Source organism: Pelobates fuscus, chromosome 12 (assembly GCF_036172605.1).
Source record: "Pelobates fuscus isolate aPelFus1 chromosome 12, aPelFus1.pri, whole genome shotgun sequence".
Classification (NCBI taxonomy): Eukaryota; Metazoa; Chordata; class Amphibia; order Anura; family Pelobatidae; genus Pelobates; species Pelobates fuscus.
Genome location: NC_086328.1, coordinates 140,327,686 through 140,398,121, shown reverse-complemented (window position 1 = coordinate 140,398,121; position 70,436 = coordinate 140,327,686). Strand labels below are relative to the sequence as shown.

At 43.6% G+C, this 70,436-nt stretch overlaps 1 protein-coding gene across 1 annotated transcript; it reads left to right on the top strand.

Moving 5' to 3' along the window:
- Window positions 1-9,738: 9,738 nt before the first annotated feature.
- TNNT3 (troponin T3, fast skeletal type) lies at window positions 9,739-37,778 on the top strand. Its single transcript, XM_063437544.1, has 14 exons — window positions 9,739-9,742; window positions 11,101-11,115; window positions 11,990-12,004; window positions 12,974-12,994; window positions 16,765-16,785; window positions 20,338-20,356; window positions 21,110-21,155; window positions 22,824-22,940; window positions 23,435-23,512; window positions 24,660-24,773; window positions 32,459-32,568; window positions 32,703-32,793; window positions 35,879-35,919; window positions 37,524-37,778. The coding sequence occupies exons 1-14, from the start codon at window positions 9,739-9,741 to the stop codon at window positions 37,570-37,572; spliced, it is 741 nt and encodes a 246-aa protein (XP_063293614.1). The 3' UTR covers window positions 37,573-37,778.
- The last annotated feature ends 32,658 nt before the right edge of the window (window positions 37,779-70,436 follow it).

Below are 70,436 nucleotides of genomic sequence, written 5' to 3'. Positions count from 1 at the left end.
CTGAGAATACCGTGTAAATAGATTAAATTGAACTATTCAAAGAAAGTATAAAAAAGAAGGACATCATGGATTGCATCTTGTATTCTATGCTTTGAGATATTACATGTTACATAACACATTATATTATGTGGTGACACAGCTTGAAAAGTGCTCTTTAACTATAACAGAGTATGATTGAGAACAGCTTGGTATCTGCTGGTTCATGAGAGATTGTGAGCTGCATTGCATTGAACAACATCAGGTGTTGAAACACACAAAGTCCAAGCATTATCAGTACAGATAGATACAAGTCCCTTATCAGGAGCTGAAAGTATCCAGAGATACTCAGTACCATTAGACAGTGCAGTATGGCCATTGGTGTTGAAGCGTTATGTTGATACTCCTAGTAAGTATGATTATCTGGCACTGTGGCGGTACGTAGTTACTCTTCACAACTGTACAGTGCAGCACGCTCTTTATCTGGGGATGAAATGCTATATAGCTATGTAACGCCACTGCGCAGTGCACCGGATCAATGACTTGTGATTTGCTGAAAACCAAGTTACAAGATTTAACCCCTTAAGGACCAAACTTCTGGAATAAAAGGGAATCATGACATGTCAGACATGTCATGTGTCCTTAAGGGGTTAAGGGGGAAAAAATCCAGGATTGACATTTGTTTCCAAATCACCAATTCTGGTGCTAATTTTGGAACCTATCATCCTACCATAACTCCTTTAAAGGGTTACAGAAAGAACCATAGACACTCTTTTTGAAGTGGTCATGGTGCTCAGAGACTGTATGTGTAGTGTTTACGTAGACATTTTACATTGTTGCTTGAGGTGTAACTCCGCCTCATGCATCGACATTGTATGTCATCAGCCAGCTGGGACAAGAGCTCTGAGCTGGTTAATGTGAATTATGTGCATATTTCTATACAGAGAATGATCAGCTGACACTCTCAGCCAATGAATGGCCAACGGGATTGCCATCTGGTTTCTGTAGTTCTGCAGATGGTAAGGAGGCTCAGCATGAGGATAAACCGGTTTGCGCTATTATCAGGGAATAGAGCCAAGGTACTGACATCATAATATGGTTATCAATTCCATGAAGAAACATTAATATCATATTTCTTGGAACACCAAAAGCAAGAAAAATACAGCATTCCTAAAAATGGATAATCATTGACTCTACAATTTTAGTCCTGATAAACAATTTAACCATTCGCTTCACTGGGGTCATTTACTAACATGGGAATTGTTGGCAATTCAAAATTTTAGCCAAAATAACCAGATTGTACAAATTTGCGGTAAGTAATGTTTTCATTTCTGCTATTTGGAATAAAATCTGGTCAATTCACTAAACTCTAACTTGCATAGAGCGAATATCTGGCTAAATTAGTCAAGCTGTGCTTATAGCTTGAGAATTTTTGCAAATCAGCTATTTTAGCCTAAAGGTTACCATCTGGACATCAATTCATTAGAGTTTAGTGAATAACTGTGTTTTGAAGTCACCGTGATTTGGACAGGAATACTATAATAATATTAACCGGTATTTTTCTGCTTTTAGTTAAACCTCACTGCAAACCAAATACAAAATGGAAAACAAGGCTTTATTTAACTTTTTCCAAGCACTGAAATTAAGTCCTCTAAGCTGCTAGCTCCGCCTCTGGCGATGTCACACCTGTTCTCCTTTTTCAGCCAATCCAATGCTTCTCATAGAGGCGTATTGGGGGCGCAATGCTTTACATTGAGGTGTTAAGCTGAAAGGATCATTTCAATGAGATGAAGTGGTTTGGATGCCTTTATTGAGCCTTTAACAGTTTTATCTCTGACTGACTGCTACTAGAATATGAATTACGACATTCTATACAGGTTCCATCATAACTGATCCTCTAGAACAGTGGTTCCCAACCCAGTCCTTAAGTACCTCATAACAGGATTTAGGTATTACCCAGTTGTGTCTAAGGTGTTTTTAGAAAAAAAACAAAAAAAAACAACACTTTAGACACAACATGGTGATCCCTAATTCCTGGACTGTTAGGGGGTACTTGAGGACTGGCTTGGGAACCCCTGTTCTAGAATATAATAGCAAACCAGGTATTAATTAATATATTACAAACTCACTGAATCCTCCAGTTTCATAGCATTATGGACGTAATGAGAGGTACAGTAATTATAAAGAAGGTGTACTTGGCACTATACAGCATGTATATAGTGTATATATTATTTATACAAAGCATACTGCAGTGTACTCCCATTTGTGAATATAATGCCAGTAGTATTTAATGTTATTGTGATATCATAATCTGGATCTATCAATAGCTCACTATACAGGTGACAATACAGAATGAGGCCCAACACGTGCAGTAGTACTGAGTATCCATGTATACTGTATTTATAGCTCTAAACAGGTGTACTTGGCACTTTACTTGTTGCATTGCAGCAGAGGGCGTGTACACAGTGCTGGCAGTGATGCAGTCATTATAGTAGAGCTTAATATATAGCAAATCCTTGCATTAATACAGGGGATCACTAACCCAAAGAGCTTACAATCTAAGCCTAGTTCCAGGTTAGCCTAGATATCTCAGTAAATAAAGGCTGCTGCTGATAATATACAAAGCCCTCTCCGTGCAGGTGGTCTGCCTAATTTAACAGCACCCCCATACAAACCTATATTCACTCTCAAGGGAACATCTCCAAATTCTGCTGGCTTGGTGCTGCTATAATTAGTCAGAAAGCTGAGCCCCCTCCCCAGTAACCTGTGTTAGACAGCTGCTACTCTGCTTGTCCTGCCCCCAGACTATTGCCCCCCTCCAAGCCCACATTGAGCATCCAATCCGGTTTGGGAGGGGATCACATTTCGGTATAACTGCCAGCCATAACCAGGCCGGTGGGTGATTGAAAAGACTCACATCTGCGGCGACCCCCAGCACTGCTCTCTGCTCCCAAGCCCCAGGTAAGGGAAAAAGGGGGAATGGGGAAACGGGGGTCTTGACACAAGGGCCAGATAAATAGCCAGGACTGTAGCCATAGAGGAATTTGGGGTCTGACAGTCAATGTGAGGATATTGCATCTCTCTCTCAGTTTAGTGAATGAGCCCCATGGCGATTTGCTGAGAGCTATAATCTGCAGAGCATTGTCACCTACATGGAACAATGTGACAATCCCATTGATCCCCTACAGAGAGAGAGACCCCTGTATCCCCTGTCTATTAGTTGGAATCCCCTGGCACACACAGCTGCTGATTGCAGGGATACAATGTAACTCTGAGAATGGCAACCATGCCAATCAGGCATCTGGCACATGTCTGGGGGCTCCATTCCCAGTCAGCACATATCTGTTTAATGAGTTTGGCTTCAGCTGTCCATACTGTACATAGAATGTCTGTGAAGGTTAAACCCACATTTCCAAGATTGTTTGTAAGTCATCTCTACCATCGCCTGTCAGTTAAATTCCTCCAATAACCCTGGATTGAGGGACAGCATGCTTTATGTAGGTTAATAATGCATGAGATATTACTCTTTTATTTATTGCTTTTGGGATCCATGTCACATATAGACTTGGAGGAACTGATCTAATGCTCATAGTGTGTAATATATCTGGCCCAGTGTGGGCTGGACACATTTGCTTAGAATACATGTTGGAAAGTACCATGACAATCCAAGCTACATGTACCATTGCATCCCACTCCCTGCCCTTTCTGAAGGGGACACAATGCTGGTTTGATTTGTACCCAAGGCTTCCTTTAACCGCATCCCAAATAACTGAACTAACTTTACCTATTGTCTGATATCTGTATATGGTAAATAATGGGGGTCTGTTCACTAAATCTCACAGGAGTTGTAACATTTTATCCAAAATGCAGTTGGTTTGGTTTTGGTAGTTTTTTGCCTGTTTTTATTCCTAACTCACAGGTGTTTGCATTTACCCCATTTCAGCTACGTGGGTGCATTATTACATTGCAAAGCCTTTGCCTCGACCATGGCAGTTAAGGGGTTAAACTTTAGATTGTCAGTTTTCATGTACTGTGTAGCCATTTCTAGGGATGGGTTTTTATTGGCTCTACATTGCTGATGTGTTTTTTGGAAGTCAATATACGGCATATCAGGACAGCTTCACATCCGGTCTCAGTCATATTCCAATGAGTAAATGACTAGTTTCAAATATCCTCATGTTATAAATGTAAAGCGCTGCGGAATATGTTGGCGCTATGTAAATGCAGATAATAATAATGGTGTGTCTATTGCTCTAACATGTGAGGAAGGGCCCCAGAGGATAGGGTACAGATACTAAATTAACCGTATATATCAGATTAGCAAATTTATGGCATGTAAAATAAGCTTTAAATCTAGGGTCCAATTATCTGTCTCTTTGAATACTCTAAGGACAAAGCAACTGTATTGACACCCCTCGCCCCAAATCCCTCTGCGGATTCACGAGTTTGGGGGGTGAGGGCTTACTTTCCCCACAGGTCCCACATATTGGAGATGTTCAGTTGAGTAGGGAAGAGAGACATTTGTGGATGCTACCAGCTGTTAATTTTGGTAGAGATGGGGGAGAAGGGTTGGGGAGAGGGAAGACATGTCTAATTAAGAAATCTGTAAATAGGATACAACATTCCTAATTAAAGTTCATAGTCTTCTGCAGAATGGGTTTTGTGACCTTTCACCCCTCCCCCAATGACCTAACAAGATAGGCCAACAAGTCCACTGGTGACATCTAACAATAAGGGTGTAAATAAATAGATCTATCCAACAATGATGGGGATCTCCAACACTTATCAAACACAGACTCTACATTGAATAGATAAGACCATGACCCAATAAAGGGACAAACCATGATATTTGCTCATGTAATAAACCTCCCACATCCCAGGTTCCCATCACCTTTAAAGGACATTCCCAGGTGTCCTAAAATAGAAAAGAATGCCCAGTTGTCCCCTCTGTGGTACCACCCATACCCCCCTTCAGCATCTCATATAACATCTGAGTCACGCAGGCAGCAGTTTTGGGCTCCTAAAGTCTTCCTTACAGGGAGGGGAACCTAAATTAAGCTTTGAGAGTACACTGTACCCCTCTTCCATCTGCTTCAGTCTGTATTACAGCAAATGCAAAAAAAATACAAAAGTATTTCAAATAACATTCATCAAAACTGTTATATATTTACCAGCTGAAATGATTGGATTCAGTTTTATATACAAAGATTATTTTTACAATAGTTTTGAAATAAAATAAGATTTATTTGTTACGAAGTTATTTGTGGTGAATGTACAATTCATATCTCTCCAGCCCAATTCATCCTTCATCTTCTTTTACAAGTAGGCAGTCACAATATAAACAAACTTAATTCAGTTAATAAAATAGGAAACCCTTAATGAGAAATGAGATCAAAATAAAAGAAATCGATTGTAGATGGAGATTTATATTTTTGAGTGAAATGAATCGAGATGTGTGTGTACTCTAAAATGAATGGCAGCAATACATTAAAAGCAGTTAATTCCCATAACAGATTCCTCGTTTATTTAAAGGAATCTCTCTATGTTGGTGAACGTGTAGGTTCGCATACAGCAGGTATAGTGGGTCAGGGCCTTATTCAAATAATAACTCATTTTACTCCGCAATCACTTCTTTCCTTCAACTCAGTTGTCTTTATTTCTCCAAAAATACTGCTGCACACAATGTGCTGACTTGGATTTCTGGGAGTTGTAGTTATTGTATAGTAGAAATGCTCGGCGTCAATGCTTATGGTATGATGGCAGGAGGTTATAAAATGTTAAATGTTTGACTATATAAACCACATGTTAGAGCATTAAGCATGATCACTTCAAATGTATCTCTGTATTATTCTATATGTACCATTCTGTATGTAAATGACTTGCTGCAGTTATCCCCATTCTAGAATTGTACAGCGCTGTAGAATATGTTGGCGCTATATAAATAATTATTATTTTTATCTCTCTATCTCATTCACAGATTCCCAGATTTATTCATTCTGCTGTTTATAAACATATTTTCCTTTGTGTTTTTTTTTTTTTCAGCAGACCAAAAGCCATCATGTCCGACACAGAGGAAGTGTAAGTTCTGTAACCAAAATATTATGTGAGACTGTGTAAACGTTGCCCAAAATAAAACACAACAGCAGCTGTGCATGGAGTATTTCGAATGTCACAGGAATTCCCAATGTTATTGGGATGAGATACCGATACAATAAAAATCTACTTCCCTAATATACATTGAATAGATCCTAGATGACATGATACCTGGTGTATCGGATGTAACAGCTAGAGATGCTGATAACAGATGTATTACACAGACTAATCCATGTCAAATAATGTCATTGTGTAGGTCACGCAAAGATCTAAGGAGGAAACTAAAAATCCCTAGATCCCGGCCAGTCAGAGTGTGACGTTTATAAAAATGGGACAGACAGACAGACAGACCATGATTATTCATTTATTCACTGCTTAGTCACCAAACCAGGAAGTGCAAATAAATTACAAGAAATTCTAACTAAACTGGAAAAATGTCTGCGTCTATTCCGCTAGTTTGACCTAAGTTTTGCCATTTCCTTATCAATTCTCCACTTTGTAGGGTTAGTGAATAGCCCCCCCTATTTAGATACTGAATATTGGCAATTTCCCCCTCTCTCTCACCTGCTTTTATTTTACTTTTCTGTGACCTGACATGTTTAGTGGTTATTTTCCTCTGTGCTTTCTTTCATTTCAATTTGTTTCTCTTTCTTTTATCTGTGAACCTCGATTGTTCCCAACAGTGAGCAGGTGGAGGGTGAGTACACAATGCCTTTAGTGTGTCCTTCTGTATGTGTGATCTCTCTATAACCGTTTGCTATCATTCACCATATTGTAATTCTCTTAATCCTTTTCTTTCTATCTTCCCATTACAAACCCTTAGACTTCTTAACCTCCTGTCTAATTCCTAAACTTTTAGGACTTTTTCCAAACTGGATTTTCTACTACATGTCTTCTGCCTGAGATTATTCATCCAATTCCTTCACCCATCCATCACGTCCCTGTCTTGTTCCTTCACACACTGAACTCTGCATGTCTAATAATTTATCAATTTCTACTTTCATTCCTTCGCTCCCCAGACGGCCTGTCTGTTAACTTAGTCCCTGGATGATATTTCATATTTTATTCCTGTATTGTTCACTCCTCTTGTAACTTTTATTCAAGCAGTAATAATTTTCATTCATGTCCTGGCTCTCTCTATTTTGCAATAAGTGACCATGTTATCATTTACGTTTATGGCCTGATTTTGAAATGTACTAAGGAGTTGGGGTTGTTTGTTCACATTCACAGGGTGAAGTTAATATAAAAAATGTGAATTTGGCAACTTATTATTTTAACTTAAATAGCATTAGATGCTCCCCTTCTGCTGAACGCTCCTGGAGGACGTTACACCCAGGCAGACTTTGTCCATTATAGATTCATATTGTGTTCATACAGCGCAGCCCTTGCCCTCGCCCTCGCCAATCAGTGATACTTTTCCTCTCTTATTAGTTCATGCTCCCGCAATCGCAGGCGTCTCTTTGACACCTTTAATTCTCTTCTTTGCTCTGCTGTTACCAGCCCCCCAAACTAACCTTACTGCTGATAACTTCGCATGTTACTTCACTGACAAGATTGAACAGCTAAGGAAAGAATTCTCCCCTCCCTGTCATTCTCTTTCTCAACCACACGTAGATCATGCATTTCCTACCCTTCAGACTTTCTCCCCGGCTACTAAACAAGAGGTGGCTGCGCTTCTCCTTTCTTCTCACCCCACCACTTGCCCGCTCTATCCTGTCCCGTCTCACCTTATTAGATCTCTCTCCCCTTGTCTTATGCCTTCCTTAACACACATCTTCAACTGCTCTCTTTTAGCATTGTCCCTGCTGATCTTAAACATGCCACTGTAGTACCTATCCTGAAAAAAACATCTCTTGACCCGTCCTCCCCCTCTAACTATTGTCCCATATCCCTTCTCCCTTTTTCTTCAAAGCTTCTGAAAGACTTGTTTTTACCCGTATGTCTCACTTCCTCCATTCCAACTCTCTCCTTGACCCTCTTCAGTCTGGCTTCCGCCCTCTCCACTCTACTGAGGCTGCTCTTATCTCTTAACGACCTAATCGTAGCTAAAACAAAAGGCCACTACTCCATACTAATTCTTCTTGACCTCTCTGCTGCCTTTGACACCGTTAATCATGCTCTCCTTCTTCAAACTCTTCAATCACTTGTTCTCCGTGACTCTGTCCTCTCACGGTTTTTCTCTTATCTCTCCCAACACTCATTCAGTGTCTCCTTTTCTAACGATACCTCCTCCCTCTGTCCTGTCTTGGTTGGAGTCCCCCAAGGTTCTCTCCTTGGTCCTCTTCTATTTTCTCTTTATTCTGCTTCTTTTGGCAAATGTATTACCTCATTTGGATTCCAATACCACCTGTACGTTGATGACACTCAGATATACCTCTCCTCCCCGGACCTCTCCCCTGCCATCCTGCAATGTGTCACAGCTTACCTTTCTTCCATCTCTGACTGAATGTCCTCCTGTTTTCTAAACTCAATCTCTCTAAATACTCATCCTCCTCTTTTGCTCTCCCTTCAAGTTGGTGGTATCCACATCAGTCAATCCTTGCAAGCGCGCTGTCTTGGCGTCATACTTGATTCTGGCCTCACCTTTGACCTCACATCCAGTATGTCGCCAAATCCTGTAGATTCCACCTTAAAAACATAGCCCGCATCCGCCCCTTTCTTACGCAAGATGCTACCAAGGAGCTTGTCCATGCTCTAGTAATTTCCTGCATGGATTATTGTAACCCTCTCCTAATTCGTCTTCCCAAAAGCCGTATTGCCCCGCTACAATGAATGCTGCTGCCAGACTGATTTTCCTCTCTAGTCAGTCCACACCTCACCCCTCTGTCAGTTCTTGGCTCCCTGTATCCTATAGGAGTCAATTCAAATGCTAACCCATACCTATAAAGCACTGACCAATTCTAGCCCCTCTTATATCTTTTCATAGATCCATAGGTATGCCCCTTCTCGGTCTCTCCGCTCTGCCCGTGACTTTCTCCTGTCCGCTAATCGCACCTATGTGGCCAACTCACGCTTGCAGGACTTCTCGTGGGCGGCTCCCTTCCTATGTAATAGCCTGCTTAAAGCCGTCAGACTCTCCCCTAGTCTTCAATCGTTTAGGAAGTGCCTTTAAAACCCATATTTTTAGGAAAGCTTATGGCCTCCCAGAGTAACTTCTACCTCACATACCTGTCTCTTGCTCTCTCCTTGAGGGTAGCACTGTACTCTCTCCTCCAGCTCTGCTTCACTCCCACCTTGTTTGATTGCTATTTCCTGTCCTGTTGTGTTTTACACCTCACCTCTTATAGACTATCGTTCCTGTAAGTTTTCTTGTAATTGTCCTATTTATAGTTAAATCCCCCCTCTCTTAATATTGTAAAGTGCTACGGAATCTGTTGGTGCTATATATATGGCAATAATAATAATTAAAGGGACACCAAAGGAGCTATATCTGCCTGTATCTCATTAAACTGGTTATAGTGTCTGGAGTCCCCTGGTACCATCATTTCTTTCAGTATTAAACAGTTTTTAATGTTTTAATGCTAAACAAGAGTCCCCAGCAGTCCATCCCCCTCTGTGCTGCTTTGGCTAATAAGGAAGTATTAGCCTGAGCAGCAACGGGCACCTATGATTGGCTGAGAGGGTCAGCTAACTGCTTTTAGCCTGTCAGAGCTCCAACTGACGGTATGAATGGGTATGACAACAAGGAAGTGTGTTACCTCTGCCTTAGCTACACATACAGAAGGGGTTGGAGTGTGGGTGGCCAGGGACTCTTATTTTGTGGCATTCTGCATGAACATGGTACAACACTGGACGGAGGGACAGTGCCAGAGCACTCCAGGCACTATAACAAATTCAAATAGATGAAATGGTTACAGTGACTACAGTGTTCCTATAACATTGTATTTTAAAATTCTAGCAATGCTGCCTTCTATTGGCCACAGCTATACTCTCTATTTGCACCTACCCCATCAATAATTGCATTTACCCTATCTATATTTGCATCTACCCTCATCTATATTTGCATCTACCCCATCTATATTTGCATCTACCCCCATCTATATTTGCATCTACCCCCATCTATATTTGCATCTACCCCCATCTATATTTGCATCTACCCCCATCTATATTTGCATCTACCCCCATTTATATTTGCATCTACCCCATCTATATTTGCATCTACCCCCATTTATATTTGCATCTACCCCCATTTATATTTGCATCTACCCCCATTTATATTTGCATCTACCCCATCTATATTTGCATCTACCCCATCTATATTTGCTTTGGTCACATTTTCAGGGTTAAATTACCATTAAATTGGGTAATAGTAACAACCCCTGGATGTTGGGCTAAGGTATCATCCCCAGGACGTACTTGAAAACCATAGTAATCTGAATTAAATACTTTGTTGTTATTATTATTGTATTCACTCAAAGTAGTACTTGTCAGAATTTCAAATTTAATTCCAAATAGCCGATCTGGAAGCAGGTGCATTTTGGACTTAGTTTTAAAATCCTCAAGTATTCTAACTTTATTAAATAATACTGTTTGTTTCTAATCTCTATAATAGCAAAGGCAACAATAACCATGTAGTTATCACATATATTTGAATCAGGATAATGATACCTACAGTAACGTATACACTGTAACTGTCATATTTGGAAACATAGTTAGCAGTTTCATAAAATACTGATAGATATGTAGGTTTGTCTTCGGGCTGTGCATCATGCAAGGCATTGAATATGGATTAAAACCACAGCAAACTTGGACAACTGGCATGCCTTTAGGATTGTACTGGGAAACCACTTGTTCCTGTTAGTCCATACAACATTCACGCTTATTTCTCCTTATCATTTCGTATAGCAGATACTGGATGAAGGGGCACTATCATATTTTAGAACTGATTGATAAGTTGGGCGAACACCTTATGTCCCACTCTGCTCATGTTTTCACCCAACATTTGAATCAATCTTTTTGGATACTTGTTTTTCTTTATTTTCCTAAATTTTCTGTTTCTGTCTTTTTTTTTTCTTTTCTACCTATAAACAGAAGAATACGAAGAAGGTAAATGGGTGAAATAATTGTACCCCTCATCAGGAACCTTTAACCCAGTAACAACTTTACTCCCTCGATGATCAATGAGTTTTCACTAATTTTATTTAACCTCTTCTCTGCCAAAAGGACCTTTAAACTATTTAAATTAAATATACGTCACTAATGCTCCCGTTGTATAAAACACTCCTGTATTTCTATTGCACTGTTTTTATATATATATATATATTTATGTGTGATTTAGTGTCACATGACTACGATGGTTATCCCCTAACGTGCTCTGATGGGACAACATCCAGACTATTTATCATGTAAAAGTCCTGCAACTGCTCCATATATTTTATTTAAAACTACATAGTAGTTCTATATGGGTCCTTTTATCAGTAAAAAGGTTAAATTACAAAATCCCTCAGTTTTCTAGTCCCTGTGGCCAAGTCTAATTGCATTTTTACTCTCAATCTTCTTAATAAAAGTTCCAAACATTCCTGGTCCATGTGCTCCTCTCCTTTCTCTATATGTAGACATATCTAGTTCAGTGCAGGATCATCTATGTATAGTATTGATGAGGTCTAGTCCTAACACGCATGTTTCCTTGTAAGTTGGACAGATCTTGATGTTGAAGTTTAACAGACGACTGATATTGATAAGGGTTATCTTAACGTGTGGGTATGAGAAATTCTCTTGGTGGTACTGTACCTGGAATAGTGTTCTAACAGCTGAGGCCAAACGAGTATTGGCCACTATGCTTTAAATCAGTCATGTTCCCTTTGTGCTGTGCCGTGGTGCTCTTTACTTGGCTCATTTATGTGCTGATGGCTAATGTTTTGCTTTGTCTACTTTCTTGCTTTATCTCAAACACCCTCTTCATGACAAATTGCCTGTGCAGAAGAAGCCCCAGAAGGTATGTGTTGATTTTGCAAACTGATCCAATTATTGCAGATATTGTAGATATGGATAGGAATGGGTATGATTGTAAAGATTTGCTGGGGGTGTTTGGATGTCCTGTCTACATAGCAGTGTTGGTGTTCTTCTGGTGTTTGATAAATCTGGAGAAAGTGGTCAGTGTCTAGTACGCATGTTTCCCGCTTTGATCCTCTCTATAATATATTAATGGGTTAATTACCAGAATTATTCTCTAAACAGTGAATTGCAATGTATGGACAAACCATACACAACATTTAGGCCATCATAGCAGCATTTGGTAATGGATCTCTGCTCAATTGGACATGTTATCCAATTTGGCCAGCTTGCTCCACTTTTTGCATTTTCTTGATCAAGTGGAAACAATTGATCATTTCCCAAGTGGTTAATGGTCACAAGGAAAATGAGTCAGTTTGCACAATCTAACATTCATTGCAGTGCTAGATATATTTTGATCTCAGAAAACAAATAATAAGTAAGACCTCTCGTGTGTTTTTTCCAAGCTGCAAATGTTTATTTTTCCATTTTTGCCTAAATGTTGCAAGTTGATTATTTACTGTTTCGTGAATAAATTGTCCATTCTCGTAGAGGGAAGCACGTGATTCTCATTCAGCATCCTTGGACTCCTTGATATGCATTCAGGAGGCTGTATTTGCCCAGCTTGACAAAATATGCTACAATAATAATATCGAAAAAAATTGGACAGCCTGAGAACATTTTCATGGCAGAGAAGATGTTCCTCAATACTCCCTGATGAGTTTCCATTTGTCTGTCACGCTCTGCTAGGAAGGAACTTAGATTTTGTGAATGGCATCATGTTTAGGTGACACCGTAGAAGATTACATTGCATCTTGTCTGTGTGTCATTGTGAGCAGTTCTGTGCATTGTGTTTGCTCGTTCTTGCTTGTCTAACAACTTTTCTTTTCCTCTTAATGTTTTCCTTAAACAGTGGAGGAAACCCACGAGGAAGGTATGTGATCTACTCCCCTAATATCTGGCACTAGTGTATTTCTGACAAAATATTTGGGGCCTATTCACATAATCCTGTATTTAGAGCTGCTAGATTCAGCTCAGTTAGACTGAACTAGACTTGAGCTGAATTTTAGCTGATAGAACAAATTCAAGGCTTAGTGAATGGACTGCCCCAGCTTTGATTGGTACTGAAACTGAAAAGGTTATCAATACTGCAGACTTTGCCAACAGAAACACAACTTATGCGTACTTCTTGGTAAATTCAATGCAGGGTTGCTCAGCACACATTGACATGCTTCCTGACTACCTTCCTTTTTGTATGGTCCCATTTACTAGTCCTGGCCATTTTGAAGTTCTGCGCTCACAAATCTCAAGAGTTCTGTGAAGAACTGACATGGTAACATTGTAAAATCCCATCCTTGTCAAACAACTGCATAGGAAACGATGAGGCTATGGATCCATGCAACAGACATGACCTCTAGTGGCCATTGTTGTGCATGCAGGGATAAAACCAAAGCAGTCATTCTTCTTGATCTTTGTAACTACAACTGTAAAGAGGTAACAAATTGGGTTTGTACACTAGGTATGCTGAGTAAACTGCCTGACATCTGCTATTGGCCTCTGGACATTCACTGACTCTGTACCTCTTGCAATGTGGCACTGCTTCAAAATGTGCAATGTAGCTTCCAAATATGCATATTTTATCTGCCAGAACAGAGCTGCTCCGCACTGTGCAATGTAGCTTCCAAATATGCATCTTTTATCTGCCAGAACAGAGCTGCTCCGCATTGTGCAATGTAGCTTCCAAATACAGGTGGTCCTCGTTTTATGACCTATCTGCTTTATGACGGCTCGCACTGACGACCATCTCTCTCTCGGGGTGGTAAGTGTGCAGACACTCCTCACTTACCGACCGAGTTCTGTTCCTACCACCCGGTCGTAGAACGAATTGGTCAGTAAGTGAGGAGTTAACAGATTCCCTGCCCTGCTGCGTTCTTCTATGTTCGGGGAAATGTCCCTGAACACAGACATGCGCACCAGAGTGGGGAATCCCTTAATTTATGTTTGGGGAAATGTCCCTGAAGATAGATTAGAGGGATTCCCTGCTCTCATGCGTTTGTCTGTGTTCAAGGACATTTCCCCGAACATAGAAGAACGCAGCAGAGCAGGGAATCCGTTAACTCACTTACTGACCAATTTGTCCTACAACCGGGTCATAGGAACAGAACTCGGTCGGTAAGTGAGGAGTGTCTGTATGCATCTTTTATCTGCAGAACAGAGCGGCTCCGCAATGTGCTGCTTGCTGCATTTGCTATATTGTTAACTGTCTGAAAGATGTGCAAGCTGTTTGGCAATTAAAAGAAGAGTGTATACACTATTAATACGGCAACTATTAGTTCTGTGAAGCCAGACAGGAATTTATCCAGTTCTGCTATTTTGGCCTTAAATTAGCAATTGCTTTTGTCCGTTCTCCATAAATTAGAATATCCACCTCCAGAAAGATTCCTAAACCTTCTGTCATTTAAACCTTGCCATTCTGTGCCAATATTCCAGAATTGGCTACCCTATATCCCCACAATCCAGATCTCTATCCTAACAGTAGAAAGCGCAAGTTAATTTAACAAAATAATTTAAAATACTAAATAAATAAACATTATTTTATAGCAGCTATAACATATCACCTCCCCACAAGTGTAAATATAAAAAATAAAATATAACAACAAAAAATATAAACCATCCCACAAAGTTATCAGGCTAAAAATCAAGAAAAAGCCTTTTCACAATTACTAACGAGTTAAATAATGTAAAATAACAATCAGAACAGATACATTCCGTTTTATTGAACACTGTCTGTTCGGTTTGTTGGACATCATTTTAGGCGTACTTTGTAACCCTTGCTTATAATTGTGACAATGGTTTTTCTTGATTTTTTTAAAAAGCCTGGTAACTTTATCAGGTGGTTTATAATTTCTAGATGTTATTGTTCATGCACTAGGGCCTCAGTTTTGATAACTTTCCAGATTATTTCATCTTTTTGGATACATTTTTGCACTTCTTTAATATTAATATTTTAATTTTGTAATTATTTTTTTATATTTTGAGATATATATATTTATATATTTAAAATATGATCTATTTGTAGATATTTTAATATGACAAACAATTATTTTTAAAGTTTATCCAAAAATCTTAAATCATTTGGAAAGCTTATCCAACAATATGGAATGGAGGCCAAGATGTCTGATGCACAAAGAGAATAGCATGAGAACCCTATGGCTGAATGCCCCGCAGCCTTTGAAGACCTGAAGTTTTTGGCTTTATATTCAACTGTACTGTAGCATTGATTGTCTGCATCCTTTTATAATGCACCTACCACTAATGTTGCATTGGCTTTTATGTCCTACGATATCTCCTCTTCCCTTCCTGCTTTCTAATGCCGCACCCCCTTCCCCAAATCCACTGTGCCTGCTGCGTGACTGCTTGAACTGTGTCCATCTTGGCTCTGCAATCTGCATCAGAAGAAGAGGAAACAGCAGCACAAGAGGAGGAAAGTTATGAGGGAGCCGAGGAGGAAGGTAAGGCAAATGACTGTCCTTCCTCAGAATAATATGGTTAACCCCTTAATGACACATAACGGAAATATTCCGTCATGATTCCCTTTTATTCCAAAAGTTGTGTCCTTAAGGGGTTAAGGAGTAAACCCCTTACTCCACTAGGCAAGTTGGAATTTAATGAGACCGTACAAGTGCAGGAGATCTGTCCAGGCTTGGATCTTTGTTCTAACAACATAGGAGGTCCATTCTGGATGTCTATGTAGGCCATGGCTTACAATTCCATTTTATTTCCATAGTACAGCTGACTTTTTAGGTACATTCGCATTATCACATGTTGTGGACGTTATCAAGGGTGATTTAGTTGTTAAACATTGCTAGGCTTACTTTCCACTCTCTGCCTGCTTGTATGTCAATGCGCATGACCTGCATTTACCACTATGAAGTTGAAGGACAGGATATGAAGCACTGACTTGCCAATGTTTACAGTTGAAAGCCCAGCAGTTATCCAGAGAATATGACAATGTTAATGATTTTATATATTGTGAAAAGTCAATAAACTCAATAGTTACCTGTAAGACGCTGTAAAACATTACATATCATTGCCTTGATGATTGTAAGTTAAGGGTCAGGGTAAATGACATGGTCGGTACACCCAGTGATCGTATTACTGTATGGTCATTCTGGGAGTAATCTAACAATTAGCATCTTAGAGGTATCTGAGCAGTTTTTGACTTTTGACTCTCTTTATGTCCACCTGAATTAAGTATATGACTTCTATACGGTTGTAGAGAGATTCCTGAATTGTCAATGTATCACTCGAACTATGAACTCGCTGGATTCATCATAAGTTCTTCCATAAAATATGTAAATCTGAGTCCAGGCTGATAGAGAATTGGATTAAAAGTAAATAAATAAAACATTTCTGATTTAGTTTTTATCCTTTGAGTGTCAAAGTGAGTGTGTCATCAAAAGACTCCAAAATGGCCTACGTGGCTTCATTAAGGTGTTTGCTGTTAGCGTCCTCACTTCTGGGATAAAAAGAGTAAAGATGTATACTGACAGCTTGATCATAAATGTTGATAAATTACAGAAATGTTGTGTATATGTAAGAATGGCTGTATGATCTGATTCTATGTAGGAAATGCCTGGAGTACAATAAACATGGTTTCTCATACAGGATAGCAGGAATGACATAATCTCTTTTTACTTGCAGAACATGGTGACGAATACGACGGTATTTGGCTTCCACATTTTTTATTTTGTTTTCTCTCCCTTCCCCCATTTAACTGGCAGGTTGGCCCAAATTTCTACAAGGTTTCTGGAACATTTGATCAATTTGTTTCTATTTCTTCTCATTTTGCACAATGCAGTCCACAAATGATAACCAAGTGATACTATATGGGCTGATTAGAGAAGAAATACCTTACAAGCTCAATTAAAACGTAATCATTAAATCAGCCATTATTTGCCATGAGCACAGTTACAAAGCCAAGATTGCCTGCTAGAATGACCCCTTGAAATCACATGATGAATCTGAGTTATCAAATAGCCAAAAATATTAGGGAAAGTTTTGCCACCTTAAAATATTCTGTTTGGCCTAATTGGCTGATTTTAAAGTAGCATTATCGATATCTATATTGGTTTGTTCCAGGTTCAAACACTGTGGAGTTTTGGCTCGGCCTTCAATTATTCCTATTTTTACTTTGATTTACTAAATTAATCTCCTTTTTACCTCATTTTCCAATAACCGTTGGAGAAATCAGCAGACCATTACCACATACAATGCTGTGCTTCTCTGCAAAACGCTTCTCTTTCCCATTTCATCTACACGCAGTCTCACTAATTTACATCTGAATAGTTTTTCTGTACAAACTTTTCCTCTACCTACCCATAATGTAATGCCTCACCTACCTCCTTCCTTTCACCACACGATTCACCTACCTTGATCTCAACATGTTCCATAGATCGCCTTCCCACCTCTAACACTGTATGTCTATCTCCTTCCTAACTCTAACACTGTCTGTCTATCTCCTTCCCACCTCTAACACTGTCTGTCTATCTTCTTCCCACCTCTAACACTGTCTGTCTATCTCCTTCCCACCTCTAACACTGTCTGTCTATCTCCTTCCCACCTCTAACACTGTCTGTCTATCTTCTTCCCACCTCTAACTCTGTTTGTCTCTTTCCCACCTCTAACACTGTCTGCCTATCTCCTTCCCACCTCTAACTCTCTGTCTATCTCCTTCCCACCTCTAACTCTCTGTCTATCTCCTTCCCACCTCTAACTCTCTGTCTATCTCCTTCCCACCTCTAACTCTCTGTCTATCTCCTTCCCACCTCTAACTCTCTGTCTATCTCCTTCCCACCTCTAACTCTCTGTCTATCTCCTTCCCACCTCTAACTCTCTGTCTCTCCTTCCCACCTCTAACTCTGTGTCTATCTTCTTCTCACCTCTAACACTGTCTGTCTATCGCCTTCTCACCTCTAACACTGTCTGTCTATCTCCTTCCTAACTCTAACACTGTCTGTCTAGCTCCTTCCTAACTCTAACACTGTCTGTCTATCTCCTTCCCACCTCTAACACTGTCTGTCTATCTTCTTCCTACCTCTAACACTGTCTGTCTATCTTCTTCCCACCTCTAACACTGTCTGTCTATCTTCTTCCCACCTCTAACACTGTCTGTCTATCTTCTTCCCACCTCTAACACTGTCTGTCTATCTTCTTCCCACCTCTAACACTGTCTGTCTATCTTCTTCCCACCTCTAACACTGTCTGTCTATCTTCTTCCCACCTCTAACACTGTCTGTCTATCTTCTTCCCACCTCTAACACTGTCTGTCTATCTTCTTCCCACCTCTAACACTGTCTGTCTATCTTCTTCCCACCTCTAACACTGTCTGTCTATCTTCTTCCCACCTCTAACACTGTCTGTCTATCTTCTTCCCACCTCTAACACTGTCTGTCTATCTTCTTCCCACCTCTAACACTGTCTGTCTATCTTCTTCCCACCTCTAACACTGTCTGTCTATCTTCCCACTTATACTTCATCTATCTGCTTCCGATCTACACAGTTGTTTGTGATCTATCTACTTCTCATCGACACAGCTTTAATCTATCATCCCATCTATTCATCCCATCTACATAGTCTTCATCTATCTTCATCCCATCCACATAGTCTTCATCCCATCTACATAGTCTTCATCCCATCTACATAGTCTTCATCCCATCTACATAGTCTTCATCTATCTTCATCCCATCCACATAGTCTTCATCTATCTCCATCCCATCCACATAGTCTTCATCTATCTCCATCCCATGTGTGCATCAAGGCTGAACTTGATGGATGCATGTCTCTTTTCATCTGTGTAACTATATACAGTAATTACCTATCTCCTGTCTATCTCCTTTCCAGTTCTACACTCTTTGTATATCTCCTTCCAATCTATTTACACTTTGACTTCTATGTGCTTCTCATCTTAACATTCTTCTTATATCTCTTCTCCATCTCCACCCCTGTTTCTCCTTCTTTTCTCATACTCCACCTTCTCTTGGTCATCTCCAGTGTCCATCTACGTCTTTTATCTTCACACAGTCCACCCTCTCTTTTTTCTTCCTATCTTCACATCCTACCAAATGAAGTGACACATATAATGTGCAGGGAAAAAAAAGAACTTTATGTAATATTCAAAACAAAGTAAATGCCCTCTACTGGTATGTATAACCAACTTCATACCAATTATTCCAATAATCTTAGTATGTGCAACCAAGGAGATACTTTTATAACAGCAGCCATAATCAGTGTGCAAAAACACATTTAATCAAGTGGTGCACAATGGCACGGTTCCTCTGAGGAGTGATCTTGTTGGTAATCCCGTTTCATTTAAATCATTCACATTCATACTCATTCTCTAGGTCTTATATTACTGACTCTTCTGCTTCTGTCTTCTGAACCATTTCACAGCCACAAATGCTTTGCTCTGCTTTCTCTAGCATAAAAAGGTACAAATGTCACGTTTCCTTAGCCAGATCCATTATTCAAAATTCTCTCCTTCTCTCACACATTCCATTTCCTCTCTGGATCAAGAAATAACGATTTTTCCCCCACCCATTAACAAGTTGAGATTTCTCATGTTTTATTGTTCGTTATTTCTTTCCCCACTCATTAAATGACTAACCTTTCTTTTCCTGATCATCCTGGAATTTGTGTTTTCTCTCTCTCTGACAGGTCAGAGGTTTAACTTTGATCACACTTTTGACTCATGTAGTGGCCATTAAATGGATTCATCGGAATAGGGGGAGGGCTTTAAAGGAATTTGGGGTATTGATTCTGATCTAAATTAGCTGTGGATGTTAACACTGTGAGAAAGCATCATGTGACCGTATCCAATAATCTGACACCATCACAGATCTTGAAGTCCATTTGTGATTCAGTGTATCGACCTAGAAGTCTCTGTGCCAGTCCCTCACACACAAAGTGACATAGATAACTAGGAGTGACCCTGCTGGTCTATGACACTACCTGTGATAGAAAACAATTGACACACAACATACATTGCACAACATACAATAGACATTCCTTGGTGGGGAGCAGAACAAGAACGATTTGGAAGAGTCTCACAACGATGCTCTTGATTCCATGTTCCATAATATTACTATGTTCACATGTTACTGCACTTTGATTGCCCTCTGCCTGTTTCACTCCCACGTTTTGCATGTTGCACCATGTTGTGGTTTTATTCTCACTTCTGTTTCCTTATGTTCTCTCCTCTCTAAATTATATCTACAGAAGAGAAGCCAAAACCAAAGTAAGTGCGTCTATCAATGCCATTGCTTCCTATAATAAACTCCCATATCTGTGCTAATCTCTGAACACCCTGTGCACTGCAAACGTAAACAAAAGACATCTCTGCATGTTCTGATAGCAATCTTTACCACTCTCCCTGTGCTCTGTCATCATGCATGTCTCTGGTCTCGAATCCTTTCACCATCACTCATTGCAACCAACACTACTGGCACTTACTTGCCAGTGACGTCATCCGTACACCATTACAGTTCCTCTGGGTTATGTTCTATAGGTTGGATTGTCAATAACTCAATGTAAAGTCACATTTTAAACCACAACTGCTGAATGGGAACATTTCTCTGGGTCTGTTATGTTTTTGGCCTAAAATGTGAAATGAATGCCTGTGTTTGAACGGTGGCCCACTCCTTAATGAATACTAATAGGCCAGGTTTACTGCATTTCTCAATTCTTAGTTATGGGGACACAGACAAAACCTGCTCTGTTAGTATATACTGAGGACTAGGTTGGCATCCTTAGATAAGTCCATAATCTCTAAAAACATATCCAAGATTTCCTGGTTTTATATCGTGCCCATTAAACACCATTCATTACCATTATTCATTCACTATCACTATCTCATATAAGTAAATGGACAGCCCATGGCTCTAGGAGTGTTTTCCTTGCGTATACACCACTGCAATTGTTAAACCACTCAAACTAACAGCCTTTATTTCCATACTACACCAATAATTGTTTTTTTCTCTTCGTATTGCAGACTCACTGCCCCTAAAATCCCAGATGGAGAAAAAGTTGACTTTGATGTGAGTTAAATCATCTAGCGGAAGCTATTCCGTATAACATGTGATAAAAGAATTGTTTTCTTCAGTAGGAGTTACTTAGGGATACAGAAAAACTATACGAGGGTTAAGTGGTGCGGATATACCAACGATATGTAGCGGTTTTGTCCACTATTAGTTGTGGTGCTGTCGTAACCCTCTGCAATGTCTTATAATTTATACCAAAGTAAGGGTAAAGGGTGCAGCCAGCTAGATTTTGTGATACCTTTCCCCATGCAATAATAAGTAGGATTTTAATTACAAGTTCCAAAAATCCAGGTTTAAGTGGTGCGGATATACCAACGATATGTAGCGGTTTTGTCCACTATTAGTTGTGGTGCTGTCGTAACCCTCTGCAATGTCTTATAATTTATACCAAAGTAAGGGTAAAGGGTGCAGCCAGCTAGATTTTGTGATACCTTTCCCCATGCAATAATAAGTAGGATTTTAATTACAAGTTCCAAAAATCCAGGTTCCCCGGCCACCAAATCTATAGACAATATGCCTCATAAAAAGTACCTCCTGTGGAACAACTGCAAAAAGTGTCTCTTGATCTAGGGAATAAGTACTATCAGCGCTATTCACTAATGTGCGAATGGTTGATCATTCAAAGTGAATTTAAAATTTTGGGGGTAAAAAAAATCGACTAACTTGACTAACCCTGTTGCAATCATAATGTGTGCCCCATATGAGTGATGGTAAAATCACATGTTGTATAAAGGTAAAAACCCAACATATTCAGAATATAACAGTTGCTATATATTTTCCCAAGTAAGTGGTTAATCTCATAAGAGCAGACATTAGACTGTGAGAGTAGGACCTGCCAAAGATGGGGTACATTGACGTTGTGGCAGGCTTATGCAATGTATGATCATATAATGTAACTAAATCCCCATTTTTTTGCCTAGATTAGGTGTTTTTAAAAAAAACTTTTACAAACTAATAAAATCTGTCAACATTGAAGTTGCTGTTTAGTGGATAGGAGAGTGCGCTGGATCTTGTGTATTGTTTATTGTATAATATGGCCCCCAGCAGCACCCCATTTAAGCATGTTTAGGTGAGTGCAACCATCCCCCCATGTTTCATATATATATATATATATATATATATATATATATATATATATATATATATATTAATTAGTGTTCCTTTAATTTAATACCTTAAAGGTAGTTATTGTAGAATAATATTTGCATAATGCTAATATATGTAGTGAATAGTCCTGGCTAGACTATGGTCATCGAGGAATGAGTTCGAAAACCCTGTTCTGCAGGATGTGATAAATCTATTATAATAAAGCCTTACTTCACACTTTTCCTTTATCGTTACATAGTTACATAGCTGAAAAGAGACTTGCGTCCATCAAGTTCAGCCTTCCTCACATATGTTTTTAGCTGTTGATCCAAAAGAAGGGAAAAAAAACCCAGTTTGAAGCACTTCCAATTTTGCAACAAGCTAGGAAAAAAATTCCTTCTTGACCCCAGAATGGCAGTCAGATTTATCTTTGGATCAAGCAGTTATTACCCTAAATTGAAAGATTATATCCTTGAATATTCTGTTTTTGCAAGTATGCATCTAGTTGCTGTTTGAACATCTGTATGGACTCTGATAAAACCACTTCTTACTTCACACTTTTCCTTTATGATGCTACAGGATATCCAGAAGAAAAGACAGAACAAGGACTTGATTGAGTTGCAATCTTTGATTGATACTCATTTTGAGGGTCGTAAGAAAGAAGAAGAGGAGCTCATCGCTCTAAAAGACAGAATTGTAAGTTATGTCCTTCTAAAAGGTATTAGACTGGTTGAATGCTGATTTTATGGTGCATGTTGTGTGATTGTTCTGTAATTTTTGGGAACGTATAGTCATTAAAATGTGACTCGATATAGCGAGGGGAACTTATCTACCAGAAACTAAATTGAAAAAAAAAAAACTTCAAATGTTAACTGTTTAATTAATTCTCCCTTCACTGTACGAAATCAGATAACATGAAGATAAACTTAATGTTACATTGGAATGTTCCAAAATCCTTATTTTCCTAGATAGGCAACATTCAATAGTTCTAGTGAAAGTACTATGCCGTAAATAACCTTTGTCCAGCTGTAGATGAAATACAATCATTGTTGTCTAATAGTGCAAATTGATCTATTTGCTTTGTAATACTTGCATTTATTTAGTAAGAAATTGTTTTGAAAATAAAGATACATCACAGGATAGCTCTTTGCCCATTTATTTAATAACCCGATCTTACCTGTAATTTTCAGGAAAAGCGCAGAGCTGAGAGATCAGAGCAGCAAAGAATCAGAGCAGAGAAAGAGAAAGAGCGTCAGAACAGATTGGCTGTGAGTATTCTGAAATTATAACTCATCTTAAAAAACACAGCTTGGAAATTCTAGCTCATCCCAAGACCTCGGCTTGGAAATTCTAGCTCATCCCAAGACCTCGGCTTGGAAATTCTAGCTCATCCCAAGACCTCGGCTTGGAAATTCTAGCTCATCCCAAGACCTCGGCTTGGAAATTCTAGCTCATCCCAAGACCTCGGCTTGGAAATTCTAGCTCATCCCAAGACCTCGGCTTGGAAATTCTAGCTCATCCCAAGACCTTGGCTTGGAAATTCTAGCTCATCCCAAGACCTTGGCTTGGAAATTCTAGCTCATCCCAAGACCTTGGCTTGGAAATTCTAGCTCATCCCAAGACCTTGGCTTGGAAATTCTAGCTCATCCCAAGACCTTGGCTTGGAAATTCTAGCTCATCCCAAGACCTTGGCTTGGAAATTCTAGCTCATCCCAAGACCTTGGCTTGGAAATTCTAGCTCATCCCAAGACCTTGGCTTGGAAATTCTAGCTCATCCCAAGACCTTGGCTTGGAAATTCTAGCTCATCCCAAGACCTTGGCTTGGAAATTCTAGCTCATCCCAAGACCTTGGCTTGGAAATTCTAGCTCATCCCAAGACCTTGGCTTGGAAATTCTAGCTCATCCCAAGACCTTGGCTTGGAAATTCTAGCTCATCCCAAGACCTTGGCTTGGAAATTCTAGCTCATCCCAAGACCTTGGCTTGGAAATTCTAGCTCATCCCAAGACCTCGGCTTGGAAATTCTAGCTCATCTCAAGACCGGGCCCGCCTTGTGAATTCTAGTTATTCCCAACACCCAGAATACTGCATCCCCCAAAACTCATACTCCCAGTTCCCAAACACAATGCTTCCACTCCAGCACCAGTCCTTTGTCTATATGCTTTACTACTACATCCTCAAATGGCTCAAAACAGTGCTCTTACATTTTTCAAGTAAAACCATTTCTGTTATTCCAGACATCATTGCTCCCATAAACGGCATCTTAGAACAATTCCCCAACTATCTAAACCTTACCCACCCACCCCCCTAATACTTTAACTCTCATATGCTACTCACACAAACCACCTGCTCTTGAATTATTTCTTCAAACACAACTTTGGTAATTTTATCATACTCAATAACTTTACCCTGTGCAGGAGGAGAAGGCAAGACGAGAAGAACAGGATTTGCTGAGACGTGCTGAGGATGACATGAAAAAGAAGAAGGCTCTTTCATCCATGGGGGCTTCGTACAGCAGCTACCTGGCCAAGGTATGTTGGAAGATAATTGTCAAAACAAGATGAACTGTATTAGCTTGACCTTATCCTTATTTTTCCACTATTAATCACTTTTGTTTGTGGGGATCTTCTATATAAAGTGGGATGTCAGAGGTAGATCCACATATGTCCAACTACAGCCCCCATGATGCTTTACTATCCTTAAAACCACACCTATATTGATATGTGGTGCATGTCGGTCATCACCTTCCCAAAACAATGTGTATGTAATGGATACTTATTATTATTATTATTATTATTATTATTGCCATGTATATAGCGCCAACAGATTTTGTAGCGCTTTACAATAATATTAGAGGGGGAATTTAACTATAAATAGGACAATTACAAGAAAACTTACAGGAACGATAGGTTGAAGAGGGCCCTGGTCAAACGAGCTTACAGTCTATAGGAGGTTGGGTATAAAACACATTAGGACTGGAAATAGCAATCAAATAAGGTGGGAGTGAAGCAGAGCTGGAGGAGAGAGTAGAGTGCTGCCCTTTAGGAGATAGCAAGAGGTATGTGAGATTAGTCTGGGAGGCCATAGGCTTTCCTAAATAAATGGGTTTTAAGGCACTTCTTAAATGACTGAAGACTAGGGGAGAGTTTGATGGCGGTAGGCAGGCTATTCCATAGGAAGGGAGCCACCCGCGAGAAGTCCTGAAAGCGCGAGTTGGCCGTATGGGTGCGAGCAATGGACAGAAGGTCACAGGCAGAACGGAGAGACAGAGAAGGGTCATAGCTATGGATCTGTGAGAAGATATAAGAGGGGCTAAGATTATTCAGTGCTTTATATGTATAGGTTAGCACTTTGAATTGACTCCTATAGGATACAGGAAGCCAATGTAAGGACTGACAGAGGGGTGAGGTGTGAGAGGACCAACTAGAGAGGAAAATCAGTCTGGCGGCAGCATTCATTACAGACTGTAGCGGGGCAATATGGCTATTGGGAAGACCAATCAGGAGAGGGTTACGATAATCCATGCAGGAAATTACTAGAGCATGGACAAGCTCTTTAGTAGCATCTTGTATAAGAAAGGGGCGGATGCGGGTAATGTTTTTGAGGTGGAATTGGCATGATTTGACAACAGACTAGATGTGAGGCTCAAAGGTGAGGCCAGAATCAAAAGTAACACCAAGACAACGTGCTTGTGAGGATGTCAGGATCGGGACAGGGATCCAACACGCAGAGTACAAAGAGTGGAAAGGTACGTATACCGGGCCTTAGAATGGCCGGACTAACGTACCGAGAGTAATAGAGAATAGTCAGAGACAAGCCGAGGTCGAGGGAACGAGAAGACAGATAAGCGAGAGACAAGCCGGGTCAAGGGATAACTGAGAAGCAGGGTAGTACAACAAGCCGAGTCAAAACCAAATAGAGCAAACTAGAATACCAGAGCACTGAGTGACTAGACAAGCTAGAACCACGACAGGGCAATGAGCTGAAGTGAGAAGTAAGCTTAAATACCCTGGCTCTGGATGGTAATCACGCCTCTGACAAGTACCGATTGGATATCGGACACTTGAGTGACAGGTCGCTCGTGATAGCGTCATGACGTCACGTATTGAGCGTCCCGCTAGAAAAGGACGTGGATTCCTCGCGGCCGGTGTTTAAGTGACTGGATGAACCGCGAGGAACGAAGGAAACAGCTCGCCTGGACGGGCAAACCACCAAGTCTCTACCTCCCTTAGAGGTAGAGGCCTCAGGTACCCTGACAGTACCCCCCCTCTCAGATACGCCCACCGGGCGGAAGGGACCGGGGCGAGATGGGAAGCGGAGGTGAAATGCTCTGCGAAGGCGAGAAGCATGAACGTCCTCCTGAGGTACCCAACTCCTCTCCTCAGGACCATATCCCCTCCAGTTGACCAGATATTGCAATTTTCCCCTTGAAATTCTGGAATCAATGATGGAGCTGACCTCTTACTCCTCCCGACCCTCCACCTGAACAGGACGAGGCGAGGAGACCTTAGAGGAGAATTTGTTGCAAATAAGAGGTTTCAACAAGGAGACATGAAAAGAGTTAGGAATGCGTAAGGCAGGTGGCAGAGCAAGGCGATACGCAACCGGATTGATACGAGTGAGAACCCTGTAAGGACCTATGTAGCGAGGAGCAAATTTCATAGATGGAACTTTTAGGCGAATATTCTTAGTACTCAACCATACCCTATCCCCAGGAACAAAAACAGGAGCCGCTCTTCTATGCTTGTCAGCGTGTTTCTTGAACAACGAAGAACTATGTAACAGAATTTGCCGAGTCTGATCCCATAATTTCTTCAGGTTGGCGACATGATCATCAACCGACGGTATCCCCTGAGAAGAGGAAACCGAAGGAAAAATCGAAGGATGAAAGCCATAGTTCATGAAGAAAGGGCTAGAGCGAGTTGAATCACAAACAAGGTTATTGTGTGCGAACTCCGCCCAAGGAATCAGACCGACCCAATCGTCCTGGTGTTCGGAAACAAAGCAACGCAGATACTGTTCGATCTTTTGATTGGTACGTTCAGCAGCTCCGTTAGACTGAGGGTGATAGGCAGAGGAGAAGTTCAATTTGATACCCATTTGAGAACAAAAGGATCTCCAGAAACGTGAGACAAATTGAGAACCTCTATCAGAAACAATCTCCGAAGGAATCCCATGTAGGCGAAAAACCTCTCTCGCAAAAATCTCCGCCAATTCAGGAGAAGTCGGAAGTTTAGGTAATGGCACGAAATGGGCCATCTTAGTAAATCTATCCACCACCGTGAGAATAACAGTCTGTCTCTTGGAAGCAGGTAAATCAACGATAAAGTCTATGGACAAACAGGACCAAGGTTTCTCAGGAATGTCCAAGGGGTGTAACAGGCCACATGGAGATGCATGAGGTAGTTTAGTCTTGGCACAAGTCTCACAAGCTGCGACGAACTCCTCAATATCTTTTCGAAGTGAAGGCCACCAGAAATCCTTGGATATCAGAGAGTATGTCTTGCGAATACCAGGATGACCAGCTATTTTACTTTCGTGAAAACATTGTAAGAGCTCCAGTTGAAGTTCAGGAGGAACAAAGTTTCTTCCCTCAGGAGTGTCTCCGGGAGCTAGATGTTGTGAGTTCAAGATCTGGTCAAGTAGCGGAGAATGAATTTTAAGACTGGTATTAGCAATAATATTGCATTTGGGTACAATGGAGGACAAAAGTGGTTCAACTGAAGCAGAAGGCTCAAATTGGCGAGATAGCGCATCGGCTTTAGAATTCTTTGAGCCAGGTCTGTAAGTCAGAACGTAATTGAAATGGGTAAGAAACAACGACCAACGAGCCTGCCTGGAGGACAAACGCTTGGCCTCTCCGATATAAGACAAATTTTTGTGGTCTGTTAGAATGGTAACAGGATGTAAAGTACCTTCCAATAAATGTCTCCACTCTTTCAAAGCCTTGATAACCGCTAGTAATTCTCTGTCACCAATGTCATATCTGCTCTCAGTACCGGACAATTTTTTAGAGAAAAATCCACATGGATGTAATGGTTTATCAACACCCAACCTTTGAGATAGGACAGCACCTAAACCAGTCTCTGATGCGTCTACCTCAAGTAGAAAAGGCAGGGAAGTGTCGGGGTGAACTAAAATTGGAGCGGAAGCGAAAAGCTCCTTGAGAGTTTTGAACGCAAGAAGAGCTTCAGTAGTCCAATTCTTAGTATCAGCCCCCTGTTTGGTCATATTAGTGATAGGTGCGATAATGGAAGAATAGCCCTTAATAAAGCGCCTATAATAATTAGAAAAACCAATAAATCTCTGTACGGCTTTAAGACCTTTGGGTAAAGGCCACTCTAGAATGGACTGGAGTTTATCCGGATCCATCTTAAATCCTTCCCCAGAGATCACATAGCCGAGAAAGGTTACCTGGGTTTGATCAAAGCTACATTTCTCCAACTTGCAGTACAAGCCATGCTGGAGAAGCTTGTGCAAAACCCTCCTGACTTGCTTGTGATGAGTCTCAATCTCACTAGAATGTATAAGTATATCATCTAGGTATACAATGACGCAATCTTGCTGAAATTCCCTAAGAACCTCATTAATCAGATCTTGGAATACAGCTGGTGCATTGCATAACCCAAAAGGCATAACCGTATATTCATAGTGGCCATAGCGAGTATTGAATGCCGTCATCCACTCATGTCCCTGCTGGATTCTCACCAAGTTATATGCCCCTCTGAGGTCTAACTTGGTGAAAATTGTAGAGCCCTTCAAACGATCGAAGAGTTCGGTGATCAAGGGAATCGGGTAGGCATTTTTAATGGTTATCTTATTTAGGCCTCGATAATCAATACAAGGTCTCAAAGAACCATCCTTCTTTTTAACAAAAAAAAATCCAGCCCCGGCAGGGGAGGAGGACCTCCTAATGAATCCCTTGTCTAAATTTTCGTGAATATACTCCTCTAGAACTGAGTTCTCTTTCGTAGATAATGGGTATACATGACCTCTGGGGGGCATGGTACCAGGGAGTAGGTTAATTTTGCAATCAAAGGACCTGTGTGGGGGTAAGGTATCGGCTTTCTTTTTGTCAAATACTGCCTTTAAATCTAGATACTGAGGCGGAATTTGTGTCTCTGTAGGATTGTCAGAGTTAGCCGATGTGTTGGTTAATCCGAGAGGTAAGACCTTCCGCAAGCATTTTTCTTGACAATTCTGTCCCCACGAAACTATCTCCCCTGACTCCCAATTAATAATAGGGTTATGTCTCCTCAACCAGGAGTACCCCAGGACTATGGGAATAGACGGAGAAGAAATGAGCAGTAAGGATATGTCCTCTCTATGTAGGATGCCAACAGTTAAGTTAATCGGTATGGTCTCATGGAAAATAACAGGCTCAAGTAACGGTCTACCATCGATGGCCTCAACAGCCAGTGGTATCTCTTTTAACTGGGATGGAATAGCATGCTTGGCAGCAAAACCCTGATCTATAAAGCTCTCAGCAGCTCCAGAATCGATTAGTGCCATAGTCTTAACTACTCCCTTTTCCCACTTTAAAGAAACGGGTAACAGAAGCCTGAGCTCTTTGTAGTTGTGAACAGAGGACAAAGTAGAAACACCCAAGGCCTGTCCTCTAGAGAAACTTAGGTGCGAGCGTTTCCCGAACGATTGGGACAATTTAGGCGTAAATGACCTCTGACTCCACAATACATACATAAACCCTCCCTTCTCCTGTACTGTCTCTCCCTCTCTGTGAGATGAGTACTGCCTATCTGCATAGGTTCAGGAATACGTAAGTCCTCGAACTCAGAATTTTGAAAGGTAGGCGCTAGTTTAAAGGAGGGTCTACGGGTCCTATCTCGAGTGTTCTGCCTCTCTCTTAAGCGTTCATCAATACGAGATATAAAAGAAATTAAATCCTCCAAATTCTCAGGGAGTTCTCTAGTAGCGACCTCGTCAAGAATTACATCTGATAACCCATTCAGAAACACATCTATATAAGCCTGTTCGTTCCACTTAACTTCTGCCGCCAAGGACCTGAACTCTAGTGCATAATCCACAAGTGTTCGATTGTCCTGTCTAAGGCGCAACAGTAATCTAGCTGCATTGACCTTTCTGCCAGGAGGGTCAAAAGTTCTTCTAAACGCAGCTACAAAGGCATTATAATTATAGACTAGTGGATTATCATTCTCCCATAAAGGATTGGCCCATCTCAGAGCTTTCTCAATGAGTAAAGTAATAACAAATCCAACCTTCGCTCTATCTGTAGGATAAGAGCGGGGTTGTAATTCGAAATGGATGCTAATCTGGTTCAGAAAGCCACGACACTTCTCCGGTGACCCGCCATAACGTACTGGTGGGGTAATACGGGAAGAAGCACCTACAGTGGCTACCTCTAGACCTGAGACTGCAGGAGAAATAGAAGGAGTACGTGTCTCCTCAGGTGGGTTACTAGCACGAGACAAAAGTGCCTGTAGTGCCAAAGCCATCTGATCCATCCTATGCACCATGGCGTCAAACCTGGGATCCGAAGAACCAAGCTGACTGTTTGTACCTGCAGGATCCATTGGCCCTGTCGTAATGTCAGGATCGGGACAGGGATCCAACACGCAGAGTACAAAGAGTGGAAAGGTACGTATACCGGGCCTTAGAATGGCCGGACTAACGTACCGAGAGTAATAGAGAATAGTCAGAGACAAGCCGAGGTCGAGGGAACGAGAAGACAGATAAGCGAGAGACAAGCCGGGTCAAGGGATAACTGAGAAGCAGGGTAGTACAACAAGCCGAGTCAAAACCAAATAGAGCAAACTAGAATACCAGAGCACTGAGTGACTAGACAAGCTAGAACCACGACAGGGCAATGAGCTGAAGTGAGAAGTAAGCTTAAATACCCTGGCTCTGGATGGTAATCACGCCTCTGACAAGTACCGATTGGATATCGGACACTTGAGTGACAGGTCGCTCGTGATAGCGTCATGACGTCACGTATTGAGCGTCCCGCTAGAAAAGGACGTGGATTCCTCGCGGCCGGTGTTTAAGTGACTGGATGAACCGCGAGGAACGAAGGAAACAGCTCGCCTGGACGGGCAAACCACCAAGTCTCTACCTCCCTTAGAGGTAGAGGCCTCAGGTACCCTGACAGAGGATGGGTTGATATGGGTACCACCAATCTGAAGGGAAAGTAAGAGAGGAGGATTAATATTAGGAGGAAAGACAAGAAGTTCTGTTTTGGAAAGATTCAGTTTCAGAAAGCGGGAGGACTGGATTGGATAATCAGAGATAGAAGAAAGCCAAGAGGTCACACGTTGCAGGACATCAGGGGAGAGGTCTGGGAAGGAGAGATATATCTGGGTGTCATCAACATACAGGTGGTGTTAGAATCCAAAAGAGGTAATAAGTTTGCCAAGAGAGGCAGTGTAAAGAGAAAATAGAAGGGGCCTTGGGGGGACTCCAATCGAGACAGGACGAATGGTGGAGGGATCATCAGAAAAGGGGACACTGAATGAGCGTTGGGAGAGATAAGAGGAAAACCACGAGAGTACAGAGTCACAGAGACCGAGTGATTGAAGAGTTTGGAGAAGAAGAACATGATCAACAGTGTCAAAAGCAATGGAGAGGTCGAGAACAATTAGTATGGAGTAGTGCCCTTTGGATTTAGCTGTGATTAGGTCGTTAGTAACTTTGATAAGGGCAGTCTCAGTAGAGTGGAGGGGGCGGAAGTCGGACTGAAGAGGGTCAAGGAGAGAGTTGGAGTTGAGGAAGCAGGCCAGGGTTATAGGACGATAGTTAGAGGGGGAGGATGGGTTGAGACATGTTTTTTTTTTTTTTTTAAGATGGGTACTACAGTGGCATGTTTAAGGGCAGCAGGAACAGTGCCAGAAGAAATAGAGCAGTTGAAGATATGTGTTAAGGAGGGCATAAGACAAGAGAATTGTCTAATAGAGATATTAATTTAATTTAATAGAGACATGTAATTCACGCAAATCCTGATCTCCCAGTATTTACAGAATAAATGGAAATCACGCTAGTCTCCAGAACCTTTTATAAATGTACTCTAGTGTTTACCTCCACATCTCTCAAATTCTTTATCCCACGTGCATGCTGCTAGTTTTGAATCTGAATTGTGGTCCCAACAATCGTCCTAAAAGTTCTGATCTCCACACTCGGGCTGTATAAAGAATTACAGTGATGTAGAAGGCATTTTAATTCATTTTTTTTAACAACCCTCTAGGCCGACCAGAAGAGAGGCAAAAAGCAAACAGCCCGTGAGCAAAAGAAGAAGATTTTGGCAGATCGTCGCAAGCCCCTGAACGTTGACCACATGAGTGAGGACAAGCTCAGGTACCACCTAATATACACTCCCACCCAGAGAACGTTCCACGTTCCATACTGTTATTGCATGAAGGCACTCCACTTACGGTAAGGTCTGGGGTATATCGCGTGTACCCCTAATTATCTGTATTTGTTCATCACAGGGACAAGGCAAAGGAATTGTGGGATTGGCTGTACGAGCTGGAGTCTGAGAAGTTTGAAATGGGAGAGAAACTCAAGAAACAGAAATATGAGGTGAGAGAATCTCAGATTAGTTACTTTATATTTACCCCCTATTCTGGCCCTCAGAGCTTACACTCTTTATTTGTAGTTATTTATGGAAATGTTTCCACTCAACAAGTTTAGATCAGTTTTAATGATAGAAGCAGCTCTTATTTCTTAAAGCAATTGCTTATTGTAAAAAAAAAAACCTGAACCTGTTCATGCACAAATCACTCCATGCTCTTATTTACAGATACAAACATGAATGGCTGCCACTCTGTGTATTGTTTGTCCAAACAGTTTAACTGTTCGCTTGTTTATACACACAGCTAGGTATATCACCACCTTCATATTCCATGTACTCAGTTAGAATTACTGACCCCCTTGAGGGCTCAGCTATGGGCCTTACATTTTAAATTCACTTTAAATCATAGCACTTGTATACTTACCAGTCTGCATGCTGATCATATTGTGTAACTAGCACATACCATCATGCCTTCTCATATACCAGGTCTTAGCATCGCGCTATGTGCCAGTCTATGTGTATGTGCCAAATCAACCCATATATTAAGTCACATTATTAGTGTATGCACCTCTCTGTATAAGATCATATCACATGTGCCAGCCTGTGTACAGATCATATCACATGTGCCAGTCTGTGTACAGATCATATCACATGTGCCAGCCTGTGTACGGATCATATCACATGTGCCAGCCTGTGTACGGATCATATCACATGTGCCAGCCTGTGTACGGATCATATCACATGTGCCAGCCTGTGTACGGATCATATCACATGTGCCAGCCTGTGTACGGATCATATCACATGTGCCAGCCTGTGTACGGATCATATCACATGTGCCAGCCTGTGTACGGATCATCTTATACGTGCCAGTCTATGTACGGATCATATCACATGTGCCAGTCTGTGTACGGATCATATCACATGTGCCAGTCTGTGTACGGATCATATCACATGTGCCAGTCTGTGTACGGATCATATCACATGTGCCAGTCTGTGTACGGATCATATCACATGTGCCAGTCTGTGTACGGATCATATCACATGTGCCAGTCTGTGTACGGATCATATCACATGTGCCAGTCTGTGTACGGATCAAATCACATGTGCCAGTCTGTGTACGGATCATATCACATGTGCCAGTCTGTGTACGGATCATATCACATGTGCCAGCCTGTGTACGGATCATATCACATGTGCCAGTCTGTGTACGGATCATATCACATGTGCCAGTCTGTGTACGGATCATATCACATGTGCCAGTCTGTGTACGGATCATATCACATGTGCCAGTCTGTGTACGGATCATATTATACGTGCCAGTCTGTGTACGGATCATATTATACGTGCCAGTCTATGTACGGATCATATTATATGTGCCAGTCTGTGTCTGGATCATATTATACGTGCCAGCCTGTGTACGGATCATATACGTGCCAGTCTATGTACGGATCATATCGCATGTGCCAGCCTGTGTCTGGATCATATTATACGTGCCAGTCTTTGTTTATATCATATTCTATATGTATGTATGTGGCAAGCGAATACATTCACGAAGTAACTATCAATGTCTGACTGTCCATTGTGTCTCTGCGTTCTGATCCAACTGTGGATCCAGCTCATCAGTGTATCCATACTCCAGTCTACTTGATATTCCAGATCAGAATTCAAGCCATATATGAACTAGCATGTTACATATTAGCATGTTACATACTACTGTTAGCATAAAGAGACAGAATAAGAACTGTATACACATCCATTAACATCATAGCAAGATCGGTCTACTATGGTAACAGGAAACCGTTCATTCACAATGTAAGAGAAATAGCTGACAGTTCATTTACTTGGTAGGGTTATTGTTAAATGTAAAAGGCTAGTAATTTAGTAAAAAAACTTAATTCACTCACAATCCACCCATCAACGAGGTCATGAAGCCATACAAAATTCACTCATGGGGTGCAACCTGGAACTATTTCTGGCTGTAAATGCCACTTTTTCATGTCCTTATCTTGGTCTCTCTTAGATTACGACCCTGCATAGGAGAGTGGAAGAACTCTCCAAGTTGTAAGTAGAAGGGGGAGCAGCACAAGGTGGTTCTTGCAGGCATGTGACAGAGTAGGAACTAGTACGACTGGGTATGAGGCTGGAGCAAATGTTACAAGAGATATTATAAAACATGCTCCAAGACTGCAAACTCCAAACACGGGGTGATACAAAGACGTAATGTCACCCACAATTCTCTATTTTAGAAACATAGGTGAACTGACCTGCACAAACTCTATCGAAATCCAGTAACAAACAGGGAGGGCTCCACGTTTTAACATAACTAAGCTAAAGCTTATATGTTGAGGCATTATGGGTAAAATAGAAATCTTTACAGCCCCTGTTTTATTGGTTATTTCAGACTGCACCAGTTTGTATTCCAGTATTTCTTTGCTTCCAAAAGTGAAAGTTTATTTAATTTTGTTACTATAATGCCCACCATATATTTATTATATAAATAAGAAATAACAAACCATTTTAACCATTTGAAACTAGGTAAGTTTGGTGGCATACGGTATCTCTGGATCTCGAACATTATACTCTAATGGTTGAATTGTTAAAGGTTGATTATGCTACTTCTTGTGGAGCTATAGAGTCTCAGCACCCCAACTGCCACGCAGCTCAGTATAGAGTGTATCTCCACAACGTGTTTGGAACTACCATGTGCACAGTCTGTTTCCTGGAATCACTACTCTGCAAACGAACACGTAGGGTGCTTGCAGTCTTGGAGTTTGTTGCAGTGCTTTTGAGGCTTTTAATGGGGTTACTGGGTGGGACTTGTTCCTCTGCTCCAGGACCTAACCCAGGTGTTGTTTGACGGTAAGTATCTAGATTTGAAGAAATGTCTGGATTTTTTGTGTGTGTGTCAGAGGTACAGGGCTCGTTTGCCACTATTCATTTTCACAGGTTGGAGTGCTGCCCTGTTAAAAAGGGTATAAGGTAACTTATGTACATCATACACCTTGCTATACCTCCAAGAAGGTCCAGTGGAGCTGGAGGTAGGAAGTTCTTGAGAACTCGTCTTCATAAATGGGCTGTGTGTTGTTTTAACAGGTTACAACCCTCAGGAACCGTATTGATCAACTCCAGAAACAGTAAGTAGTAACACTATTACAAAATCTAACCTAAAACAGCCTGTCTCCAAATACACTAAATCTGAGCTCACCCTTTTGGTTTACCATCTCTTTTACGAACATTCACCACAATCCTAAATTACCTTTCGTAATCCTTTTCCATAACACAACCGTGAATATACTCGGACTCCAAACACTTCCAAAGTTTCAGAAGATTTCAATCAGTCATGTGTTAACTAATAAGACCCATTCTGGATGGATGTAGCTCCAAGGGCCTTGATGTACAAACCATGCTGCCTAAATCCATGGCATTGATTGTTTCTGTTTATTGATCATATTGTGAATCTTAGGACCTCAACCTTGGAAATTATGAACTGCACAAAACCATAGAACCCAACACCTAGTTTTCTATTACCAAATCCGTATTCACTACGCCACCAAACTTGTCCACACCTCCGATATTGTATCTGTTTTACCAACACATGCCGTACTCTACCATAAACGGCATATAAAAGCACATTCATTATTATAATTCCAAGTCCCAACACTTTTTATATTATGGAATGAAATGTTGAAACCAATTTAAACCCTATGCATGTTCCTCTACTCATATTCATTTAAACCCTCCAAATCTGCACAGTATGTCCCCAAAAATAACATTGTGTGATCCCAAACCTGTTTTGCCTAAAACACAATCATGTTCTTATGCAAACATTATTCTTTGTATGACCCAAGATGTTTTATATTAAAGTGATACTTAACTCCAATCTAATATCCGCACTTGCTCCTTAATTATAAGAAAAGGTAAAACCTACCAGCCCCTATTACATAACTGAGTATTGTTAACCTTAAAAGTTACTTTGGCTAGCCTGAGCTCCATGCTTTACCCATTATTTGGATTTAGAGAGACCAAATATGGCCAGTATTACTGTCTAAACAAGATAAATGTTACCAAGTAACCTTCCAGTCCAACCCTGTAATGTGCAGAACAAGTAAGTATAATACCTAGGTCTACTCTAATGCATCACTGACAGTTATAACAGGTATAGTATTTAAAACAGTTGGAGGTTGCGGTCCTGTCATCAGTAGAAAGACTTCCGTACCTGATCACCGACATTACAGAGGGGCAACTGAATATCTGCACAGCCCATGTTAAAAGAGCCAATAATATTGATATCTTACAAACCGAGGCCAATTAGATTGTGCTGGTGACAGTTACAACAGTCCGTACCTACGACTAGTATGCATGATAACGAGAAGTAAAAGCATGTGTGAGGTATGCACAGTCCTTCTAAACTAACACCAGAGGATATGGTAAGTAACCATTGCCTGTGAATGCTCTGCACCAGTGGATCTGTACAGACTTCAAATTGTTCCTTCTTGTATATCACCATCACCGGGCCACTGGTTTTCTTTTCTATAGTTCTTCATAATCATCTGGTCTCCTTGTACATTCACTCATTGACTTTCTCTTCCTGAATTTCCAATTCTCCATTCCTGTAATTCTGTGCCCCATAATTAAAAAAATTAAAAAGAATAAGAAACCCAGATGCCCACGTGAGGGAGGTAGAAGTTTTGTATAACCTTAATCCTCTTTGATCTTTGTCTAATTTTCCCATTAACAGCAGCAAGAAGGCAGGTGGCAAAGGAAAGGTTGGGGGCCGCTGGAAGTAAAACCCCAAAAGTAATGATTAGGACGTGACAGAGAGCAGACTCCCTCCTCCTATCGCTCACCATCCCCAATACTGCAGGAAGCCGGCTCTACTTAGTGCCCTACGCGATAGTCATCCTGTCTCCCCCCGGGTCACCTTTTTCTGTTGTGGACTGCTCTGTATAACCTCTTCTATTTTGTAAATAAAGTTTGAAGCTTCTTAACCGAATGAGATAAAAATATCTGGTACTGTCTCAGACACACCTCAAAGAAAAAGATAAAAAAGCTTATTTTGTATCCATGAGATCTATGCGTTTCAACTGGAAGCATGAAAGACCCGTCCTGAAAGAGATGTGGTCCATACCTTAATGTAAGCATGAACCCAAATTACAATATTGAACCTACGTTTACATGAATTTATACATCTTTTTGTTAAAAGCCAAGCAGCTTCAATGATAGAGGGAGGAAGGGAAGTAACCCATACCACAGGTAAGTGGTACTGTAACCACATTTATAATGAAGGAACCATCCCCATATGAATCCTTTCATGACGTAAGGGTGTCTCATCAAACCCTTCATGGTGTAAGGATGTATCATGGGCTCTCATACCATTAGGATATATTGACACATTTAAATGTTTACTAATGGCTACTGAGCAGGGTGAAATACCTTCTCACACCAGGGAATTCCAAGTATCAATTGATACCTGGAGCTTCCCTGCCGAGGCCACTTCAAAGTGTACTGCATACAGGCATTTAAATCAATTGAGAACACTGCAGCTGAGCAAGCTGAAAATAGCCAGTAGATGGCAATCACACACCACTCTCTATGGTTTCACCAGGGCAGTGGTAGGCAACCTTCAGCACTCCATATGTTTCCCATGATACTCTTACAGCCATAATGCAGGCAAAGCATCAGGTGAAATTTAGCCCACTATATCTGGAGTGCCGATGAGTTGCCTACTACCGTATTGGGAAATCCATCTGATGTCAGTACTGATATTAGAAGGGGGAATTCCTTAGGGGTATGGGTTAGTCATGTAAGTGTTTAATACTGTTTAAGAGTTAGGGGTAGTGTAGGTTTGAGGATAGTAGTAAGGTTGGGGCAGGTATACAGTTACAGGTAGCGTAAGCATAGGTTTAGGGCTGTTATAGTGTTGGGATGGGGAGAGGTTGGTATAGGTTTAGCGTTGTTATAGTGTTGGGATGTGGAGAGGTTGGTATAGGTTTAAGGCTGTTATACTGTTGGGATGGGGAGAGGTTGGTATAGGTTTAAGGCTGTTATACTGTTGGCATGGGGAGAGGTTGGTATAGGTTTAGCGTTGTTATAGTGTTGGGATGGGGAGAGGTTGGTATAGGTTTAGGGTTGTTATAGTGTTGGGATGGGGAGAGGTTGGTATAGGTTTAGGGTTGTTATAGTGTTGGGATGGGGAGAGGTTGGTATAGGTTTAGCGTTGTTATAGTGTTGGGATGTGGAGAGGTTGGTATAGGTTTAAGGCTGTTATACTGTTGGGATGGGGAGAGGTTGGTATAGGTTTAAGGCTGTTATAGTGTTGGGATGGGGAGAGGTTGGTATAGGTTTAAGGCTGTTATACTGTTGGGATGGGGAGAGGTTGGTATAGGTTTAAGGCTGTTATAGTGTTGGGATGGGGAGAGGTTGGTATAGGTTTAAGACTGTTATACTGTTGGGATGGGGAGAGGTTGGTATAGGTTTAAGGCTGTTATACTGTTGGGATGGGGAGAGGTTGGTATAGGTTTAGGGTTGTTATAGTGTTGGGATGGGGAGAGGTTGGTATAGGTTTAGGGTTGTTATAGTGTTGGGATGGGGATAGGTTGGTATAGGTTTAGGGTTGTTATAGTGTTGGGATGGGGAGAGGTTGGTATAGGTTTAGGGTTGTTATAGTGTTGGGATGGGGAGAGGTTGGTATAGGTTTAGGGTTGTTATAGTGTTGGGATGGGGAGAGGTTGGTATAGGTTTAAGGCTGTTATAGTGTTGGGATGGGGAGAGGTTGGTATAGGTTTAGGGTTATAGTGTTGGGATGGGGAGAGGTTGGTATAGGTTTAGGGTTGTTATAGTGTTGGGATGTGGAGAGGTTGGTATAGGTTTAAGGCTGTTATACTGTTGGGATGGGGAGAGGTTGGTATAGGTTTAAGGCTGTTATAGTGTTGCGATGGGGAGAGGTTGGTATAGGTTTAGGGTTGTTATAGTGTTGGGATGGGGAGAGGTTGGTATAGGTTTAGGGTTGTTATAGTGTTGGGATGGGGAGAGGTTGGTATAGGTTTAAGGCTGTTATACTGTTGGGATGGGGAGAGGTTGGTATAGGTTTAAGGCTGTTATACTGTTGGGATGGGGAGAGGTTGGTATAGGTTTAAGACTGTTATACTGTTGGGATGGGGAGAGGTTGGTATAGGTTTAAGACTGTTATACTGTTGGGATGGGGAGAGGTTGATATAGGTTTAGGGTTGTTATAGTGTTGGGATGGGGAGAGGTTGGTATAGGTTTAGGGTTGTTATAGTGTTGGGATGGGGAGAGGTTGGTATAGGTTTAAGGCTGTTATAGTGTTGGGATGGGGAGAGGTTGGTATAGGTTTAGGGTTATAGTGTTGGGATGGGGAGAGGTTGGTATAGGTTTAGGGTTGTTATAGTGTTGGGATGTGGAGAGGTTGGGGAGAGGTTGGTATAGGTTTAAGGCTGTTATACTGTTGGGATGGGGATAGGTTGGTATAGGTTTAGGGTTGTTATAGTGTTGGGATGGGGAGAGGTTGGTATAGGTTTAGGGTTGTTATAGTGTTGGGATGGGGAGAGGTTGGTATAGGTTTAGGGTTGTTATAGTGTTGGGATGTGGAGAGGTTGGTATAGGTTTAAGGCTGTTATACTGTTGGGATGGGGAGAGGTTGGTATAGGTTTAAGGCTGTTATACTGTTGGGATGGGGAGAGGTTGGTATAGGTTTAAGACTGTTATACTGTTGGGATGGGGAGAGGTTGGTATAGGTTTAGGGTTGTTATAGTGTTGGGATGGGGAGAGGTTGGTATAGGTTTAGGGTTGTTATAGTGTTGGGATGGGGAGAGGTTGGTATAGGTTTAGGGTTATAGTGTTGGGATGGGGAGAGGTTGGTATAGGTTTAGGGTTGTTATAGTGTTGGGATGGGGAGAGGTTGGTATAGGTTTAGGGTTGTTATAGTGTTGGGATGGGGAGAGGTTGGTATAGGTTTAGGGTAGTTATAGTGTTGGGATGGGGAGAGGTTGGTACAATTCCCCTCTTTTTGACCCCAAGACTCACCCAAGTGTCTGAGTTATGTCTAGGTATGCTAGTCATTCCTGTGGGTCTTTTATTATGCATTCACCACAGTTCTCTCAGGTATACAGCATTGTAGGTATCAGAGGTTGAGGAAGCTGGCATATAAGTTACGGTTCGACCAACATGAGGTTTTGATTTACACAAGGATGAGGACAGGGCAAGAACTTAAACGTCAGAAAAATCATCATTATGATAAATACTGTGATAAGCAAGAAATACAATATTTTCTTAATTAGCATATTGAGCCATGTACCAAGACCAAAGGCCCAATTCCAATCCCAAAGAACCCTGTATCTTGTTTTATTTCCCTCACTAGATCGTGCAGATTCTGTATATGCTCATGGATCATGGTCCTATCATCCGAAAGATTAAAGCAACACATGCCCTTTACTGCCTCACACCCTAAATCATGTTTCATTAACAAATAGTCAATAGCTGCCCTATTTTCAAGGATCGCTTTCTTATTAATCCATTAGAAGTTCCTCCAGGCAGGGACGTGTCTTCCGCGAGGCAAACAACGCACCTGCCTTGGGCGGCACTTTGCCAGGTGGCAGCAAAAAAAGCCACCCCCCAAATGCCCAGGCAGATCCCTTGCTTGCCTCGCATCCTGGGGGGCTCAAGAGCTGGCCGGCTGGCCACTTTTGAGCACCCCCCCGATGCGGGCAGCGAGGGAACATACTCACCTGAGCACTTTCTGCTTAGCTCCCTCCGCGCCGCTTAATGAAGCCGGGAGCCGGAATATGACGTCAGACCGGCTCCCGGCATCATCACTAAGCGCCGCCAACTCAGCCTGTGCGCCCACTGCCTGCCCAACCAGCAGCACCACTGCACAGGTAAGCAGTCCACTCCAGCTCTCCCAGGGAGGCTGGGTGGATTTAAAATAAAATAAAAATAATAATTTGTAAGTGTTGGGAGAAGTGTGTATGTGTCTGTAAGTGAATGTGTGTATTGGTCAGTGAGTGCGTGCATCTGTCAGTGTGTGTTTAAGTAATAGTGTGTGTGTATGTCATTGTTTGTCAGTGTATATGAGAGTGTGTGTCTGTCAATGAGTGTATGCGTCTGTCAAAGTGCGGCCTTGACAGGAAGGGGTGGGGGAAATTTAAATTGGGAGGGGGAGGGGTACCCGAGCACCGTCCTGCCTAAGGCAGCCCAAATCCTAAATACACCACTGCCTCCAGGGCCTGGGATGTTGCATTTAAACCTCTGGCGAGGGAACAGGCATAGGGCCAAGGGTATTATACAGTGCTAAGCCTGGGACTCCTACCATAGAGTACGCAAGGGCAGAGTATTCGGATTTAGATAAGAGAGTGATTTCAGGGTTACAATCTGAAGTAAGGGTGTTTTTGACATCTCTCCTGTCTCTCTGCGGTTTGTGTAGCTGGGTGGTTTCACAGATCAGGTCAGATTTGGAAAACATGATCATGGTTAGGTGAGAGATTGCACAGGGACCTCCTGTAATGTTCCCTGGGACATAAGCATAAGTAAAATTTCAATAGGAGAAAGTCAACCCTTTAGGGAGATAGACATGGTGATGGTAACTCATAACTTGGTGAGTTTGGATACATTTCATAGTGGTGCTCTGGGCTCTACAATTCGTTGTATTTTTCCACCATGTGGGGCAAAACAGAACATGCTCAAACCCTTCTTTAAGAGGGTAGAGGAAACGGCTGCAGTATGTGCCCCTTCATTCGAAGATAGTCTCTTAAACAATTACATGAAAAAGATCAACATGGTTCAGCGATTGTCACATTAATTGTCTTCAGGGCTTGGGGGGGGGAGGGCTTGCCTACCAGTGGGCTGAAAGCATTAGAATGTAGTTGTAGAGTTTTATGTGGTCTATGGGTATGTAGGTACTTCTCCAAGAGTGGGATGGGGGTAGGCACAGCTATAAGACAAGATTGTATGGCGTTTTCAGTACTGAGGAGAGGGTTGAGGCAAAAGAAGGTTAAATTGAAAGCCTTTGTTATCTGCAATGCATATCTTCTGGTCTCAAGTCAGAGTAGCATATCTGAACAGAGCATACAATGGTAAAGGATACGAACAGCTTCATGTCGGTGGATTAGTCAGAGTGACTTGTTTACAGTGAATGGCGTGTATCCACGTGGCTTTTCCTTCTAGTTTCGCCGAGTTGGCTGTGGTTAGCAACACTTGGAAGGGACCGTCAAAGCATGGTTCAAGCCCTTTTCTTTTGTGTCTTTTTATCACTACCCAATCTCCAGGTTGTAGTTCATGAGTGGTAGAACTGGAGTCTGGATCTGGAATAGAATCTTGTTTATTCACCTGCCCTAACTACTTATGGAGGGCCTGGGCATAGGAGGTCATGTTACTATATTGTAATTGTAGTGTCTTGTGGGCACATCCAAACAAAATTGCAAAAGGGGATAGACCATTTCTTGGCTGAGGGATGAATCTCAAAGAGAAGGCATTCAGACCAAAGCTTACCTGTCTCTTGCATGGCTTTTGCAATTTTATTCTTTAGGTTGCCATTTGCCCTTTCTACTTTCCCACTACTCTGGGAGTGGTAAGGGGTATGGAAGGCCTGACTGATCCCTAGTGCCTTCATTATTTCTTGCATTATTTCCCCAGTGAAATGGCTACCTCTGTCACTTTCAATCACTTCACCTACCCTGTATCTACATACCAGTTCCTTCAGAAGCTTACTTGCTGGGGCTTTCGACACTGGGTAGGCCTCAGGCCAACCTGAAAATAGATTAATGCACACCAACACATATTCAAACACTCCTACCTTAGGCAGTTGAATATAGTCTATCTGCAGTCTCTGAAACGGGTAAAGTGGCCTTGGGATATGTTTACCTGGTGTTTTGACAGCCTGTCCGGGGTTATTACTAGCACAAATCCTGCAAGCTTGGGTATGCTTAGCTGTAAACCCAGGTGCCACCCAATGGGTAGTCACTATACAGTTCATGTTCATCTTGGATAAATGTGTGGGTCCACGGGCTACTTGAGCCATCATAGGGTACAATACTCGTGGTATACTTGACTCTGGTCTCACCTTTGAGTCTCACATCCAGTTTGTTGCCAAGTCCTGTAGGTTCCAACTCAAAAACATAGCCCGCATCCGCCCCTTTCTTACGCAAGATGCTACCAAGGAGCTTGTCCATGCTCTAGTAATTTCCCGCATGGATTACTGTAACCCTCTCCTGATTGGTCTCCCCAAAAGCCGTACTGCCCCGCTACAGTCTGTAATGAATGCTGCAGCTAGACTGATTTTCCTATCCAGTCGGTCCTCTCACACCTCGCCCCTCTGCCAGTCCTTACATTGGCTCCCTGTATCCTATAGGAGTCAATTCAAAGTGCTAACCCATACATTTAAAGCACTGAACAATTCCAGCCCCTCATATTTCTCTTCACTGATCCAGAGGTATGCCCCTCCTCGTACCCTCCGCTCTGCCCGCGACCACCTCCTGACCGCTGCTCGCACCCGTACGGCCAACTCACGCTTGCAGGACTTCTCACGGGCGGCTCCTCTCCTATGGAATAACTTGCCTACTGCCATCAGACTCTCCCCTAGTCTTCAATCATTTAAGAAGGGCCTTAAATCCCATCTCTTCAGGAAAGCGTATGGCCTCCCAGAGTAATCTCTCCCTTACATACCTGTCCCTATGGAATAGTGCTTTGCTCTCTCCTCCAGCTCTGCTTCACTCCTACTTGATATTTCCTATCCTAATGTTTCTAATACCCCACCTCCTATAGACTGTAAGCTCATTTGAGCAGGGTCCTCTTCAACCTATTATTCCTGTAAGTTTTCTTGTAATTGTCTTATTTATTGTTACATCCCCCCCTCTCAAAATATTGTAAAGCGCTACGGAATCTGTTGGCGCTATATAAATGGCAATAATAATAATAATAATAATAAACACAGTCCTTTACCTTTTCTCCACATCTTGTCATCATCAGGAAAAGGAATTTACAGAACTAAGCATATTTCAATTAAGTTAGTTAGGACATAAGAAGGGGGGTACAAAGTGTGAAGTTGCAATCGTCTCCTCAGAAAGCACAGAATGTCATAAGTAAATAATTTATGCTTACTTGTCAGACACTGAAACAAGACAAAAAGTTCAAAGCATAACATGAAAGTAAAAACAGACTGTACATCCGGTCATCTGTAGCTTGAGCCTTGGGTCAAGGTGCCTTCCATCACACAGGGAAGAGGGGTGACCACCCAAAGGCAAAACGCCTTTACCCATGATAGAGGAGCCCTTCCACCGGGTAGCCGTGGGCTTGATAGGCACCCTTCATAAGCCCAGCACCTCAGGAAAGAGCTATATTCTCACGGTAGTAGATTATACTACTAGATTCCCAGAGGCTGTAGCCCTTTCTAATATAGAGGCAGATACTGTGGTTGAAGCTCTAGTGAAAATTTTTACTAGGGAAGGCTTTCCTAGGGAGATTCTATCTGACTAGGGGACCCAGTTTACGGCAACTGTAACCCAACAGTTATGGCAAAGTAGCGGCGTAAAATCCCTGTTTAGCTCTCCCTACCACCCACAGACGAATGGACTCTGTGAACGCTCTAATGGCACGCTCAAGCAGATGCTTAGGACGTTCGCAGTCTCCTTTCGGCAGTGGGAAAGGTTTCTCCCTCATCTCCTGTTTGCCTAACGTGAAGTACCCCAGGTGTCTACAGGGCTCTTCCCCTTCAAACTCCTTTACGGGAGAAAAGTACGGGGACCCCTTGATCTCATATGGGATCACTGGGAGGGTAACACAGGAGAGGAAAGAATACCTATCATGCCGTACGTTCTGGAGTTGAGGGATCGCTTGCAGGCTCTCACTGATTCCGTCACTCAAGGGCAGAGTGAACTTTAGTCCAAGTCTCACGAATAGAAGTAAGGTGATTATCCTGGGCAGGAACAGTTGTGTCAGAGAATACAGCAGGTAAAACAGAAGGATGACGAGCGAAAATGGGCTATGTCCAGATGAGTCATGGGTAGCATTGTTCCTGACAAACTTGGCTCAGGGCAGCAATTCAGACTAGTTATCCTGTGTGCTATTCACAAAACAATGAAAATAAAATTCCAACGATTGGTTAGCCCTCTCAGCCACACCATTGGTTTGGGGATGGTAAGAATTAGAGAATGATAATTCAATACCCAAATGTTTATTGAATGCATCCAAAATCGTGACACAAACTGGGAACCCCTGACAGATACAATATTTTGAGGAATACTATGTAGTCTGACAATGTTGCGTATAAATATAAGAACCAGATCTTGTGAAGATGGCCGTTTTTTAGAAAAGCGGCCAACCACAATAAGGATGGTGGTATAACCTTTCGAACTCGGAAGTTCCACAATAAAATCCATGGACTAATGGGACCATGGAACACTGGGTACAGGAAGTGGATGTAGCAATCCACAAGGAAGTCTATGAGGAACCTTTTAAACTGCACATACAGAACAGGCCTCCACATATTCTTTGATATCTTTCCTGAGTGAATCCCATCAAAATTATCTTGAGATAGCGGATATGTCTTATTAATACCCGGATGCCCGGCAGTCACATTGCTGTGGAATACCCTCATTACTTCCTCTCTTTTAAGCAACGGAATAAACAATTTATCTAGAGGTTTATTGCAAGGTGCCTGGGATTGAGCATGATAGCACAAAGAAGAGGGCATGACAAGGAAAGAACAGTGGAAGCAATGATCAATTCAGGTGGAACAATAGGGGATGTATCTTGTTCTTGTTCTGATTCAATGTCAAACTGTCTAGATAAGGCGTCAGCCTTAACGTTCTTGGGACAAGGTCTGTAAGTGACAATAAAGTTAAAGCGAGATGAGAACAAAGATCATCTAGCCTGTCTAGAAGACAGTCGTTTAGCATCACCTATATATGCCAAATGTTTGTGATCAATTATGATCAGAAGGGGATCCTTGGAACCCTCTAAAAGATGCCGCCATTCTTTAAGCGCAAGTATATTGGCCAACAATTCTCTGTTACCAATATCGTAGTTACGCTCAGCTGGAGACAACTTTCTAGAAAAGTAACCGCAAGGATGCAAAGGTCTCTCCCTCTGGGAGAGAACAGGCCCTACCCTTGTTTCTGAGGCATCAACCTCCAGTATGAAGGTTTTGCTAGTGTCAGGATGTACCAAAATGTCAGCAGATAAAAAAACATTTTAAGAAGTTCAAAAGTCTCTCTAGCTTTCTTAGACCATACAGTACAACTAGCCCCCTTATGTGTCATATTGGTGATGGGGGCTATCACAGAAGAGAACCCTTTGATGAATCTCCTGTAGTAATTAGTAAAACCAATAAACCTTTGATTTGCTTTTAACCCATTAGGTAATGGCCAGTGTAGAACGGCCTATGGTTTACGAGGATCCATTTGGAAACCAGAGGCTGAAATATTATACCCCAAAAACTGTACCTCCGTCTGGTCAAAGCCGCATTTTTCAAGTTTGCAATAAAGCCCCTTTTCAAGCAAAGTTTGTAGCACTTGATTGACATGTTTATGATGAGTCTGGAGGTCGGGGGAATAAATAAGGACATCATCCAGGTATACTAGAACAAAATAATAAATATAGTCTCTGAGCACATCATTAATAACGAAATACGGCCGAAAGGCATGACAAGGTACTCATAGTGCCCACTTCTAGTGTTAAATGCCGTTTTCCACTTATGATCTTCCTTAATTCTTAACAAACTGTACGCACTCCTAAGGTCAAGTTTAGTAAATATCTTAGCACCCTGGAGTCTGTCAAACAATTTGGAGATAAGGGGAATGGGATAGGCATTTTTTTTTAAGTGATCTTGTTTAATGCCCTGTAATCAATGCATGGATGTAATTCTCCATCTTTTTTGGATACAAAAAAGAAGCCTGCTCCAGCATGCGAGGATGACTTACATATGTGACCTTTATTTAAAGAATCTTTGATGTACTCATCCATGGTTCTACTCTCCTGTGGGGATAAGGCATATACTGCCCCTTAGGGTAGCAGATCTATGGAGCAATCATACGATCTGTGAGGAGGTAGAATATTAGTCTGACTCTTACTGAACGCCTCTTTAACCCCCCAGTACTGTATGGGAATTTCAGAGGTCTGAGGTATAGCAATAGGCAAAGTAACAATGCCCACTCTCTTTGTAAGGGGTAACACACATCTCTCAATACAGTCTTTACCCCTTAGTCCAGTCAATATGAGGGTTGTGCTTGATGAGCCATGGAAATCTTAATATGATGGGACAAGAATGGGAAACGATTATCTGAAATGGTATGTTTTCCTTGTGTAAAGCTCCTATATTAATACAGGCATGGTTATAGGCATGGTTTTGTGGATTATCAGAGGTTGAGTGAGAGTTCTCCCATCAATAGCCTCAACTGCTAGAGGTGATGATCTCTCCTTGATGGGTATGAAGTGTTTTTTTTAACAAAATGCATGTCAAAGTTTCCTGCCGCACCTGAGTCCATCAGGGCTTTGCATGAAAAGCTTTTCTTGTTGCAAAGGGCGGGAATGTCAAGGAGGAATCCACTTTGGTTATTATCAGAGGACGTATCCATCCATCGTCCCCTTAAGATTCTTAGGTGCGGAAGTTTTCTGGACATATGGGACAAGTATCTCTCATATGTCCTCTTTTTCCACAGTATAAACAAAGACCCTCTTTTTCTCCTGTACAGAGATGCCAGGGACAACAAGTTTGGAGAAACAGGGTGCCAGTGACATAGTCATATGCCTGGTTCTATTTCTGGTCATTTTCATGGTCCTAAGTCTGTTATCGATCTGCATCACATATGTGATGAATTAATTTAACTTCTTAGGTAGATCTTTGGCAGCAATTTCGTCAGGAATAGCCTCGGATAACCCTTCTTTAAATGCAGAGATCAATCCGCTTTTGTCCAGTCTACCTCAGAAGCCAAGGTGAGAAATTCTATGGCATAATCCAAGATAGACTAGTTCCCTTGTTTAATACGCATTAGGGCAGTGGAAACGTCATCCTCCCTGCCTAATGGTTTGTGACGAGGTGCCCTTCGCCACTTTGTCCTGGAGAGGCCTGCTTGCCCGCCTCCTCCCCTGCGACTATGGTCCTGGACTATATTGCACTGCAAACCCTGTATTCAGGCATATGGACTTGTATTAGACTGTCTTTTTCCCTTTATCTATGCTGTAGGTTTGGACTGCTAATATAACCTAACAGCCAGGGGATTTAGGCGAATATAGTGCATGAGAATGCCATTACTGGAGAATACAGCCGTTCGCATGATTTCATGCGAATTCTTTGTGCTCTGAATAGGTGGCCGCCATTTCGGGACTTTTCCACGTGTTCGCGGCCATCTTGCGTGCGAACAGCGGTGTTTGCCTGTGAACGCATGGAACTGAAATCGGAAGCACAAACAGGCGAATACCGCTAAGACCTCCAGACATCCAGAATTACGCACGGAAACTACCGAACGACCGGCCGTTCGGTAGTTATACTTAACTTAGTATGGGGATTCTAGCGACCACAAAGATGCGAATGGATGGCAAGAATTTCGTCTATTTTACCGTGCGAACGGAGACCGACCGCAAGGCCAAAACTCATGGAACTATTTTCGGCTAGTTGGTCTGTGCGGTCGGTCAAAACTTTGGAGCCCTGTATCTCCCGAACCATCCATCCGAATGGGCTGATTTTTGGACAGACTGTTCCCCTGAACAAGGGCTATTTGGGGATACCAGATTTAAAGCTGTACCCCCTGTTTTTGGGGTACATCCAGAACTTGGGTAAAATAATGTATGTTTTAATTGGGTTATGTGTTTATCTGAGGGGAGGAGACGTGGGGGTGTTACCATGCATGTGATTGGTCAATTTCATCCTCCCCCTGGGAGTGTCCTGTATGTACCTGATCCTAATAAAAAGCAGGCTGGGTGTTCCAGTCCTCAGACCTCTTCTGACCCTCAATACGTAGCCGTGTCTCGTTATTGGAGGGAACTGCTATATCACACTGGGGATTGCTATGCGCTGCATATTCCCCTGAGCTCTTAATCACTTAGCTCTTTTAAGAGCTTGTTCCGGATACGCTCTCCAGGAGGAGAGATCTTCCCCACACGTTCCTGAATGCTGAAGGTTCATTCCAGGGTGGACGGAAGACGGCGCGGCTCCAGTTAAGCTACGGCGGTTGTGGAGCCTGCGGTGGTTGTGGTGTCGTCTGCAGTGCTTGGAGTCCTCTGAGAGCGCTAGGAGCATCCATCCACGGAGGGTACTCGGTCGGGGTACCCGGAGCTCCGTTACATTGGTGGCAGCGGTGGGATGGCATCCTAGTGCGAGGAGAAGCAGCTCAGAGACACGGGTAACGTTTGGAGTTACAATTGAGGGCAACGCTAGCCATTGGGCAGCGCCCCTGGCTACAACAGGATGGCTTCCCTAGGGCGAGGAACAGCATCCTGGGAACACCCAGCAAAACTGGACTATTGGTATAGTCACGTACAGTTTGACGCTATGCTGAAGCGGCGGTTGGATATCTACGGGTCCCTTCTAACCGAGGAAATGGTACCAAGAATAAGGAGAGAACTGGCGGAGTATCTGCAGATGGAAGCCGAATATCGGGCAGTGAGGGCAAAGTATTCCGTCCCTGCGCCCCAACAACAGCGTGAGTTACAGGGGGCCGAAGGGGCCGTCCTTTCCCCCCAGCAGCAGTATGTCCTACAGAGAGCAGAGACAGTTGGTCCCTCTCTACAGCAACAGGACCATGGTAAGGGAGCGGAGACAGGCGGTCTCCCTCTCCAGCGGCAGTGTGTACCCCAGGGGGCCGAAGGTGCCGTTCTTCCCCCCCAGCAGCAGTGTGTCCTACAGAGAGCAGAGACAGTTGGTCCCTCTCTACAGCAACAGGACCATGGTAAGGGAGTGGAGACAGGCGGTCTCCCTCTCCAGCGGCAGCCTGTGTTTCCAGGAGAGGAGCACAGCACCCCCTCTCCCCAGCGGCAGCTTCCCCCAACAAGGGGAGACACCAATCCTCCAGACGGCGCAGATGGGACCGTGGTCTCTGTGCCTGACCTACAGGGATGCTGGACAGCCCTTCCAGATCCCCAACTACCCTCACCGGGACACCCAGAGGAGGGGGTAAGTACAAATTCCCCTCCCCAGCTAACCCCTAGCGTGGCACCAGGGTTAACGGAGGCGATGCTAACCCCTCCTGACGTCCATGTTCCCTTGACTACTGAGCCGGACTATGGTCTCAGTACCCCAGCGGAAGAGCTGGCAGCTGGACAGAGCGCAGTCGGCCTCTGCCCTACCCTTGTCCCTGGTCCAGAGCCTGATGTCCTGCAGGCTACCCCAGCGGAAGAGCTGGCAGCTGGACAGAGCGCAGTCGGCCTCTGCCCTACCTTTGTCCCTGATCCAGAGCCTGATGTCCTGCAGGCTACCCCAGTGGAAGAGCTGGCATCTGGGCAGAGTACAGTCGGCCTCTGCCCTACCTTTTTCCCTGGTCCAGAGCCTGATGTCTTGCAGGCTACCCCAGCAGAAGAGCTGGCAGCTGGGCAGAGTGCAGTCGGCCTCTGCCCTACCTTTGTCCCTGGTCCAGAGCCTGATGTCCTGCAGGCTACCCCAGCAGAAGAGCTGGCATCTGGGCAGAGTGCAGTTGGCCTCTGCCCTTCAAGTACCCTCGGCATGTGGCCTCATTACCACAGCCAAATACCCAGGTGCAGTAACTGTGTGTTGTGGGTAGGCTGTTCCTGTACTTTGATGTTGTGGGGGGGCCACTCGGACATCTGTTTATTGTGGGTTGGTGGATCGACTAACGGAGGCACTGACCGACAGAAGGTCAGGTGCCTGGTTAGTCTTCCCCCCAAAGGGGAGATGTGTGACGAGGTGCCCTTCGCCACTTTGTCCTGGAGAGGCCTGCTTGCCCGCCTCCTCCCCTGCGACTATGGTCCTGGACTATATTGCACTGCAAACCCTGTATTCAGGCATATGGACTTGTATTAGACTGTCTTTTTCCCTTTATCTATGCTGTAGGTTTGGACTGCTAATATAACCTAACAGCCAGGGGATTTAGGCGAATATAGTGCATGAGAATGCCATTACTGGAGAATACAGCCGTTCGCATGATTTCATGCGAATTCTTTGTGCTCTGAATAGGTGGCCGCCATTTCGGGACTTTTCCACGTGTTCGCGGCCATCTTGCGTGCGAACAGCGGTGTTTGCCTGTGAACGCATGGAACTGAAATCGGAAGCACAAACAGGCGAATACCGCTAAGACCTCCAGACATCCAGAATTACGCACGGAAACTACCGCACGACCGGCCGTTCGGTAGTTATACTTAACTTAGTATGGGGATTCTAGCGACCACAAAGATGCGAATGGATGACAAGAATTTCGTCTATTTTACCGTGCGAACGGAGACCGACCGCAAGGCCAAAACTCATGGAACTATTTTCGGCTAGTTGGTCTGTGCGGTCGGTCAAAACTTTGGAGCCCTGTATCTCCCGAACCATCCATCCGAATGGGCTGATTTTTGGACAGACTGTTCCCCTGAACAAGGGCTATTTGGGGATACCAGATTTAAAGCTGTACCCCCTGTTTTTGGGGTACATCCAGAACTTGGGTAAAATAATGTATGTTTTAATTGGGTTATGTGTTTATCTGAGGGGAGGAGACGTGGGGGTGTTACCATGCATGTGATTGGTCAATTTCATCCTCCCCCTGGGAGTGTCCTGTATGTACCTGATCCTAATAAAAAGCAGGCTGGGTGTTCCAGTCCTCAGACCTCTTCTGACCCTCAATACGTAGCCGTGTCTCGTTATTGGAGGGAACTGCTATATCACACTGGGGATTGCTATGCGCTGCATATTCCCCTGAGCTCTTAATCACTTAGCTCTTTTAAGAGCTTGTTCCGGATACGCTCTCCAGGAGGAGAGATCTTCCCCACACGTTCCTGAATGCTGAAGGTTCATTCCAGGGTGGACGGAAGACGGCGCGGCTCCAGTTAAGCTACGGCGGTTGTGGAGCCTGCGGTGGTTGTGGTGTCGTCTGCAGTGCTTGGAGTCCTCTGAGAGCGCTAGGAGCATCCATCCACGGAGGGTACTCGGTCGGGGTACCCGGAGCTCCGTTACATGGTTCAAATGTTAATTTGAATTAGACAAGGAATTCCTGGTAATTATAAGCAATACTCCTATTACTCTCCCATAATAGATTGAACCAAGTTAAGGCTATACCTTTAAGTTGGTTCATCAAGTACCCAATCTTGGCTCTATCCATGGGAAAAGATCCCGGCAAGGCATCAAAGTGGTACTCAATCTGATTGAAATATCCCCAGCAATATTACCAGCAAAATGCGAGGGAGGAGATCGGGAGACAGTAGGTGCCTTAGATACTATAGACAGAGGTGACATAGGCTGTAAATGAGCTGTCCGAGTAAGAAGTGTACTAAAAGCCTGGGCAAATTGATCCATACGGTGATCATTCTCTTCTAGCTTTCTCTCGCAAGCTGTTATGTGCTGACACAATTCTGCAGGATCTATGGCCATGTCGTAATGTCAGGATTACTAGTTGATCCAGCACACAGAATTAGATCACACCTAGGAATAAAGCTAACGTCTTACCGGACCTTAGAATGGTCGGACTTAACGTACCAGAGAATAGTTAGAATACTTTCCGAGGTCAGGGATACAGAAGGAGACACAACGATGAAGGAAAGCCAAAAGTCAAGGATACCAAAAGTCAGGGATGTCAATACGAAGCCAAAGTCAATAAACAGAATAATACGATCAGGAACACACTCTCAGATAACCAGCAAAGGGAAACATGACAGGGCAATGAGTAAAAGGAGAAATGAGTTTAAATAATCCTCCTGCAGATCCGATTGGCCGTAACCAGCCTTTAACCCCAAAACGTGCATGCGCGTCTATTACATGATGTCACACACACCATGGGCGGACGTGGGGCTACAATATGGTGTGGATCCGCAGTGGCCGGCGTCCGCCGACATGCTGCAGGAGTCGGGCATACTGGCGCAGGACCACTAAACGGCACCTCCATTCTGCTAGGAAGGCAATTTCCACTGCAAACACCATAAGGTGAGGCTGAATACGTCACAGCGTTCATACAAACGGAACCCATTTGTCTCTCGAACAGGGACCACTCCCGTGCCCCATTAGAATGTTCACACCAATTAATTAGAAAGTTTGGACCAGTAACCGCAAACCACAAGGGAACCACAAGGGAAGTTATGCATAAAAGCTGTGTGTGGCATAATAAAATGTTGTTGTACCCTAAATCTAGTCTCGACTGATGTTTGGGTATGTGACTGACGAACTGCTGGATTTACTTTCAGGCGGCACTTTGATTCTTGGCAATGTACAAATCAGCGTTCCAGGCTGCAGGCTATAATCACTTATTATAATCACTTAAGTCTTAGTCGTACGGGAGCATACGAACGAGTATACAGTATACGAGTATACAGTCTACCAGAGTTCACTACACACTAAAAAAATGCACAGACAGCAAAAAAGTGCTGCTGTGCAAGAGCCAGTGATTTATAGTGATCACTGGCAAGATGGGGGTTAATGGCTCTGAAAAGAGCCTTTGGGTCTCACAATTTTACAAATCCCTACCTAAACACAGATCTCGATCTCTCTTACTAAAACACAAGGGAAGAGATCCACACTGATCTGAGTCAATATTTACAAATATTGACCTGATCAGACAAATGGGGATCATAGTAATAATAAATATTATTATAGGGGCAAGCTGTGATTGGATGACCCTAGCCTTCCTCTGTGATGAGGCAGGCTAGGAACACCCCCAAAAGCCCCATGATGCACTGCCTTTAGAAAGACAGCGCCATATATATTGGAAGCCACATACCCGATGGCTTCCGATGCTCTGCTACACTGCCGGGCGCCATGTGGGGTAACCCGGAAGTGATTGCTCCTGGGGAGCGATTACTTGGCGGCCTGGCAGTTAGGAGAGGTATTGCAGGATGCCTCGACATCGAAAAAGTTCAAGCTAATTTTTTCTCTCTCAGCTGTTACACTCCATTTCAATGTTTCAAGGTCATCTTCAATGAGTGCCTCGACCCCTCGAGGCACCCAACATACAGGCAGAGCATCGGAAGCCTGCCCAATAGCTTCCAATGCTCTGCTACACTGCTGGGTGCCACATTGGGCAACCTGGAAGTGATCGCTCCTGGGGAGCGATCACATGGCGGCCTCGCAGTCAGAAGAGGTATTGCAGGATGCCTCGACATCGAGGCATCGCTGCAATACCCTTAGAGCGGCTGGAAGCGATCACGATTGCCGCAGAAGTACTATGTACGTCCGCAGTCCTTAAGGACCGTTTTTTGTCAGACATACCTAGTACGTCTGTGGTTCTTTAGGGGTTGATCTAATATTAATCACAATAAAAAATAAAAGAAATTAGAGGAGAACTCCATAAAATAAAGACACGGTCTGGAAATTAAAAACATATTTTAGGCAAAAACGGAAGATAATGTCTTTCTCTAATACAGATTAAATATCCAAATGGATGTCACTTTAAAGTCAGAACACTATTAACCCCTTAAGGACACATGACGTGTGACATGTCATGATTCCCTTTTATTCCAGAAGTTTAGTCCTTAAGGGGTTAAAGTCATGGGTTCCAGACACCAGGTTGGAACAAGCCCTGAAATTGCAGACAATGCTGGATGAAAACAGTCATACCCTGCAAACTGAAAATCCATCCCATTGTACCCCGGAAGTATTTATTTACTAATGACAGATTTCTCAGAGTTTTTGGCTCTTCCCTTTACTCATTTAATTATTGTGATCTACAGTACTGTGTTGTAGACATGTGCATTCGTTTTCGAACGAAAGCGTTTTCGGCCGAAATTCCTGTGGTTTTCTTATTCTTTGGCAGAAACGTAAACGAAAGAGCAACATACGATAATGGAAACGAAAGGGGAAATGCCGAATGATTACCTTTTCATTTCCATTTTTGTTTCCATGCATTAAAATCCATGGAGGTCACTATGATGACCATATTGATAACAGGGAGATTAAATCCTCCCTATTGCCCCTACTCGCGGCACTGCCGCGAGTAGGGGCATATCACCTGAACAAATTTAAAATTACAAGTGACTGGACAGCTATTGCTGCCCAGTCACTAGTGCAATAAATGGGGGGGTGGCACAGGTAAAATCCTGCTGCCCCTACCTGTGCCAGCCCCCGCCCCCTCCCTGCAGTAGGGGCATGTCACCTAAACAGTGAGCAGCCAGTGGCTGCTCGCTGTCATTTAAATCAGTATTTTTACATAAAAGTGAGTGAGAGCTAAGGTAAGAGAGAGTAACAAAATGTAAAAAGTGGTTAGCACGCTGATTGGTTGACTTAAACTAACCAATCAGAGTGCTAGACACTTTTTACAGCGTGGGAAAATTCCAAAGAACGTCCCCACGCTGTGTAAAATGACACAGAGCACTCTGATTGGTTGAATTTCAAACCAACCAATCAAAGTGCTGTGAAAGGTAAATGGAGAGACTTAACTGTCAGTCTCTTCATTTACCTGTCAGAGCACTGTGACTGGTTGGTTTAAACCGACCAATCACAGTGCTCTCAGCTTAATTGCAGGGCGGGGCATTTAAACTTACATAGAAGTGAGAGAGCTGCTAAGAGTGATACCGGAGAAACTGACGGAAGCCAAGCACAGAGAGATGGACACAGGTTTCTTCAGGAAGGAAGAGATTCTTTATTCGATTCACCGAACGGGACTCAGAGGGACTAATGTCACCAAAATACAACAAGATCTGAGCCCCGGACAATAGTGTAGGCTCCTTATATAGGCATGTAACTCCTCCCATAATAAGCTCCACCCACACATACTCTTACCCAATCAATCGAACAAGAACTAACTTCCTGTTTGACCACATGGCTTGCCCAGCACAATGGAGGAGGGGAATACTACATCCGGCATTCTCGCACATGCTCCGTACACTACTGATCATATCTTTGCCACGTGCAACCAACCGACCGATACACCAGTATATGCACGTACACATGCCACGTGGTAATCTCGGCCTACTAAATGTATTTTTACCGAGATTCCACCACATTCCCCTCCCCCCTTTGATGCTTCTGATATTTTCACAATTCCAGATGCATCACTTAACCATAGTTTGTATATACCTATATTGCCATGAACCAGACCAGACTTTGCGACTCCCTAAAGACGTGAATCCCTCAACATTCCTCTTCCTGTACTGGTTCTCCCTGATTTAAAGCCTCATATCTATATATGGCCATTATCTGTGCAGCAGCCTTTCTCTCTGCTATATTTTCTATAATGCCCTGCACAGACCTAACTACCAAAGGAACAAGACATGGTAGGAGAAGACACAGCATTAAGATCAGCATGACTCCACCTACCAGTGCCTTAAGTCCTCCAAACTGCTCATACCAATTACCAAACCAACTACTTGGATTATACCCTTTCCATACCTGAGTAGGCACATGCGCTAGTTTAACCATATGGCTTGTAAGCTCAGCTATTGCTTGCCCTTCATCATATATTTGAAGACAGCAATTGCTTAGGTTAAACTTCCCACACACACCTCCCTCTACTGCCAATAGGTAATCCAAAGCTAATCTATTTTGGTAAACGGCTGTCCTCATCCTAGTGTTATGCTTCGCTAGGAGATTGAGCGCTTGCGATGTCTCATTGGTAATTATCTCAACCACTGCCTGTAACCTTATAATACGATTGAGCATATATATTGGGGTTCTATATCCAAAAGTACCATCCTCTGCCCATGTAGCTGGCCCATAATAATCTATAATACGCTGGGGAGGCCATTCATTATCTTCCCAGGTACCTATCTCTAGGGGTCCTCTTTTCTTCCTATGATTCACATCATATACTTTAACTCCCAAAGTCTCTCCTGTTTCAATAGGCAACAAGAAGAAGGATGGTTTGAGCATACATAACACACATGCCCCTTCCCAGTCCTGCGGTAACTCCGAATAGGCTTTCTTACCACAGATCCAGTACAAATTTGCCGGGGCTTTCCAACTAGATGTGATAGATCAAACCACACGTCCTTTAAAGTGGTATAACTTGCAAACGGGTTAGGTGGTTCTGAGACATTTGAAGCCGACCACCAGGTGGTATTCTTTGTATTATCATCATAAGCTTTTTGCCCTAGACAAGTCAGTTCTCCTACAGATGTATTAAACATTATTCCTTTCCTTGCTATGCAAACATAACCTATAATGGAGGTCTTTAATCGCCACTCAGATTTACCTCTAACACTCATTTGATAATCGGCTTGAGAAGATATACATACATTCCACGGTTTTCTACCACTTGATATCGCCTTACATGCATCAAATAGCAGAACACCCAAAGAATGTACGGTTTCTAATACTGTCTTACTTATTAGGGTCCCCTGTGGGTCTCCATTCCGGAGGGTCAACCAAATTATACGGGGTTGATACTCTGGACTGAAGCACTTAGGTTCTCCTACCTCTAAATGGCATACACTATAATCTATACCTAAGTACCTACACTTAGATACATATCCTTTACACTCATATTGTGAATGCCAAATAAGGGTCTGGGAAATATGATTACCTGTTTTAGTAGTCTTAATGCAAACCTCACAGCTCTGTGTGTTGGTACCTCTACCTTCCTGAATAATTAAAATCATAAATATATACATTATCAAAAGCATTTCTTTCGACGTCTTCATCCTCATTCTTCGTCCGTGCGATGGCACCTTAGCTTCCAGGATGTAAGGGCTGCAAGGAATGGAGTTCTGCAGGTCCTCTCTTCCCTTCACAGAGGTCCCTTCAAGACACCCTGGCTATGACACGTGGGTAAGTGGTCAGGCTTTATTATGGCCGTCAAAACACTCACTTGCTGATCTCTCTAAACACACTTGAAATCCCGATATCTCCTCGTCACTCCGACTGAGTCGTGCGCTTTAACCGGATCTTGCAGGGATTCTCTGGATCTGGTGTAGCTTGCCAAGAATCTACTGCTGCTAGTTTAACCCTGGAGTGATGAATCCACTGAGTCACTTCAGCCACCTTTATAGCTTATGAACTTATCCAAATATGATTGTATGTTCTTCTTGGCCTTTTGTGGGATATGATATTGTCTTAAGCTCACTGGATAAACCCCAAGTTTCAGTTCAATTCGAATTGGTGGAATATTGCAAGCAAGTCCTGGTGGGTTGTTCTCTGCCCACACTCCTGGTATATTGAACAAGGATTCATCACTCTTAGGGTTTTTGCTAGTCAACACTGTATAAAGTCGCCACTCTTCTTCCTTTGGTACAGATATTGTCATTATACCTGAAGGTCCATTGAACTTTAAAGATGTTGTTCCATTAGGTAGAAACGTTATCTGTGCTTGTAATTTTGACAACAAATCACGTCCTAGCAGTTGGACTGGACATTCAGGCATATAAAGGAATTGATGTTTCACTACGTGGCCTCCCAATGTACAGAGTCGACTTTTAAGAACCGGTTTAGCAGCACTCCTTCCAGTTGCTCCTATTACGGTGATAGTTCTTCCAGATGGAGGAGCAACTAGGTCAGTCACCACCGAATGTTCAGCACCAGTATCAATCATGAAAGCACTCCTTTTTCCCCCTATTGCTACATCGACCATAGGCTCCGCTCGGCCAAGGGGGATGGAGCCCGGTCGGTATCAATAGTCCTCCATGACTGTGTCAGCCAACCCTACAAAGTCCCTATCTTCTCTATCGCGGGGTCTCTGCGCTGCTGGGTAGTACCTATCTCCACTAACACTTCTTCTATTGTTACCACTATTCCCTCCAGGACCTCCTCTACCACTCGCTCTGCCTCTATAATTACCATATCCTGCCCTAGGTCTATCTCTCTCATACTGTTCCCTTTGTGGACACTCACTTCTCCAATGCCCTTCTTCCCTACAGTACGCGCATTGATTCCTACTCAAGGGTTCCCTATTCCATTTACTCTCGCCTTTATCCGTTCCCCTATACACTTCCTTTTCCCTTCTATCTACGCCTGCGATCGCTACCGCTAGCATATCTGCTTTTCTACGCATCTTACGTTCTTCCTCCTTCTTTGTCTCTGTTTCCCTATTCATGTATACCTTATTTGCTACCTCCATTAGTTGGGTTATGGACATCCCTACAAACCCTTCTAACTTTTGTAGCTTGCGCTTTATATCTCCATAGGCTTGGCTGACAAAGGCAGAGTTAACCATTCGGGAATTCTCAGGAGCCTCCGGATTAAAGGGGGTATACAAACGGTATGCCTCCAATAATCGGTCATAAAAGACACTGGGCGATTCATCACATTTCTGTAATACCTCAGCCGTCTTAGACATGTTAATCGCCTTCTTTCCTCCAGCTTTCATGCCAGCAATAATAGCGTCCCTATAAGCTTTAAAATGGACCATGTCTGCGCCATTGACATTCCAATTTGGATCGGTGTTTGGATAATGGGCTGCGGCCCATGCTGCTGAGTTGGCCTGATTTTGTGTACGGGCCTCTTCTTCCAGCGCTTTAATTGCCGCTTGATTTATCCTAGTCCTTTCCTCATTATTAAACAATGTCATCAATAATTGCTGGCAATCAGCCCAAGTGGGATTGTGTGTCTGGACTATTGAGGTAAACAAATCCGTCATGGCTTGAGGCTTTTCGGTGTAAGAGGAGTTATGGGTCTTCCAATTAAAGAGATCGGTGGTTGTAAAAGGGACATAGACGAAGACTGGATCAGCATATTGTATCTGGCCGTCATCGTTAATGTGTGTCGGGCCAGGAGTCAATCGAAGAGGCATTTGATAATGTCGGGGTTGTAGGATACCAGTCATATGTCGGGTTAGTATGGAGCTTCGTTGAGATGCGTCAGTTAGGGGTTCCGGTCGAGGGGTAGTAAGACAAGGGGATGGAGACGCTTTACTAAGGGGAAGGCTGGTAAGTAAAATATTCCGGGCCGGGCTAGGAGGAGCCTGACCGGAAACTAGATATGGCGCCAAATCTGGGTAAGTGGAGTTAACGGAAGTAGGTATCGGAAGGGGAGGGTTTGAAACAAGGGGGCTGGGCTCTGAGCTAGAGGAGGGAGTAGGTGGGGACAACGGGGCAAGGGGAGGAGCGTTTCCAACAGCACCTCCTCTTCCTCTTCCTCTTCCGGTGGAGGAGGAGTAAGGGGGCGGCATGGGGATCTCAGACTCAGGGGGCGTGTCCAAAATGGGCGTGATTACGGCCTTAGTGGACAAGCGAGTCCTGGCCACCATGAGGCGACATTGTTCCTCGTGGCATACTCGGATCCATTTTGGCGAGTCATTTACGGCCTGCCTCCAACAGTCAATATATGGAAACTGGCCGTAAAGTTCAGGCCTACCTGATACAGCCACGTGTACACGCTGTACCAGATTAGGATCCAAACTGCCACGTGGTGGCCATCCGGCAACCAAAATAGGCCATTCCCTACTACATAAAGTAGTCAGGCGTGCTGGAGACATCTTTACCCCAAAATCACATACAGTATATCCCTTTTTAAAGTTCTTTAACATACATCCTAAGGGATCCAAAACCGTTGAATCTGACGCGCCCATACTTAACAATGAAGCGTCGTCTCCAACAGAAACTAAACAAACACTCTTCCAACGGTCACACCCGTTCCCTCGGCAACAGCACCACGTGGTACAGTTACTAAGCGTAACGCACACAACAAAACACTCAAGGAATTCCCGTACACACACAGCTGTTACACCAGTCACTAAGTAACTAATACTGTGCCCTTTGGCGAAACTATACGGTCACCCACGCTATATCAAAATTACCCGTCTATAACATACCCCAGTAACATCGTCTTTACAAACAGTAGTTATAGTACGGTTAGCATTGGTTAGAGTACAATTTAAAGTCACAGTTCAATTAGTAGTGGTTATGGTGTTAAACATACAACATAGACGACAATTATTAGTACTTATTTACAGTGTCAGTAATTATACATGGTTATGGTACCGTGCGCTATAGTACAGTTACACACTATTCATACTCTCGCTAGACGGCAGAGCTCACGCTATCTAGCAAGATATACACGCTACTACAACAATCTTTAGCACATTTACAATTCCCAACTAATCTATTGGCCAGTACCTTGATGGACTACCTAAAACTATCTACATACGTTTTGGTTAGCCACACTGCCCAAGCACCACATATAGCGAACTATAGGGCGGAATTTACAACAGTACCCTCTTAGTCTATCTACTCTATCAATAATCTAGTGGGTTCCAAATTTACACGCCTTCCCACTTAGCCAAGATAGGTTGAGATCTAGCGAACCGAATTTACACAGGCGCCGCTTAGTCTCCCGGTCCCTCCGACCTAGCGAACAAAATATACACCTTAGAACGCTAGTCTAGACAAGACACCGGTGTCCGGCTAGGGCTATTTACACCAGAACCCCACCTGACTCCAAACCAAAATTAAACGGGCTTACTAAAGGGCGTTTAATTGAGCGGTGCGCCTTCGCTCCTTCCCTCCACTGGAGGGGGCAGATTCCAAATAACCCCTTATGGGCCTACCGCACAATCGGTATCCAATACCCCTAGTGGGTCCGCCGTCTAAAACAGCGGTTGTCTTACCTCCTCGTTCCTGAACCTGAGTTCACACTCATCGACGGGGACACCCCAGCACTTACTACGTAGAGGCCGATGATCTCCTAGACAACACAGCAGTGGCGCCGAGACGAAGGGAGGTCCACGCAGAAGTTCAGGGGTGCAGCCGTAGAGAGCGTGGGCAAAAATAGACCGTCGCACGCCTCTGCTTCTCAGCTACCGTTGAACGATGAGCTTCCCGGCCAATGCACCAAATGATACCGGAGAAACTGACGGAAGCCAAGCACAGAGAGATGGACACAGGTTTCTTCAGGAAGGAAGAGATTCTTTATTCGATTCACCGAACGGGACTCAGAGGGACTAATGTCACCAAAATACAACAAGATCTGAGCCCTGGACAATAGTGTAGGCTCCTTATATAGGCATGTAACTCCTCCCATAATAAGCTCCACCCACACATACTCTTACCCAATCAATCGAACAAGAACTAACTTCCTGTTTGACCACATGGCTTGCCCAGCACAATGGAGGAGGGGAATACTACATCCGGTATTCTCGCACATGCTCCGTACACTACTGATCATATCTTTGCCACGTGCAACCAACCGATCGGTGTAAGAGGAGTTATGGGTCTTCCAATTAAAGAGATCGGTGGTTGTAAAAGGGACATAGACGAAGACTGGATCAGCATATTGTATCTGGCCGTCATCGTTAATGTGTGTCGGGCCAGGAGTCAATCGAAGAGGCATTTGATAATGTCGGGGTTGTAGGATACCAGTCATATGTCGGGTTAGTATGGAGCTTCGTTGAGATGCGTCAGTTAGGGGTTCCGGTCGAGGGGTAGTAAGACAAGGGGATGGAGACGCTTTACTAAGGGGAAGGCTGGTAAGTAAAATATTCCGGGCCGGGCTAGGAGGAGCCTGACCGGAAACTAGATATGGCGCCAAATCTGGGTAAGTGGAGTTAACGGAAGTAGGTATCGGAAGGGGAGGGTTTGAAACAAGGGGGCTGGGCTCTGAGCTAGAGGAGGGAGTAGGTGGGGACAACGGGGCAAGGGGAGGAGCGTTTCCAACAGCACCTCCTCTTCCTCTTCCTCTTCCGGTGGAGGAGGAGTAAGGGGGCGGCATGGGGATCTCAGACTCAGGGGGCGTGTCCAAAATGGGCGTGATTACGGCCTTAGTGGACAAGCGAGTCCTGGCCACCATGAGGCGACATTGTTCCTCGTGGCATACTCGGATCCATTTTGGCGAGTCATTTACGGCCTGCCTCCAACAGTCAATATATGGAAACTGGCCGTAAAGTTCAGGCCTACCTGATACAGCCACGTGTACACGCTGTACCAGATTAGGATCCAAACTGCCACGTGGTGGCCATCCGGCAACCAAAATAGGCCATTCCCTACTACATAAAGTAGTCAGGCGTGCTGGAGACATCTTTACCCCAAAATCACATACAGTATATCCCTTTTTAAAGTTCTTTAACATACATCCTAAGGGATCCAAAACCGTTGAATCTGACGCGCCCATACTTAACAATGAAGCGTCGTCTCCAACAGAAACTAAACAAACACTCTTCCAACGGTCACACCCGTTCCCTCGGCAACAGCACCACGTGGTACAGTTACTAAGCGTAACGCACACAACAAAACACTCAAGGAATTCCCGTACACACACAGCTGTTACACCAGTCACTAAGTAACTAATACTGTGCCCTTTGGCGAAACTATACGGTCACCCACGCTATATCAAAATTACCCGTCTATAACATACCCCAGTAACATCGTCTTTACAAACAGTAGTTATAGTACGGTTAGCATTGGTTAGAGTACAATTTAAAGTCACAGTTCAATTAGTAGTGGTTATGGTGTTAAACATACAACATAGACGACAATTATTAGTACTTATTTACAGTGTCAGTAATTATACATGGTTATGGTACCGTGCGCTATAGTACAGTTACACACTATTCATACTCTCGCTAGACGGCAGAGCTCACGCTATCTAGCAAGATATACACGCTACTACAACAATCTTTAGCACATTTACAATTCCCAACTAATCTATTGGCCAGTACCTTGATGGACTACCTAAAACTATCTACATACGTTTTGGTTAGCCACACTGCCCAAGCACCACATATAGCGAACTATAGGGCGGAATTTACAACAGTACCCTCTTAGTCTATCTACTCTATCAATAATCTAGTGGGTTCCAAATTTACACGCCTTCCCACTTAGCCAAGATAGGTTGAGATCTAGCGAACCGAATTTACACAGGCGCCGCTTAGTCTCCCGGTCCCTCCGACCTAGCGAACAAAATATACACCTTAGAACGCTAGTCTAGACAAGACACCGGTGTCCGGCTAGGGCTATTTACACCAGAACCCCGCCTGACTCCAAACCAAAATTAAACGGGCTTACTAAAGGGCGTTTAATTGAGCGGTGCGCCTTCGCTCCTTCCCTCCACTGGAGGGGGCAGATTCCAAATAACCCCTTATGGGCCTACCGCACAATCGGTATCCAATACCCCTAGTGGGTCCGCCGTCTAAAACAGCGGTTGTCTTACCTCCTCGTTCCTGAACCTGAGTTCACACTCATCGACGGGGACACCCCAGCACTTACTACGTAGAGGCCGATGATCTCCTAGACAACACAGCAGTGGCGCCGAGACGAAGGGAGGTCCACGCAGAAGTTCAGGGGTGCAGTCGTAGAGAGCGTGGGCAAAAATAGACCGTCGCACGCCTCTGCTTCTCAGCTACCGTTGAACGATGAGCTTCCCGGCCAATGCACCAAATGATACCGGAGAAACTGACGGAAGCCAAGCACAGAGAGATGGACACAGGTTTCTTCAGGAAGGAAGAGATTCTTTATTCGATTCACCGAACGGGACTCAGAGGGACTAATGTCACCAAAATACAACAAGATCTGAGCCCTGGACAATAGTGTAGGCTCCTTATATAGGCATGTAACTCCTCCCATAATAAGCTCCACCCACACATACTCTTACCCAATCAATCGAACAAGAACTAACTTCCTGTTTGACCACATGGCTTGCCCAGCACAATGGAGGAGGGGAATACTACATCCGGTATTCTCGCACATGCTCCGTACACTACTGATCATATCTTTGCCACGTGCAACCAACCGACCGATACACCAGTATATGCACGTACACATGCCACGTGGTAATCTCGGCCTACTAAATTTATTTTTACCGAGATTCCACCACAAGAGTACAATGGGAAAAGTAGCTGTTTAGATCTAAATAGCTACTTTTTCCTATTGCAACATTGTTATAGTTTTACTATAACATTTTGTTACATGTACTCTCTCTTACCATAGCTCTCACTCACTTCTATGTAAATACTGATTTAAATGACAGCGAGCATCCACTGGCTGCTCGCTGTTTAGGTGACATGCCCCTACTGCAGGGAGGGGGGGTTGGCACAGGTAGGGGCAGCAGGATTTTACCTGTGCCCCCCCCCCCCCCCATTTATTGCACTAGTGACTGGGCAGCAATATCTGTCCAGTCACTTGTAATTTTACATTTGTTTAGGCGATATGCCCCTACTCGTGGCAATGCCGCGAGTAGGGGCAATAGGGATTAATCTCCCTGTTATCAATATGGGGGTCAGAGTGACCCCCATATTGATTTATAATTAGTGTGTAATGACAGCGAGCAGCCACTGGCTGATCGCTGTTTATTTGACATGCCCCTACTCGCAAGTAGGGGCATTCAGGAGGATTTGACCTCCCATTGATTAATGTGGGGGTCATAGTGACCCCCATGGATTTTAATACAGGGGGGGTAGTAATAATTTTTTTACAAGGAGGGAGCTGGTACAGATGCCGGCTCCCTCCTTACTTTTTTTTTTGCGCACGCGCAGTGCTGTTTTCGTCCTAATGGATGAAAAGGAGCACATTTTTAACGATTTTCGTCAGAAAACGAAATGGTTTGAAGACGAAATTCGGGATTGACGAATTAAATTTTTATTTAAAATGAAATCTTTCGTAGAAAACGAAAATGTCATTGGTGCACATGTCTACTGTATTGTATTATTTATATTACTATTGCTGTTTTGTATTATATCTATTACTATTATGATTTTATTACTCCTGTTTTCCTTCCTACATATTGTGGTTATTTCCCACTTTCTGTCTCAGAGGACTCTCTCCCCTACCTGCTTATCTGCCCCTGCACTCTGGGGCTTCCTGTGCTGTAATTTCCCTGCAGGCGGGATCTCGGAACGTCCTTCGGTTTCTGATGACGGATCGTTCCCTCCTGTCAGTAGGGGTAACTCTCACACCCTCCCCGCCCGACCTCTAACTCGCGGCTACACTGCCGCACTTACCCGACCCCGGCGCGCTCAGGTCTCATCCTCTGATCCAGCCGCGGCCATCTTGGATCTTGCGTCTAGCGAGAATCGCGGACGCCATCTTAGGAGTCCCACGACACCCGGTCCTCGGTCTCACAGCTCCCTGCTCGTTCTATCCAGCTTCAAGGCAGTGGTCCATCAGGTCAGTCCTACCTGCAATCTGTGCCACCTTTCAGTGTCTGGGTGAGGCCCAGTAAAACAAATCCCAATATATCACACCCTGCTGGGATAATTGGTACTGCTGGTACCACGTGCATTGCTCTTTTTCCTACACCCTGCTGGGGTATTATAGTACTGCTTGTACTACTGCACGAATCAATACATTTTTACTAGTACTGTTGGTACTATTACACTAACACTATACACTGCTGGGGTTATACTGGTACTGCTGGTACCATCACTCTATTGTGATTAAAGCTACAGTCTGATCTCTCGCCCATCACATGCCCATTGTGTCCTGCTCCAAAACTTAAACAATGGAAGAATCCCAAAACACAGCTGACTTCCAGGCTATGATTAATGAGGCCATTGCCGCATCTATGGAGAAAGCGCTCTCCAAGGTTATGATGGCGACCGCCGATCAGAAAAAGCCCTCAAAAGTCCAGCACTATGACTCTGATTCTGAGGCTGCAGAACCACGCACAAGGAAAGAAACCCTTTCTGGCAAACGCCACTGGAAGGGCAAAAAAGGGCAAGACAATCCTGGCAAGGGCAAGACGCCAGCCAAACGTCACAGAATGGTTCCGCCTGCCACCCCTTCTCCACGCCACCAATACTCCTCGGAGGAGGACGACCACACACGCTCTATGGCCATGTTAGATGAATGGCAAGCTGTAGAATCAGACTCAAAAGATGACGCTTGGGGCTCAGATTCCCGGATCCCATTTCGCTTTCCTGCAAGGCACTTTCCTGGATGACATCCAGAGGACTGAAAACTTGGAACCCGCGCAAGAAAAATGGGAAACCATTCTGGACCCAACGGGTCAACGGCCGTTCAACCCAAGGAATATTAGACACCCACGCTCAGGGGACTGGACACCCCCAGAACACTTGTCTAAATTCATGCACCTGTGGCTCTGTAAACTGTAAGACAAGACTGTATGCAACCGTCTACGGTCTGAGTGTCCTCTCCCTTCCCTACCCAATCACATGGCCCAGACTTCAGAGTTTGATCAGGTCATGACCACCTTCATGTCACGGGTAGGTCGCGACCCACGGAAAAGAGTGGAAAAAGGCTTCCGTGGAGTTCAAGACAAAACTATTGGACTCCATCGGTCCCCTCTCCTGCATTATGTATTTGGCAGACGACGCCTTTACAAGAGCCGACCAGTTCGATCCCAGCATGGTGTGCGAATGGGCGCATGATATACGAGAATGGGCACAAAGATGTTTTTGCTTTGTAGGGGACACTAACGTGGCCCTCTCCTCTGAGAGGCGTAAAGCAGCACTACTCGACATAGACAGAAAGTTGGTGGAATTGGGCACCAAGGAGCTAGGACAGCTGGCACAGGGCAAGCTGTTCGGAGATGCTTGTAACGGACCGTTTCAGCAGACAAGGGGTTAAAATCCGTTTAGGCGATATTCCCCTTTCAGACATAAAGGCAGCTTCAGTAAAACACCAACCTCCCGAACTGCATACAAGGGAATGCTCCAAACTCCCGGAACCTCACGAATAGCTGCTAGCAGACGAATAGGAAAAGCTCCCAAGTGGCTTACACTCCTGGCAATCAGTCTCTATCAGCATACAGTAAATCCCCCAAAGATGAGACAGAGCTCCGTGTTGAGGGTCAAGCAGTGGTCTGGTTTATTAATGGCTACCCGCCCAGTATTTATGCAGGTCTCCCACTTGGTGGACACTCCCCTAGGGGACCAAATGGGAGACTGTAACAAAAGACAGACAGGTATCAATTTAGGACATACAGTCACAATACTTTCCCACAATGCATCCTGGCTTCCTCGCTTCTGCCCTGGAGATAATTGAGAAGTAATTCAATTATCTCCCAGGACAAAGGCAAATCGCCATTATACACGTGGGGACACAAAGACAGTAAACCACCATAAAATACACAAAGTTACATTTTATACACTAAACACAGACATGTCACACATCCCCAGATAGCTGGGATCTGAGCGCACAAAACTACCGAATAGCCCTCAGATCCTATTCACACAGTTCAATTGCCATGGAGCCAAAGTCTTTAACTACACGAATGGGCTCCATGGCATAGCTATCTGGGTTAACACATTCACATAACATAAAATACCGAATGGACATTTATTAGTTAGATCTGTACGAATAAGAACCAGGCGGCGGACGGCTCAGCGGTGTTCGTGCAAATAAGTGTCCGTTTTTAGTTCCATAGTTTAAGTGCCGAACACCGCTGGCCGTACGGGACTTTTAAAATGGCCGCCACCATGTGTTCGATAAATGAACAAAGACCACCCTGAATTCATCAATTAAGCTGCGGTTAGCCGCAGCTTCAGGGCGGTCAATTGGCGGCACACTCCAGCTCCCGGGTGGTCGCGCCTTCAGCAGTTTGTTCGGTAGATAAAATCTACCGAACACCCTGGCAGAAAGGCACGAAATAGCCTTTCTGCAGGGAAAATAAAGCCTTTTAAAGTCGGGCAACCAGGCTTCTCCAACGCAATGTGGCGAGATTGCTCTCGTCACAATGCTTTTCTCAAAGACCTGAACAGACACATGAACGTCTTCACGTCCTTAAATCAGGCAATGAGGAGGGTCTTTAGGAGCAACCCCACCCAGGCTGGCTTCCAAAAGGGTTGTGCAGCCAGCTGTTTCTGGCCTCCAGGCCCTCGCTCAGCGAAACCTCAACCTTTCTACCCAGAGGTGGGCTACAGACAGAGGTTCTCCTACTCCAGAGGAGCGGACTGAGGTCATGGACCATGTGGCAGACCATGCTTCCCTGCAGGTAAGCACGCAGTTAACTCAAGTCTCCCTTCCCCATCACACTGCTGTCCGCATTGCTCTGTTCTTTCAGACCTGGACGACCATATCCGCAGACGCGTAGATTCTCCTGATGGAACACGGTTACGTCATCTTTGTGGACGTTTTTTTTGTTTACCGTGACCCATCAACTGCTCCGCAGAGGACGCCAAGCTCATCGTGGTCCAATTACGGGGACTGTAATAAAAAGGTGCCATCGAGCCCACTCACAACTCTGGAGGTTTCTTCAGCAATATATTCCTGGTAAAAAAGAAAACCGGAGAATTCCGTCCCGTCATAAACTTAAGGAGGCTCAACACGTATGTCATGTACCGACACTTCAAGATGGAGGGCATCCATCTCTTAAGAGACCTCCTTCAAGACGGAGACTGGTTCACAAGATTGGACACATATCTGTCAGTACCCGTCTGCCGCCAGTTCCTCAGATTCCGGTGGCAAGGCCTCCCTTGGAGGTTCACATGCCTCTCTTTCTGCCTCAGCTCGGCCCCGTGGTGCTTCACCAAATTACTGAAGCCAGTGGTTACGCATCTTCCTGCTATTCTGCTCCTACAGGTCCAGACTGAAACAACCTACTCGCTATACCACGGATTTCCTGACATCCCTAGGTTTCGTGGTAAACTACCTAAAGTCGGCAATATCTCCGGCCCAGACTGTACAATTCTTGGGTTTCGAGATAGACTCTAACTACGACTACCAACGTCGAAGATCGCAGCCACCCGAA

Coding starts and splice junctions, on each gene's coding strand:
- TNNT3 (XM_063437544.1), top strand. Junction 23,513..24,659: donor AGCGTCAGAACAGATTGGCT/GTGAGTATTCTG, acceptor TACCCTGTGCAG/GAGGAGAAGGCAAGACGAGA. Junction 32,794..35,878: donor TCAAGAAACAGAAATATGAG/GTGAGAGAATCT, acceptor TTGTTTTAACAG/GTTACAACCCTCAGGAACCG.